Source organism: Hordeum vulgare, chromosome 6H (assembly GCF_904849725.1).
Source record: "Hordeum vulgare subsp. vulgare chromosome 6H, MorexV3_pseudomolecules_assembly, whole genome shotgun sequence".
NCBI classification, from domain to species: domain Eukaryota; kingdom Viridiplantae; phylum Streptophyta; class Magnoliopsida; order Poales; family Poaceae; genus Hordeum; species Hordeum vulgare.
In genome coordinates, this window is record NC_058523.1 from 435,697,744 (window position 1) to 435,769,832 (window position 72,089).

Genomic DNA, 72,089 nt, shown 5'->3' on the forward strand with positions numbered 1-72,089 from the left:
GTCATTTCCTTCTGCTCCTCATTGGGTTCGACACTCTTACTTATAGATAGGACTATTATTGATCCCATATACTTGTGGGTCATCGATCGCATAACTATCTGTTTTTGTGTCAATTGCCCAACAGTAATTTATTTACCCATCGTATGCTATTTTTCCATGAGACATGTAATTAGGGAAAGCTACGACCCTCGGGTCTATTCGCAGCATATTAATAAAACCTTCGTTACATTTCTTTTATTTACTTGTTTTTATTTTATCTTACTATCTACAATTATCTACAAACTTCACTTGCTTGCAAATAACAAGACAAGAGGATTGACAACCCTCTTGCCCTCGTTGGGTGCAAGTTGTTTGTTCTTTTGTGTGCAGCCGCTCAAGACGGTCGTCGTTGATATTCCTATTGGTTCGATAAACCTTGGTTTCGTAACTGAGTGAAACACTCACCCACTTTGTGCTGCAATAACCCATTTCTCTTCACGGAAAACCCAGCGCACATCGTGAGTATCATGGGCCCCTTGTTAACCGTTCTCACCTAATTCCACTACTATAAATTATCATATATTTTGAAAACCCCGCAGAGCCACCCGAAACACCTTTTGTGCTGTCGCAAGTATGTGATGCACCATGATCCCATATGGAGACCTTTTTTGGTACCCTACCGGGGGGAGAATTGATCACAGATGCCTTTTTATCAACATTGCTGCCTCCATGATGATGTGTAAGTAGTTCACCACATACATACAAGTCCATATCTAGTAGCTAGATGGCTTCTTCTCTCTCTCTGATCTTTAATGCCATGTTCTCCATGATTCCTGTGGTGATCTATCCGATGTAATCTTCTTTTGCGGTGTGTTTCTTGGGATCTAATGAATCATGGGTTTATGATTACATTATTTATTAAAAGTAACTGAGTATTTTCTGAACTTTATTATGCATGATTTTTATAGCTTCATATTTCTCTCTAATCTACTCCCTCCGTTCCAAAATATAAGACCTTTTAGAGATTTCACTAAGAGACTACATACGGAGCAAAATGAGTGAATCTATACTCTAAAATATGTCTATGTACATCCGTATGTAGTTTATAGTACAATCTCTAAAAGGTCTTATATTTAGGAATGGAGGGAGTATCTGTTTGGTTTGGCCAACTAGATTGATTTATATCCAGCGAGAGTGGTGTGTTCTAGTTGGTTCAATCTTGCGGTGCTCTATATCCCAATGACAGAAGGGGACAAGACACAAATTTGTATTGTTGCCACTAAGGATGAAATGATGGGGATTATTCATATTTATTGGTTTTACTTTGTCTACATCATGTCACCTTGCTCAAACCATTACTCTATTTGCATGAGCATAATACCTGCAGAGGCGAGCATAGAAACGCTCTCGAAGTGGAGTAATAGTAATAGATGCAAAATTGTTTTTGTCTACTTGATTATGGATATTATGCCTATATAAATGGTTATTGCCATGAATGATGATACATCTCCGACATATCAATAATGTATGAAGTATTCATGCCATATTCACCTATGTTTACAATACTTTTATATTGTTTTGATGCATTTTATATAATTTATTTCGAACTAACCCGGACTGACGCTGTTTTCAATGGAATTATTGTGGTGTTGTTGTACGTAGAAAATAAAACTTCTCAGAATCGCATGAAACTCTTTGATGATTTTTCTCGACGATATGAGAAATATCAGAGCTAAGAACCACCGGAGGGTAGCCACATATAGGCCACAAGCCAACAGGGAGCTCCCCCCTTGGTGCGCCCTGTTAGCTTTTGACGTGATTCCAACGCTGAAAATTCCTATAAACCCAGCAACCCTCGAAAGTTAACCTAGAACTTCCGCTCCGCCGCCGCAACTCTATGTATGGAAAAAAAACTTGTATGGAGCCTTTCCAGTACCCTCCATAGGGGGAAATCATCATTGGTGTCCATCTTCATCATCCAGGTGGAGGCCATGATGAGGAAGGAGTAGTTCAACCTTGGGGTTGAGGGTATGTACTAGTTTCTATGTGTTTGATCTCTCTCTCTCTCTCTCTCTCTCTCTTTGTCTCTCTCTCTCTCTCTGTCTCTCTCTTGTGTGCTTGATATGTCATGATCTTTGATGTATCATGGGCCTTGTTAATATAGTTGGATCGTATGGTGTTCTTGAGATTTCATGATCTTTGATGTATCATGGGCCTTGTTAATATAGCTGGATCGTATGGTATTCTTCCCTTTGCTGTCTTGTTGTGATGAATTGAATCTTTCCCTTTGAGATTTTGTTACGTATGATTGAATGTTAGATTTGAGATCACTTGATGTATGTATTGGTACTCAACTTGTGGATTCCCATGGTGACAATGAGTTAATCTATGCAGAGGGGTTGATACACGTTCTTGTCCTACTTTCTCCGATAGAAATGTTTGGTACTCTTTGAACCTCTTTGTGTTCGACTGAATATGATGAATCTGAAATTGTTTTATGCATGTCGAATAATTAATCCACGGATACTGATGGTGACATTGGAGTATCTAGGTGATATTAGGGTTGATCTATATGTATCATTGGTGTTATTTTAGTACAAACTCTAGAGTTGTTTGTGATACCTATAGGAATAGCTGAATGGGCTGATCGGAAAGGGTAACTTTGAGGTGGTTCTCCTACGTGCACCAATTTCATCTTATTGCTCTATGCTAGATAGGAACTTTGGGGTGATTCTTTGTTGCGTGTTAAGGGATGATCACATGATTCTACTATGTTAGCATTGTTAAGAGATTGCACTAGTGAAAGTATGAACCCTAGGCCTTATTTACAAGCATTAATATACCGTTTTGCCTGTTGTTTACTAATTTTTACCTTGTTTTTTTTTATTTATTAAAATTATATAAGTCTATTTCTATTATCCATACTACACTTGTATCACCATCTCTTCGCCGAACTAGTACACCTATACAATTTACCATTGTATTGGGTGTGCTGGGGACCCAAGAGATTTGTTGTATTTGATTGCAGAGTTGCTTGAGAGAGACCATGTTCATCCACCACCTTCCACTAATTGATAAACCTTAGTTCATCCACTTGATGGAAATATGTTGTTGTCCTACAAAACTCTGCACTTGGAGGCCCAACAACGTCTACAAGAAGAAAGTTGCATAGTAAACACCAAGCTCTTTTCTCGCCCGTTGCCAGGGAGGTGAGTGCTTGAAGGTATATATTTAGATCTTGCAATTAAATATTTTAGTTTCTTGTTTTTCACTAGTTTAGTCTTATAAAATAAAACTACAAGAAAATGTAATTTAGGTTGCGTCAATTGCTTCGCCTTTTCAATGTCTTTCGTGAAAATGATGGTTCAGAAAATTAAGCTCTATTATTAGAGGAGGAATTTATCAAAAAATGCTTAATGTGAAAATCTTTAGTGATGAGAATGATAGCAATATTGTTAGTATGAATTGTCTAAATATCCATCATGCTAATGATATGCAAAGTTAAAAGCTTGTGGATGCTATGTTTGATGAAGATGATATTTTTAGTCCCCCGAGTTTTGATGAGCAACATTATTATGATTAATGTATGCCTCCTATTTATGATGATTACATTGATTAAAATTGTTTTGAAGAGTGTCAACTCTAGGTACTAATAATCCCATAATTTTGTGGGTATTGAATCTTATTGGAATAATTATGAAAGTGAATTTGGAGAGGTCATGCCTTTATTTAGTGATGATTCCACTATTTTGGAAGAGGTTTCAATTGATTATGACAAGACATTTGCTATATATGATGATTATGTGATGACATGTAAGCTATAAAGAGTAATAATAACCATAAAACTTGCCATCATAATTTTAATATTAAATTGGATTATGCCAATCAAGTATCACATGATAGTTATTTTATTGAGTTTGTTCCAATTACTATGAACGAGAAGAAAATTGCTTATGTGGAGAGTAATAAATTTTTATGCTTGTGGATCATAAAAAGAATTCTTTATGTAATATTTATATTTTTAACTTTATTCATGATGCTACTGAAAATTATTATGAGAGAGTAACATGTGCTTGCAGGTATTGCCATAATATCAAGTTTCCTCTCTATCTGTTCAAAGTTTCAAAGTTAAACTTGTTTTGCCTTCCTATGCTAGTTGATTATTGTTGCAAAAATAGTTTTCTTGCAAAGTCCCTATGTATATGAAGTGTGTTAGACTTAAATGTTCTTACCATGTGATTCATGATGCTCTTGCATGTTTCAATTACTATTTTTTAAGTGAGCATCATCGAAATCATCATGTCTAGCTAAAAGCATAAAAGAAAAGCGCTGGTGGGAAGACAATCCAACACTTTTACTTTTTGTTTCTGAGTGATGACATGATTAAGTTACTATAGTAATCATTTTTTGTGTCTTTTATTTCAATAAGGTGCCAAGTAAAGCCTTTGGGATAGTATGTATACTTGTTTGTTTGATTCTGTGCAAAATCAGAAACTTTTAAGTCAAGTGCAAATTTCTATGATTTTACTCGTGCATCAAACAATTCTAATTTTTTTACCCACGTTTTATATGTAAATTCTATTAGTTTTCCTATTTTTCTAGAATTTTCAAAGATAGGAAAGTATGGTTTAAGTTCAGATCTTTATATACTATTCTATATTTGATAGATTCTGTTTTGCATGCATAGTTTGTGTATTTTGGTGTTTCCACAACTTATATTTAGTGATATAAATTATGGTAATTATCGAATACAGTAAGTATTATATGAGAACAATTATGAATCTTGTCTTGGCAGTACCTAACTGAATGTCTATTTTTATTACACTAACCCATCTCAAGAAGTTCCGTTAAGTTTTGTGTGATTGAAGTTTTGATGTTTTGGATGTGATACCGGTATGAAGAGAATAAGGATAAGCAAGAACCTAATCTTGGGGATGCCCAAGGCACCCCCAAGGTTATGTTCAAGGAAGACTCAAGCGTCTAAGCTTGGGGATGTCCCGGAAGACACCCCCTATTTCGTCTCCAACACTATTAGTATATCTTACTTAGAGCTATATTTTTATTCATCACATAATATGTGTTCTGCTTGGAGCTTCATTTTATTTCTTTCTTATTTCCTTCCTATTATTTATAATCTTGGTTTCGATAAAAATTTCCAAGAATTGCCTCTAGAATGCTTGAATTGCATGTGTGATCTGTGGTGTACAAAACAGAAACTATTGCTGTAGTATTTGAATTATGATATTTTATTGGGACATGGAATTTTTTGAAATTTTTACACATTATTTTCATACAAATTTTTTACCATGTCCTAAATTATCTTAATTTTTGGAGGTAAAGAAGTACACATTTAAAATTGATTTCTACAAACTTTTCTGTTTACACAGATTGTTGTCATAGTTTTGTTGTCAACTTATCCTAGAGTTTTCGTGGCTTATATTGATGGATATAAATTGTGGAAATGATACTATATAGTACGAAATTTTTGAAAATTATTATGCATCTTGTCTTGGCAGTACATAAAGTGTTGACTTATTCTTATTTGTATGAACCGATCTCATGAGTTCGTTTCAAGTTTCGTGTGGATGAAGTTTTGGAGATTTAGGTGAAACCTGGATATGAGAAGATTGAAAGAGATACGAAAGCTCAAGCTTGGGGATTCCCAAGGCACCCCAAGTGAATATTACAAGAATTCTCAAGCATCTAAGTTTTGAGATGCTACACATCCCACCTCCCATCATCAACAAATGTCGGCTAGCCTATGTTGAGCCTAAATTATTATTTGTCCCCACGATATATTCTATTATTGGAGTGCATTTTTGTTTAATTTTCTATTTGAATGAAATTATTTGATCTTAAAATCTCTATTTAGAGATAGTCCTCACATATCTACTTAATTGTTTGACTACTCAGTGAGCTTCAGTTATATCTTTTGGGAGTAGCTTGATGTTTACTCTTGTGCTTCACGTATATCCTAATTCCTAAGAGAAAATTGTGAATGAATGAAATATCATACATCTGAAATTATCAATGTGCTTTATGCTTTGTAGTAGTTTCACATTTGGTTTAGAAAATAGAAACTATTGAAGTTTAACAATCACAATATTGGTCATACAAGCAATTCATGAATGATTAGTATAAAAAAGAAAGTTTCACATACAAATATATTGTCTTGCACATCTTTTATGATTTTGAATACCCATTAATTATTTTCAACCTTGTTCAAATAGTTAAAGCTGGACAAGGAAGAGAACGTAATGGTTATGTTTGGGTATATTTGCATAGAAGTCATATTGGTATGGATCCTCCAACATGTGGTGCTTGTTTAGAACCTTTTGCTAGCCAAAACTTCATACTAAGTATAGATACTACTTATGCATCTAAATCCTTGAGCAAAGTTTCTTCCATGAGAGTCGACCATACCTAACTATCTATGGTATTTCATTACAATTCCAAGAAAATTTCCATGTGCCACCTCTTAAACGTTCAAATAAACATCTGTTTTGTGTGCATGTACCGCTCATGGAGCGATCGGGTCAGTTATATCTTCCATGCTAAGTGGGTTATTCTCATGATGAGTGTTTATTCACTTGTTATTGCATGGGAGAGGCTGGTAAAAAGGATGTCGAGTCGTGCATAATAGAAAAAATATATTAATAATAACTCTCCCTAGAAAGTTGATTGTTCACATGGCACCCGTGGATACGGCTAGCCATGGAATGTGTTTGAATGGTTGAGCGGGAGTAAAATTTCAATTCTGTTTGGGAATCGCCAATAATGTGATTAGCATGGAAGATATTGAATTCCCTTGTTGTAATGTTGACAGGAAAGGCACACCACCGAAAATATATTAATCTTTGTTTTAAATAACTAGATTTGGCACCTCTTCAAATCCATGCGTCCCTCTATGAAGGAACAATCTATTTAATTTTATGTTATTTACTTTCATGCTATTTACTTTTCAGGTTGGGTCAACTTCTTATTCCAACCTCAGTCTATTAGTTGGCAAGCACCATGTGGTGGGGAAAGATCCGAACACATATATACAATTAAATATATTTGATCATGTTTCATTATTGTTGACAATTATCTTAATGATAAGTATGTTGGGAGGTGAAACATTGAGCCCCTATCTTTCTCTCTGTTTGATGAATGTTGTTTGTTCTAAAAATATGCTTTGAGTATTAGCAATCATAGAATACTATACGATAATTGAGTATGTGTAGCTCTTACTTAAACTTTGCTGAAAATATGATGCATTTATATTGTTTAATGACTAAGAACATATGTTGTTAAGTTTCAAGAGAATATGAATTTATTCAAGCTTAATTCCTAATGTTTGAACCATGACATGTGAATTGATTGCTACTCTATCAGAATGAATTTTATGAGAAAACGTTGTTGTTTATTATGCTAGAGAAATTGATTGGAATTATCATTGATCAAACTTGTTCACTATGCTAGCATTCACACTTCATAAATTATTACTTTTATCATTTACCTACTCGAGGACGAGTAGGAATCAAGCTTGGGGATGCTGATACATCTCCAACATATTGATAATTTATGAAGTATTCATTCCATATTCACCTATGTTTTCAATAATTTTATATGGGTTTGATGCATTTCATATGATTTATTTAGAACAAACCTGTATGACGTTGTTTTTGAGAGAATTATCCTGGTGTTGTTTTTATGCAGAAAATAAAATTTCCCAGAATCAGCCGAAACTTTTTGACATATTTTTCTGGACAATATGAGAAATACCGGAGCGAAGAACCATCGAAGGTGATCCACCTATGGGCCACAAGGCAACAGGGTGCACCCTGTTAGCTTGTGGGGCCCATGTGGCTCCGGTTGATGTGATTCCAATGCTGAAAATTCCTATAAATCCAGTAACCCCCGAAAATTAACCTAGAAGTTCCACTCCACAGCCTCAACTCTTTGTATCAAAGAAAAATCCATATGGAGCCTTTTAGGTACCCTGCCGGATGGGGAAATCATCACTGGTGGCCATCTTCATCACCTCGACGGAGGCCATGACGAGGAGGGAGTATTTCACTTATAACCCACAAGTGTAGGGGATTGTGACAGTCTTCGCGGGGTAGTATTTCAGCGTGATTTATTGATTTGACACAAGGGGAGCCAAAGGATAGTTATCGTCCTTAGCGGTTGAGTTGTCAATTCAACCACACCTGGGATATCTCTGTGTATGGTAGTAACAGTAACAGTAATAGCAACAATTTTGTAGCAATAGTAATAGTAGTAATTTTGTAGAAGTTGTCACAGTACCAGTGGCAGTAGTAACTTAGCAAGATTTAGTATATGTAAAGCGTAGGCACATGGATCAACGATGGATAGATATGGATGGAATTCATCATGTAATACTTATACACTAGAGCAACATAGAACTAGCTCCAATTCATAAATATAATGTAGGCATGTATTCCATATATAGTCATAAGTGTTTTCGATAAGAACTTGCATGAGATCTTTTGTCCTACACTCCCGTGCCAGTGGGGTCCTTATGGAAACTAAGGGATATTAAGGCCTCCTTTTAACAGATAACCGTAAAAAATCATTAACACATGGTGAATACATGAACTCCCCATACTACCATAATCACCGAATTTTTTTCCAATTATTGTCACCTTGGGGGATGCGGATCATAACATGTAATAGGTGCATACAACTTGCAAGATAGAATCTAAACACTTTCATATTCGGAGAGAACATAAAAAGTTTAGGTCTGAAATCATGGCACTTAGGCCCGAGTGACAAGCATTAAGCATAGAAAAGTCACGACAACATCAATCTGAGAACATAATGGATACTAGGGATTAAGCCCTTTCGACTTAACTCAATTACATGATCAATCTCGTCCAAACCCCGTCACCATTCCTCGAGCCTACAAAGAAATTACCCACTCCCGGTGGTGAGCATCATGGAATTGTTGATGTAGAAGTGTTGGTGATGACAACAGCGATGAATCGCTCTCTCCAGAGCCCGAAATAGACTCCACAAAAAGAACAAGAAGTGGCGGTGGCTCCGTCTCGTAAAACACGATGAACTCTTTTCTCTCATTTTATTCTTCAAAGATGTGAATTTATAGGACTAGAATTAGGGATGGTGTAACATGTGGGCCCGAAAAGCTATAAGGGTGCACCGAGGGTGGCGGGCGTACCCTGATGTGTGCTCGCCCACATGCAGCCCCCCTCTCGTACTTCTTCGCTCCAATATTCCTCATATATTCCAGAAATAATTCACAAAAAGTTTCGTTCATTACCGAGAACTTCTATTTCTCCATAATAATAACACCACGGTAGTTGTGGTGAAAACAACTTCAGTCCGAATTAGTTCCATTCAAATCATGCAAATTAGAGGGCAAAACCGGAGCAAAAGTGTTTGGAAAAGGAGATACATTTGAGACGTATTACCCCCCCCCCCCCAAGCTTAACTCATTGCTTGTCCTCAAGCAATTCAGTTGATAAACTGAAAGTGATAAAATAAAACTTTTACAAACTCTTTTGTTCTCGTTGTTATACACATGCTTACCTAGTGTTTAGGTTTTGAGCATAAATCATAAATAACCATATCCATGATAACAATCGAACTAACAAGAAATAATAAAATAATTCAGATGCCAACAGTTGGTCAAAACAATCATGATTAATATGATGACATGGTATTTCGCTAGCCCTTTCTATGACCGCAAAACATAAATGTAGAGCACCTCTCAGTTTCAAGAAGTTACTAAACATTATAATTCAAGGTAGAAGAGATCCAGTCATGCTCACCTCGAACATTAACTAGAATCAATGCATAAGAATGACAATAATGCTCACACATCTAGTGCTTTAGTAAGAAGGTGATGACTCAAGAATAACAATTAAAATAAATATACATGCCCTTCACAAAGGGAAACATTGATTTGCATAAGTGCTAGAGCTCAAAGTTTTTAAAATAGAGATGAATTGTAATTTGGGTGGTGTGCTTTTTCTGTCAGCGTTACAATATAGTTTTCGATATATTCCATGTTAAACACATTATTGGTGGTTCCCAAGAAGAAATATAAAGTTTACTCCTTTTCTACCATCCAAACACAAGTCATGGCTAGCCGAATTCACGTGTGCCCTCTAACATATCAACTATCCTAGGAGTTTTGTCTAATTTAATATTGATTATGCATGACTGGGCATCCTTTTTACCAGCCTCTCTGATGCAATGGCAGGGAAGTAAATGCCCATCCTGAGAATAAACCTCTTAGCATGGAAGATACCGACCGCCCCATCGCTCCATGAGCGGTACAAGCACACAAAACAGATGTTTACTTGAATATTAGAGGTGGCACATGCAAATTTACTAGGAACGGTAGGGTAATACTATAGGTAGGTATGGTGGACTCATTTGGCATAAGTTGGGATTATGGAGTTTGGATGTACACACAGTATACTCGCTTAATATAGGTGAAGGCTGGCAATACGTTGAGATGCGACTAGCTAGAGCGAAAATGGGCGTGATCATGCATTTTGAATAATTAACATTGAAGATTAGCATAAGCAGGATATATACACTCTAAATTTAAAACAATGAAGGTTGCATTGTTTTCGAATCAACTACATGTTTGCACATGGGCCAAGTCAAACGGCTCGAATTACTCAAAGGGAAATACTATACTACCATATCACATCATAACCATTTTAATGCATGTTGACACATGAGATAAATCATTATCCACTCCTAGCTATTTAAGCATGCATGAGAAGCTATAATCTCTAATTATAATCATAAACATGTTCACCCATGATATATTGAATTAAGATCAAACGAGCTAAACATATTTACAAAAATAAAAAACAAGGAGAGTTCATACGAGCTTCCTTTACCACGATCACTTCATCACATATCGTCATTATTGCCTTTCACTTGCACATGTGAATGATGTGAAAATTATAATAGTGCAAGTGTGCCATGAACTAAGATGGAATCTGTGAAATAGTTTATACAAAGGAGAAGATAATGTAATATTGGCTCTTTTGTCAGATGAGTAATAATGCATAGGAGAACTACTCAACATTTTCATCAGGGTCTTCTTTGTTCCACGACTCATAGAAAAGTAAAGAAATTCAAAGAAACACATTGAAATATTATTTGGTGTTTTTTGTTTTTCAGAGAAAGCAAATAAACCGGGGAACTACAAAAACAAAAACAAAACTATTTAAACACGAAACCTCCCAACAAAAAAAGGAATTATTTTTGGGTTTTCTCTTATTACTATGATACGTCTCCAACTTATCGATAATTTATGAAGTATTCATGCCATGTTTGCCTATGTTTACAATACTTTTATCTGGTTTTGATGCACTATATATGATTTATTTAGAACTAACTCGGACTGACGTTGTTTTCACCAGAACTACCATGGTGTTGTTTTTGTGGAGAAAATGGAAGTTCTCGGAATCACCCAAAACTTATTTATATTTTTTTCTAGAAGAAATAAGCAATACTAGAGCAAAGAACCACCGGAGGGGAGCCATCGGTGGGCCACAAGCCAACAGGGCCCCCTAGGTTGCGCCCTGATGACTTGTGGGGCCCATGTGGCTCCGTTTGGCGTGATTCCAATGCTAAAAAAATTCTATACATACCAGAAACCCCAGAAATAAAGAGGGAACTTCTACTCCAGTAGCGCAACTCTGTGTATCGACGAAAAACCCATCTGGAGCCTTTCCAGTACCCTACCGGAGAGGGTAAATCATCTCCGATGGTCATCTTCATCATCCCGACAGAGGCCATGACGAGGTGGGAGTAGTTCACCGTCAGGGATGAGGGTATGTACCAGTAGCTATGTTTTAAATCTCTCTCTCTCATATTCTTGAGATGGCACGATCTTGATGTATGATTGGCCTTGTTAATCTAGTTGGATCATATGATGGTATTCCCTTGCTACCTTGTTGTGATGAATTGAATCTTCCCCTTTAAGATCTGATTATGTTGGATTGAATATTTTTCTTTTGAGAACAATTGATGTATGTCTTGCATGTCGATACCTGTAGTGACATTGGGGTATTCAAGTTATTCACTTGCTATATGCCATGGCATCAGCTTGCGGATTCTGGTGACCTTGGGGATCTATGCATATGGATTGATTGCACGTTTTCATACTATGTTCTTTGATAGAATTTTTGGGTGCTCTGTGAAGTTCTTTATGTTGGATTGAATATGATAGATCTAAAATTGGTTGATGCATGCCGCATAATTTACCACAAATACTTGAGGTGACATTGGAGTATCTAGGTGACATCAGCGTTCATTCCTATGTATCATGGGTGTTATTCTAGTACAAACTCTAGGGTTGTTTGTGACACTTATATCAATAGCTCAAAAGATTGATCAGAATGAATAACTTTGAGGTAGTTCTCCTACCTATACCTATTTCATCTTATTGTTCTCCGCTAGATAGGAACTTTGGAGTGATTCCTTGTTGCACGTTAAGGGATGATCATATGATTCTACTATGTTAGCATTGTTGAGAGATTGAACTAGTGAAAGTATGAACCCCATGCCTTATTACCAAGCATCTATACAGCGTTTTGCTTGTTGTTTACACTTTCTACCTTGCTATTTTCATATTTTCAGATTACAAAAATCTATATCTATTATCCATACTACACTTGTATCACCATATCTTCGCCGAACTAGTGCACCTATACAATTTGCCATTGTATTGGGTGTGTTGGGGATACAAGAGATTTTTTGTATTTGATTGAAGGGTTGTTTGAGGGATACCACCTTCATCCTACACCTTCCACGGACTGATAAACCTTAGGTCATCAACTAGAGGGAAAATTGCTACTGTGTACAAAACTCTGCGCTTGGAGGCCCAACAAAGTCTCCAAGAATAAAGTTGTGTAGTAGGCATCAAGATCTTTTCTCGCGTCGTTGCCGGGAAGATGAGTGATTGAAGGTATATCTTTAGATCTTACAACTAAATCTTTTAGTTTCTTTTTTTCACTAGTTTGGTTTTATAAAATAAAACTATGAAAAACGGAATTTAGGTTACCTAATTTTCTTCGTCTCTATAATGTATTTTGTCAAAATGATGGTTCAAAAAATTGTGCTCTTTTGCTAGAGGAAGAATTTATGAAAATGCTTAATGTGAAATCCTTGAATGATGAGCATGATAGCAATATTTTTGGTATGAATTCTCTGAATATTCATGATGCTAATGATGTACAAAGCCACAAGCTAGGGGATGCTATGTTTAATGAAGGTGCTATTTTTAGTGTGTGATAGCTTCGTTTATTAGGGATGATATGTAATTCCTTCTTCTCCAAGAGTCCATTCGAGCAGAACTCCGAGGTTAAATGTGCTCGGATTGGAGTAGTTCTAGGATGGGTGACCGACCGGGAAGTTGATCACGGGTGCGCATGAGTGAGGATAAAGTGCGTAGAGAAGACTAGTATTGATATGTGGGGCCAGTCTAGATCCCGCCATGAGTAACGACCGCCAACGGGTGTTTCCGGGGTGTTACAAGTTGGTATCAGAGCCTACCCTCGCGGTTACACGGATGTTTGCGGACAGGTGTGCGGTCATGTTGTTCATGATGTTTGTGACCCGTCGTGGCACAAGGCATGGCACATGTACTAAACTGGATGCACGGACGTTTGTGCCAAGAGGGAACACTCATGTGGCCTGACGAGGATGTCGGTTCCTCTAAGTGCGGGTGTATGTGATAGCATCGCTTATTAGGTATGATAGACTACTCATATCAATAAGGAATTCCTTCTTTTCTGGGAACAAATTCAAACATAACTCCTAGGTTAAGTGTGCTCGGCTTGGAGTAGTTATAGGATGGGTGACCGACCGGGAAGTTGATACCGGGTGCGCATGAGTGAGAACAAAGTGCACAGAAAAGACTAGTATTGATATGTGGGGCCAGTCTAGATCCCACCAGGAGTAACGACTGTCGGCGGGTGTGTCCGGGCGTTACATAGTCCCCCAAGTTTTGAGAGCAAATATATTATGATGAAACCATGCCTCCTATTTATGGTGATTATTGTGATGACATTTATGCTATAAAGAATAAGGATAATCATAAAACTTGCCATCATGGTTTTAATTTTCACATGGATTATATCAATCAAGTATCTCATGATAGTTATTTTGTTGAGTTTGCACCTACTACTATGAATGATAAGAATTTCGCTTGTGTGGGTAGTAATAAAAATTCTATGCTTGTGCATCATGAAAATAATGCTTTATGTGATAGTTATATTGTTGAATTCCTTCATGATGCTACTGAAAATTATTATGAGGGAGGAACATATGCTTGTAGGAATTGTAATAATATCAAATTTCCTCCCTATGTGTTCAAAGTTTTGAAGTCATGATTGTTTTGGATTCCTTTGCAAGTTGATTATTACTACAATAAATTGTTTTCTTGAAAAATACCTATGCATAGGAAGTGGGTTAGACTTAAATGTTCTTGTCATGTGATTCATGATGTTGCCTTGGATGCCTCAATTACTGCTTTTTATACGAGCATCATTGAAATGATCATGCCTAGCTAAAAGGCATTAAAGAAAAGCGCTTGTTGGGAGACAACCCAACACTTTTACTTTTTGTTTTTGTGTGTTCACATGATTAAGCTACTATGGTAATCATGTTTAATAGCTTTTATTTTAATAAAGTGCCAACTAAATTCTTTTCGATAGTGTGGATACTTATTTGTTTGATTTTGTGCAAAACGGAAGCTTTTGCGTTGAGTATATGAATTATTTAATTTTACGTGAGTTTTTATGGTTTTTAAGAATTCTTAGAGTTAGGTAAGTATGGTGTCCATTCAGATCTTCACAGACTGTTCTGTTTTTCACACATTCTGTTTTGCATGCATAGTTTTCTTATTTTAATGTTTACGTAGCTTATATTCGGTGATATAAATTATGGAAATGATATAATAGAGTAGGTATCATGTGATAACAATTATGAATGTTTTCATGATAGTGCCCAAGTGAATGATCTATCTTTATTACACTAACCCATCTCACAAAGTTCCGATAAATTTTGTGTTATTGAAGTTTTCATGTTTTGGGTGAGATACCGATATGAGGTGAATAAGGAGCAGCAAGAACCTAATATTGGGGATACCCAAGGAACACACAAGGTAATATCCAAGAAGACTCGACCGTCCAAGCTTGGGGGTTCCCCAAAAGGCATCCCCTCTTACGTCTCCAACATTATTGGTATATTTACTTGGAACTATAATTTTATTCGTCACATGATATGTGTTTTTCTTGCATGATCATTTTATTTTCTTGTCCTCTGTTATATGTTATTTTTAATCTTGTTTTTCAATAAAAAGTTCCAAGAATTGCCTTTGTAATGCTTGAATTGCATGTGCGATGTGTGTTGTACAAAAACAGAAACTTGTGTTGCAGTATTTGAATTTTGATATTTTACTAGAACATGGAAAGGTTCTAAAAATTTTATACAGTTCTGCCACAATTCAATTCTTTTATCACTTGCTAAATTTGCAATTATTTTTCGAGTTACATATGTACACTGCTTAAATATATTGTTAGAGACTGTTCTGTTTGGACAGACTGATGTCATAGTTTTGTTATCTACTTATTCTAGAGTTTTCATGGATTATATTAGTGGATATAAATTGTGGAAATGATAGTATACACTACCTAATGTTTAAAAACTATTATACTACTTGTCTTGGCAGTACATGAAGTGTTAATTTATTCTTATGTGTACTCACCTATCTCACGAGTTCTTTTCAAGTTTTGTGTGGATGAAGTTTTTGAGACTTAGGTGAAACCGGGTATGAGAGGATTGAACGACATACAAAAACTCAAACTTGTGGATGCCCAAGGAACCCCAAGTAAATATTTCAAGAACTCTCAAGCATCTAAGCTTGGGGATGCTATGGATCCCACTTCTCTTCGTCAACAAATATCGGTTAGTCTATGTTGAGCCTAAATTTTTATTTATCCACATGATATGTGCCATTCTTGCAGTGTATTTATGCTTTCTTTGTTGTTTGAATAAAATATTCGGATCTTAAATTTTTTATTGAGAGAGAGTCCTCACATAGCTACTTAATTTTTTGACTACTCATTTATCTTCACTTATATCTTCTGAGAGTAGTTTGATGTTTACTCTTGTGCTTCACTTATATCCTAAGAGAAAATTTTGAATGAATGAAATATCATAAATATAAAATTATCAATGCTCTATATTCTTAGCAGTAATTTAACGTTTGGTTCTAGAAAGTAAAATCTATTGAAGTTTGACAATCATAGTATTGGTCATACAAGAAATTCATGAATGACTAGCATAAGAAAGAGAACTTTCACGTACAAATATATTATCTTGGACATATTTTATGATTGTGAATACCCATTAATTATTCTCAAACTTGATGAAATAGTTGAAGTTGGACAAGGAAGACAATACAATGGTTATGTTTGGGTATATTTGCATAGAAGTTATATTGTTGTGGATCCTCCAACATGTGGTCCTTGTTTAGAACCTTTTGCTAGCCAAAACTTCGTACTAAGTAGAGATACTACTTGAGCACCCAAATCTCTGAGCCAAGTTCTTCCATGGTATTCCACCATACCTACCTATATATGGTATTTCACTGCCATTCCAAGTAAAATTGCATGTGCCCCCTCTAAACATTCAAGTAAACATCCGGTTTGTGTGCCCGTACCGTTCATGGAATGACGAGGCGGTCATTATCTTCCATGCTAAGCGAGTTATTCTCAATATGAGTGTTTATTCACTTTTCATCGCATGAGAGAGGCTCGTAAAAAGGATGCCCAGTCCTGTATAATACAAAAATAAATAAACAAGAACCCCCCCCCCCCATAGGAAGTTGATTGTTTGGAGGACACACGTGGATAGAGATAGCCATGGAATGTGTTTGAATGGAGGAGAGGGAGTAAAATTTCTATTCTGTTTGGGAACCGCCAATAATGTGATTAGCATGGAAGATATTGAAAAATCTGTTGTGATGTGACATGAAAGGCACATCACCCAAAATCACATATTCATCTCTGTTTTAAAACAATGAGCTCTCGCACCTCTACATATCACTGCTTCCCTCTGCAAAGGGAAATCTATTTACTTTCATGTTACTTAATTTTCATGTTTATTCAACTTATTATTCCAACCTCAATCTATTAGTTGGAAAGCACCATGTGGTGGGAAATATCCAAACATATATATCCACTCAAATATATTTGATCATGATTATTTTTTGTTGACAATTATCTTTATGATAAATATGTTGGGAGGTGAAACATTAAGCCCCTATTTCACTATGTTTGATGGATTTTATTTGTTCTAAAAATATGCTTTCAGTATTAGCAATCATAGAAGACTATATGATAACTGATTATGTGGGGCTCATACTTAGACTGAATGATGCATTGAAATTGTTTGATGACTAACAACATATGATGTTGACTTTCAAGAGAATGCATTGTTTGAACCATGACATGTAAATTGATTGCTACTCAACCATGATGATTTTTTTGGAAAAGTTGCTGGTTATGATGATAGGAAAAGTCATTGGAATTAGCATTGATCAAACTTATATACTATGCTAGCATTCATTCATAAATTATTCCTTTTACCATTTACGTACTCAAGGACGAGTAGGAATTAAGCTTGGGGATGCTGATACGTCTCAAACGTATCAATAATTTATGAAGTATTCATGCCATGTTTGCCTATGTTTACAATACTTTTTTATGGTTTTGATGCACTTGATATGATTTATTTAGAACTAACCCAAACTGACGATGTTTTCAGCAGAATTACCATCGTGTTGTTTTTGTGCAAAAAATGAAAGTTCTCGGAATCACCCGAATTTTTTTTTATTTTTTCTAGAGGAAATAATAAATATAGGAATGTCCCAAAAGATTGATCGGAAATAATAACTTTGAGGTGGTTTGCTGCCTACGAGAACTTCTTATTGTGTTGTGTGCTAATAGGAACTTTGGAGTGATTCTTTGTCGCATGTTGAGGAATGACCATATGATTCTACTATGTTAGCTTTGCTAAGAGATTGTAGTAGTGAAATTATGAACCCTAGGCCTATTTCCAAGCATTTATATAACATTTCACTTGTTGTTTACTACTTGTTACCTCCCTGTTTTTATTTATTCTGATTATAAAAAACTATTTCTACTATCCATACTACACTTGTATCACCATCTTTTCGCTGAACTAGTGCACCTATACAATTTTCCATTGTATTCGGTGTGATGGGGACACAAGATATTTCTTGTATTTGATTGCAGGGTTGCTCGAGAGAGACCATCTTCATCCTAGACCTCCCACGGATTGAAACCTTAGGTCATTCACTTGAGGAAATTTTTATTGTTGTTCTACAAAAATCTACACTTGGAGGCCCAACGATGTCTACAAAAATAAAGTTGCATAGTAGACATCAAGAAACAAGGTTTATAGAACCAATAGGAGAAACACACAATCAATCGTCGTCAGTTTCTGCACAAACAAGAGCAAATAATTGCACCCAATGCGGGGAAGAGGGTTGGCAATCCCCTTGTACTCGGTAATTGCAAGGATTAAATCTAGTAGTGATAGATAGGTAAAATACAAAATAAATAATATGTAAATAAACTACAACAAGTAAATGGAGCTTTTTAAAATATGTGGAATAGACCTGGGGGTCATAGTTTTCACTAGAGGCATCTCTCTCAAGAACATAGCATACGGCGGGTAAATACATTACTATTGGGAAATTGATAGAAAAGCGCATAGCAATGATGTTATTCATGGCAATGATCATGTATATAGGCATCACGTTCGTGGTAAGTAGACCGAAATGATTCTACTTCTACTACTATTACTGCACTTCGAGAGCGCTTCTATGCTTGCCTCTCTAGGTATTAAGTTCATAACAAATAGAGTAGCACATTAAGTAAGATAAAATGATATAGACAAAGTATGAAAAACAATATGTTCAGAACCCGTCGTTTTATTCTTAGTAGCAACAATACAAATATGTGCCTTGTTACCCTTTGTGTCAAAACGTGAGGACACCACAAGATTGAACCCGCTACTACGCACCAGTCCCTGTGAAGATCTACTCATCTAATTGGCCAGAGAAAACTCATAGATCGGAAATCATACACAACTATAATAATCATGCATAAGAAAGTTCAGAAAAAAACTCAAGTAGTTTCAATAAATAATGTGATCATAAACCTAGCATTCATCGGATCCCAACATACAAACCGCAAAAGACGATTACATCGGATAGATATCCAAGAAGATCGAGGAGAACATGGTATTAAAGTTCAAGGAGAGGGAGAGAGAGAGAGAGAGAGATCTAGCTACTAGCTATGGACCCGTTGGTTTGTGGTGAACTACTTACACATAATCATGGAGGCACCAAGGTTGATGTAAATGGCCTGCCTCAGCGATCCCCCCTCCAGCATAGTATCGGAAAAGGTCTTCATATGGGATCATTGTGGAACAAAGACTTGCGGTGGTGGAAAAAGTGTTTCAGGGCTTCCTCTGATGTTTTTGGAATAATTGAGAATATATAGAGGTGTAATTAGGTCAGGAAGCATTACGGGGGAGTCACGAGCCCATGGGGTACGCCCTACCACCCATGATGGACCTTGTGAGCTCGTTGCTCTCGAGTATGTCTTGTGGTCTCCTCCACAACATTCTAGGGTCCATTCTGTCCAAAAAAATCATCGTAAAGTTTCATCGTGTTTGGACTTCATTTGGTATTGATTTTTTGAAAAGTGAAAAAAAGCAAAGATAGGAACTCATACTGGGTTAATAAGTTAGTTCCCAAAATTGATACAAAAGTAGCATGAAACAACAACAAAAATATAGATACGTGAGAGATGTCAATGTCTAATAAGGAGATGATTATGATGTAGTAATTAGGGAAAATTACCTTAGCTAGATTCTTTTTCTTGCTAGTTTTAGCAAGATGTGCATTCTTTTTCTTGCCTTTCTCTAGATTCTGTTTGCACGCTCACTTGTTGTGTCAAAGATTGCGAGATGATGGTTCCATGCTTTCTCATTTTCTTTCCCGTGGGATGCTCAGTTTCTTATTGTTTCATGTCATTATTTCTAGGACTTTCTTTTTATTTGTCGGGCACTCTAACATATTCAGGAGGCAATGTCATGGGATTGGGTTGACACTAGCCACATATCCTCACCCCCCACTGGTTGCAAGCAATTCTCGGAGATTTTGTGGAACACTTTAATAGTGTAGCAGGGATCAATAAATTATTCAATTTTTTTGTTGCAGTTGTAGATGGCACTAATTAAATTGTGGCAAGGAAGGCCAACCAGCTAGAAGTAACCACACGAAACATGTTCAGTTATCAAGGTTAACTGTATATTGCCTCCCTCTCCCATTGACTTGTTTCACTTGAAATCCATCTTCTCTGTTCGAGAGCACCTCTAGATATTGTGTCCTCACAATACTTTTCTCGAGCTTCTTAAATATAGGCGTATCTTTCCTATAAACTTTCCACCCTTTTCTATTTGTTCTTGAATTCTCACTAGTATTGTCTTCCTAATTTTCTCATTCAATGGAAATAATAGGATACAACCTAGCATCAAAGTTTGCATGGTTGAATGACTCACAAAGGTTGTTGTCAATTGACTCGCAATTTGAACCAACTAGGAAAATAGCCCTAGCCTAGTGAACTAGCTGTGTTCTCGTGATGCCCTTAGTCCCTTCATGTGTCTCTAGTGCAAGCTAGGCCTTATAGTGGAATCTTGCTTGTCTGAAGCCTTAGCATCTGCCCCAAATTTCTTCTGCCACTCATGACCACTACATTTTTTCCTTTAGTTAGCATAAATGTGCCTAGCACACATACTATGCTTTCCAACACGAAGGTAATCCTTTAGTGCATTTATTAATCCCTTCCGTTGATCATAAATAATAACCGAGCTAGCTCCATAGTTGTTAATTTCTAAATGCTTAATCAGCATCCCAACAAACCACCCCCAGGTTAAATTTGTTTCATGCTTAACTACATCCCAAGCAAGAGGATACATCGGATTATTGGCATCTCTGCCTTTGGCACATAGTAGGTCACCCTTCACTACACCTTTGAAAGATCAATCATCAAGGCCTATTACTTTGTGTAACCAACCTTGAATCCTAGCTTCATGGCATTGAAGCACACATAGAAGCCTTGGAATATCCTTTCTCCCATGTTTCTTGGATCCATGCAAACAACAACTCTGCTTCCAGGGTTTCTCCTTAGCAGCTCAAGTTGGTAATCAAACACTCTAGTGTACTCATTGTTCATTCCACACAACGGTTTTTCTATGACATTTTTTTACATGCTTGCACTTTGAAGTGGATAGATGAGCAAACATCTCTCGCAAGATAGTTGCTTTCATGATATCAATTTTCCACATAGGATTTGCTGATATGAAGTGCTCATACCTTTGTGCAATCCTTTGCAACAACCAATTTGTTGCATCAGTTATGTGCACATTGGTGATCATCATTATATGTTATCACTTGGAATCTTGAAGTCTTGATATTTTAATTGGATACATAATCCATCGCCGCCAGACCATCCACACCTTGCTCTTACTCTGTCACACTGTGATTTCATATACTTGATGCTCTTTTTGTGACTAGTCCATATGTTTACAAAGCTTTGAGCAACTAATTCTTGCTTCTGAAAACCATGTTCAAAGAAAAAAATATGGTACTTCACTTTCATTGTTGTATCTCGGGAATGTACTTTTCCTCTTCACTATATGATCATGTCAATCTTCATCATAGATGTAGTATTCATCATATGAATCAAAATTCCAATCCATTTCTTCTCTTCCAATTTGTTCCTCCATGTTGGAAATTATATCATTTGGCACTAGACCTGCACCATCTCTTCCAAACCAGCTCTTGGAGTCCCTATCCTTTTCTTAAACTTTCTAGCATTTAACCTAAGCTCCGCAACTTCTGAATCCTCCCCAGAGTCATCAGTATGTGTATTGTATTCAGTGTCACTGTCTAAATGAGAGTCACAATTTTATTTGCCATTGTCAACATGTACAACTCTCACTATTTGGTTATTCCCATGCCCTGAAGCTTGAGATTCTGAAGCATGGGCAGATGTATCTTGAGTTGGATTCAAACGTGAGAAAAAGCTCCTTCATTTACTCACATATCATCTACATCATGATCAATAATTATTGGTTTTGTACCGCTTGATGGGGCTGCTAATTATCTGTGTGATCACACCGATTTGATCATGAATGAGCACATTTTTGTCAGATTAAGCATGTTCAACAACAATTACCACATCATCTCGTTTAGCATCACTCATTTCCATGATTTCATCCTCAAAGTCACTCACATTGCTCCTATCATTACTATCTTCCCCTCCATGATACTCCACACACACATCAGCAACTCCTCCAACACAAATATAATCAGCCATCTTCACACACCCACTATCATCATCAATGATCACCAAGCCATTTATAAGCTCTTTCCCAGGAGGTAGAAAATAAAACTTCATCGATTCCTTCAATTGAATATGATCTTTAACATAACATTTTACTTCATGCATATAATATTTATCCCTCTCAATCTCCGACATTGCTTATTCTCCCCCAACATAGTCCAAATTTGAACCAATGCACATGAACCCCCCTTCAATATGAAATTGAATGTTTAAAACCTCACTCAGATCCATAATTGCACTGAAATAAACACACAATGCTATCAAAATAAAGCATATGAAGCTATTCCTATTCACAAATAATATAGCCTTTTGCGTCACAAAAATCATCCCCGAATTTGGAGGAGGGAGTCCAGGACATTACTTTCTTGTTGGACGCACTATCGCATCCTCAAGATCATTGTAGCCCCACCGATGAAATGTCAGGCGCCATTGCCATTGCGAGAGGAGGAGGAAGGCAAGGGGACATGGAGAGAACAAAGTGAAATGAAGGACCGAACTGAGTGAGCCCACTCTTATCGATGCATGCACGCGCAAAACGACCCATCCTTACCATCCCTTTGCCACGTCGACAGACCCCGTTTGGAAAACAACATTAAGGTTTGATTTAGACCGAGACTAGTTAGTTTATGGTGCAAACAACGAGGATTTGGAATTCATGGTTTGATTCACTCAGCATCTACAAGTTCAATGTTTAAAATGGATTTTGTACAATACCACAGTGAAGCGGGAACATGCCCTCAACACACTTGGGGAGGAAACAAGCTTCGTGGATTTTTGCGGGATCCCGAACATATAAGTCGTCATTTCTTTGAATTTTAGGGGTATAAGTCTTTACACTTTAGATGATGACATGTAAAGTTGGTACGTACATGATTTAGCGGGGTAATGCAAGCCATGCAAATTTGTGATATCACCATTTCTTTGGTCTCAATTCTTAAGAAATTATGGAGCCCCCCCCCCCCCAATTTCATGCTTTCGTTAGTTTTTTCCTTCCAAATTATGGACTTTCCCCCCAATTTCATTTCTCAATGAAGCTGACACACACACACTTTTCTTTATAGCGACGATAACACACACTTAGGTTAGTACATTACACATTCACGTCGGAACAAATATGGGGCTCATAACCTGTTGTTCGAACTTCTGATCCTCCTTCCAAACTGCTCACGCAACCGCCTCCTCCTCAAAAAGATTAGGGCTCCCCTACCTTCCATCAGCATCGTCATTGGTCCGCCTCATCTTCGGTGATCTTAGGGTCATGGGGCATGGAGGATCATGTCCCTTGCTGACGAAGGGTTTCGTTTTCGGATGTTCGATCGAATTTTAGAATTTGTGTCCTGTTTAGAAAGGTGAGAAGACGTCGGCTTCTCGAAGATGGAATAAGATTCTCCCAGCCTCACTCGTGTCTCGATGTTGCGTTTAGCATCGTCGACGGGTGTGTGGAGGTGTGCCTCCGACGAATCTGTTTTGGTTTGATTTGCTCGGATCTAGTTTTCTTTCGTCTACGTTTGTGTGTCTTCAAATTAGATCCTTCCGATCTATGCTAGTCTTTATCAACGACAGTTGTTGTTCTCGTGTTCTCGTCCTATAGAGTCTTATCACAACGATTTTCCAACTTTCTACTACAACAAATTTTGCCCGATTCCAATGTGGGAGTGGTGATGATAGCTCCGCGCCTTTGGCTTGCTTTAGTGTTTGTAGTCATTGCTATGTGATCCACCGATGTGAATACAATTTTTATTATTTTTTATGTTCATTGTACTACCATGATTGAAGATAACAGATCCTAAGTTTCTTCCATTCTAATTTATCCACGAGCAGTAGGCCAGTCCCGAGCATATTTGGCGTCACTTCATCACCTTTGTTTTAGAGTTTTGTTTGTCCACTAACTAAGAGTACACAATTTTTTTCTCAAAGAAATAGGAAATTCCATATTAGCCGCTGATTGCGAAGCCTTGTCGAGCCTTCACACACGGATCCCAACGCTAGCTTGGGAGTGGGACGGCCCGTTTCACGTTCTAGCGCCCAGTTTTGGGAACCTTCTAGAGGTTCCCAGCCATTTTTTCGGTTTTGGGAAACTTCTAGAAGGTTTCCTGAACCGGTTTTTTTTCTATTTTCTTTATTATTCTTTGTTTATTTTTTTGTTTCTATTCCAAAAAATGTTTTGGATTTTCAAAAAATATTTTTGTATTTTCAAAAAAGTGTTCTTCAAATTCGAAAAATGTTTTTTGCTTTTCTAAAAAAGTTTCTGGATTTTCAAACAAAGTTATGGATTTAAAAAAAATGGTCTTCAAATTTGAAAATTGTGTTTTTCTTTTTTTAAATGTTCTGGATTTTCAAAAAATGTTCAGAATTTAAAAACATTCTTCTTCAAATTCAAAAAAAATGTTCTTTCTCCTTCAAAATTTGTTCTAGATTTCTGGAAAATGTTCGTGATTTTCAAAAAATGTTCCATATTTTCAAAAAATGTTCAATATTTTACATAATATGTGCAAAGCTTCGAAATATGTTCCCTTTTGCCCAATTTTCGTGGGAATTCAAAAATCTGGAAATTTCAAACTTTTCCGTAAATTTAAAAAATGTTCACGTTTTCATTTTCTTAGGAGGTCGAAAAATGTTCCAGTTTCAAACATTATTCACAAATTTCAAAAAATGTTCAAGATTTTTCACAGATTCAAAAAATCTTCCAGTTCAAAAATTTGTTTAAAGATCCAAAAAATGTTCACAACTTAATAATTTTGTTCGTGAATTTAAAATTAATTTATGTTTCAAAATTTGTAAGATGTTTACGGTTTCATAATTTGTTCATAATTCGAAAAATGTTCAGAATTTTATAATTTTGTTCATGAATTTGAAAAAATGTTCTGGATTTTTAGAAAATGTTCTTCTTTTTAAAACAAAACTGCTCACACTTTCAAAAAAATTCAAGTTTTCGTATTTTTCTTTAAAAAATTAAAAAAAAGCTCGTTTTTTGAATTTTGTTCGTGAATTCAACATTGCTTGCAATTTTCAAGAAATGTTTTCCAAATATCCATGGTACTGTGTGTTCTTATAGAGTTATGAACTAAGATGTTTAGTACTCCCGCTTTTTCAAAATAAGTGTCTTAAGCTTAGTATATTTTATATTATAGCTAGTACAAAGTTGAGACAGTTATTGTAAGACAGAGGGAGTAGTTGTTGTGTGGCCCAGTGGCCAGTGGCTTGTGCGTGAATTATGAGTTGCGGGTTCGATTTCGAAGGACGCCCATTTTTCCACCATTTTTTGTTCTGTGCGACGGAAAACGAAACAAACAGCGGGTTGCTGGACCAGCCCAGCATTGCATCGCCCTGTGCGTGCGAGCGACGACCTGCCACAGAGAGCAGCAGGTTTTTTTTCTTTTTCAGTCAGAGTGCAGCAAGTAGGAGCTCCCATAAAACAGTACTAGCTTTTTCTTTCCCTGAAGAAGAGGGACGCTCAGTTTTTGAGTTTTCAGCCCATCGTCCTTTCAAAATAAAGGCCGAGTAGACCGGAAGCTACCTTTGTGGGCAAACAAGCAGCCCAAGTCATGGCCCACGAGCTCGTCGAGCGCCCAGGAGAATGGCCGAGCGTGGCAAGGTCGGCGGCCGCCGCGTTGGCCCCGCCGCAAACCAACTCGAAGTGTTCTTCCTCATGGAATCACGGAGATGCCCGAAGTGAATCTGGACGCAGCCAGTAAGGTCAGTCTTTCAATTAGCACCGGCCATTAAGTGATTTCGGAGAGATACATCTCACATGCGATCTTTAGCCAACGGTAGCGCGCCTCTCGATTCAGGAGATTTGGCTGGTTTTAGGAGTTTTGGAAGGGAGAAATCCGTGTGCCCAGGCCCAGCAGTTCGAAATTTCAACAGAGAAATGATGGAGGACCCGGTCAGATTCTAACTGTGTGTTATGTCAGTCCCGAATTAATTGAAGTTATAATTTTGTTCTAAGTTAAAGGGAAACCTAGTTTTGATCAAGAATATATCAAAACCTACAACATCAAATTAATATCATTATATTCATAATGAAATATATTCCCTACAATATGAATTTGATGTGTTATTTATTACTTCCTCCGTGCCGAAATAAGTATCGCTCATTTAGTGTAAATTTAGCATCTCTTTCATTTTTGTATGCAATGCTTCTATAAAAAATACATTTTACAGCTATACAAGATCATCAACGCTAATTGAGGTAAAAAAAATTAACCTTGCCTCGTACTTCCTCCGTTCGAAATTACTTATCGCACAAATTAATAAAAAATGATGTATCTAAAACTAAATTACATCTGGGTACATTCATTCTTATGACAAGTATTTTTCGACAGAGGGAGTACTAGCAACACATGGTTTAACTACTTGTTTGCATGCATGCACTAGATGATAATGACACTCTCAACTACTTTCATCCACTCAATTTCCTCACATTTGAATGTGCCTTAGAGCATCTCCAACAGCCGCCCAACGCACGACGCGTTAAAAATGAGTTTGCGGCGCGCCGTTCGCTTGTTTTGGCGCGGCGGCCAACGCTGGCTCTAGCGCTGTAAAATGCAGCGCGCGCCTAGCTCCAGCAGACGCGCTAAAATGCAGCAGCGCGTGCTCTCGCACAATACATAAATACTCGCACAATACATAAATATACATAGATATTTCATAGATAGATTGATAAAACTATACATAGATATTTCATAATACATAGATAAAACGATACATCGCATAGACAGATAAAAGAGTACGGTTCAACTAGATAAAAATGACGGTGCAACTACTAGAACCTTCTCGCTGTCGTCCTCGTCCTCCTCATCCTCCTCCTCTATGTCCGAGGTATCGAGCCAAATATCATCCCAACGTTCATCGTCACTCCCGAAGAACGACGTCCCATCGTTGTTGACGACCTCGCACTGTGATATGGCTAGTGCCTTGCGCCGACGCCCGTCATCCCGCTCCTCGCGGCGCCTTGCCGTCCTCTTCGCCCAGAAGGCGTTCTCGATGGCGACGTCCTGCGGGTGGCGCCAGCGCCACTCCGCCATGGCTCGCTCGTCCTCCTCGGCGACGAGGAGGCGGCGCTACCGCCGACGGTGGCCCTCACGGTCCTGGTATGTTATCAAACAAGGCGGAGGGGCGAGGTCCTGCGCCTGCTCGCGCGTGTAGACGTCGTGGAAATTCATCTGCGCGCGAGGCCTCCTTAGGTGGCACGCCTCCGCGTCGTACGTGCGGGGCGGCCTCGTGCGAGGTCTCGAACATTCCGAGGCCGAGGCGAACGTCGCCGGACCGGATCTCGACGTAGTAGGCGCCGGAGGGGCGCTCGCGGATGCCGCGATAGCCCGGAGATCCACGGCGGCGCGGCGGCATGGTGGCTCGGTGGGGGCGCGTCGGTGGCGGTGTGGTACAGGCAGTGGCGAGGAAGCGGCAGAGCGCGCGTGGCAGTGTTGAGGGCGATGGGCAGCTGTGTGGCGAGCGCCGGATTTTATAGGCGCGCCGAAAACGGTGCGCCAAATCTAGCGTGCGGCCGCCCGCTTTCTCCCCCGCGCTTAAACATTTGCAGCGCGCGCTAATTTCCCGCCTTCGCTGGAGCGTGTGTTTCCGTCCCGCACGTGCGGATTTTTTTGACACCGCTGTTGGAGTTGCTCTTATTAACCGAGAGACTAGCTAGTTTATAAAACTGACATTAACTTTTACTTTGATATTTATAATTTGGAATTGTATCCTTATACAAGTAAATGGAGTGAGTACGAAGTTGTAATCAACAACACTCACTTTGGGACCGAAGGAGTAGTATATTTTTCTATATAGTTGATGGAAATTAACTAAGTTTCACTTATGACAATGCTATAATTTTAGTAATTTAGAATTGAGGGAGTTCGTATTAGATGCCAAAAGTGAGAACCAAACATGGTTTAGTCCGTTGGTGGATTAGTTAAATCATGTTTGATGTTTATCTCCATCTCACCTTGACGAATTATTAGATGATGTATCTATTAACTTGATTGTGATTCTATCGACCTTGAACATTTTCACTTGTGTGAGTGTTTCACGTTATGGTATATGCATACACCGTACCCAAATTGTTTTGTTCATTTCTTTATTTTCTAGTATTTTAGAGTTTTCCTTTTTATTGTTTTGTCAATGATATTTTATCTTTTAATGAATATTCTAATGGTAATGTTTGATTATGAAATAGAATAGCTCAGAACGTAAAATGCTTTTCAACAAAATGAAACGTTGTATTCAGTGTTTTCCAAAAAAAAAAAACAAGTAGATGCTGAGAATCATGTACAAGTACGAGCACACATAAGACTATTCACTTTCATTTGCAATAATGATGCAAATATAAGAGATAAATAACATATGAGTAGACACGTAGACCATGTGGACGACGAATTACCCTCATGGGAAACAACCAACAATTACCTTTTGCTTGGGTTGTGTGGTGGAGTGTTGCAAAGGACAGCGCCGAACTGCATTTTGGAACTGGCCTTGCGTGATTATAACAATGACAATGTTACCTAATTCATACACGCACCCCCTAAAAAATAATTACCTCTTGCTTGGACTAGAGGACTAATATTTCTGTGGTGTGACTACAATACTGCTACCAGAGTAACAATGAGCATAAAAGGTGCCCTAAAACGACCTCAAGGTATACAGAGTGCTTTACAATCTACATATACCACATTTACATAGTTATTTCTTGATTTTTTTTTTGCTTCGCACAGCCAGATTGAGCCGACAGACATGTGATGTCATTTCTTAGGGAAGAGCTGAATGTGAAAGCCATCTGGGAAGCTCAGTCCTGGGGTACGCATTGTGTTACCTCCTTTTACCGTCTTCCATCTGAAATGACGAACTTCAAGGTTAGTAAAGGCCGATCTCACCTTTGTAGTTCTTATAGTGAAGCAATGTCCATATGTGTACAAGTTACGAACTGCACCTGTATTTTGTCACCAGGCAGTGGATGAAGGTCGCCATCAGCACCTTGCTGAGGTCGGTTCCGACGCAGAACCGGAGACCCCCACCGAACGCCATGAAATGCTTTGTTCCACCGGTGATTTCCATCTTATCCTGCAGCCCAAGTAAAACCCAGAAGTGTTATTTCTTCAGACAAATAGGTGAGTCAAGACTGCAAAACCCAAAAGTAAACACAACACATGACTTTCATATGCATTCTCGCTCACGAAGGCCATGCGTGCATGGATGCTTCTGTAAGCAGATGTATATATATTAATCTAGCTTCCATTTGCTTCTACCTCTATGAGACACTAGCTAGGCCGCATCCTTTTCTTTATTCCTACCTGTTCCTTATCAACAGAGCAGTGAGGTTTAAGTATCATTTGACAGTATGCTGCTCTAGAAGCTGATTTGACCGCGCACAAGTGGACTAATCACGTAGCACAATACAGAGGACTGAGCTTATTGTTACCGATATTTCAGGTTCATCCCCTGTATACACTACCAGAAACTCGACTTCTGTATTTGCTTCCCAAATAAGCAGGTGTTGAAATAGCACAACTTGCCACATTGATGAATTGTCGAATTGGAGTTCTAAAACCCAAAGATGCTAGAGTACATTACGAGCTAGTCATGATCCCATGCAAATACAGTAAAATACCATACATGATTTTTGGTAAAAAAAATCAATGTCTTAGTGTGGTTCTCTGGCAACCCTAATGCCAGCTAATTAGATAGCCACTACACCAAGTGCACTTTGGCTTCCTCTTCCAATATATCCTACCAAGTTACTAAACTCTATTTCACGATTCGAAGTTGGTAATAAGTTACAACTTGGGAGAAATTCAGAGATTCAAGCATTGATGGAGTCCTTGACTGAGTGGCGTGACTGTTGCATGCTATTGGCTTTAGGCCCTGTTTGGTTTCAATAAGTCAGGTGACTTAAAACCAGTGATTTATAAGTCATGCCTGTTTGGTTGTCATCTGACTTATAAGTCACATTTCCATGTAAAAGTGGGTGACTTATAAGTTTTAAGTTAGGGTGGAGCAACTTATGACTTATAAGTTGGGGTGACTTATAAGTTGGGTCTGTTTGACAAAATAAGTCACTTTTTGCACTTTTTAACTTATAAGTTGGTGACTTATTTGGAACCAAACAGGGCCTTAATAGAAAAAATGATACTGGGAACTGGGAACTGGGAACATTGGAAGTTTAAGCAAACTTATTTTGATTAGTGGTCAAACTTAGGGTAGTCACTTGCATGGACCATGCCGGCAACTGGGAACATTGGAAGTTTAAGCAAACAAAACCCTGAAGCTACCACCCACGGTGACACTCCGTCGATGATGGGCCATGCCGGCAACTAGATTCAGCTTGCGCACCGCAACCCTAACGTTCAGTTCGCTTCCAAAATGAAATGAGCTGGTTTCAGTTTGCATAAATACAGATGAACGAGCACAAACCTGCCACCTCCATGGATTAAAAGCCAATGGGTCCTCATAGATTTCGGGATTTAAATGCACTGCTGGAGGGCACACCATGACTGCCCACCCTGCTGGAATAGTGTAGCCTGCATCCAAAGGAGGAGAATGCAAAAAAACATTAGATTTCTTAAACTCACGCCATGAACCAAGAAGTGTCTTTATTCAAACATGGCATGGCATCCACCACTCACTCAATGTACCTTTGAATTCAATGTCTTGCAAGGCCTTCCGAAAAATCCCGGGCACGATGTTGGCTATCCTTGCTATCTCCAACGTGACCTTCATGACCAAAGGATGCACAGAGGTGGGAGTGTCAGTTTCATCAGTCCTTCAGAGGCTCTAAGTCAAGTGTCGATAATTTCTTCCTCGATCTCGTTTCTTTTACTTTTGTTATCAAGATGATAACTAGTACTAACATATATATATCTTCTCTCTCGTGGACTATGCATTTGGTCACTCAGGTAGGGAGCACAAAGCATGCCACTTGCATAATCGCATCTGGTCTGTCAAGGTTCCTCAAAACCTTGCCACTATCACAGTGCAGCCCTAACAGCCATTCGTTAGCCATTGTTACGTCGAGTAAATCATTTCTTAATTAATCGTGCAATTTGCATCATAGCTTAGCTAGGTACGTAGTCCCGGTTAGGCTCACCTGAGAGGTGAAGGTCATGGACTTGTACTCTGCCCACGTGAGGCCGGCATCCGGGTCCTTCCTGTCCCTAACGATCGCCTCGTGCTCCTCCTGACCACACAAAGATCGTCAATTGTTATTTTGCACACAAGCAGCTTAAGCCTGGTTGCCTTGCCGCTGCACACAAACATCGATTCGAGATCGATAGACGTAAAGTCACATGCAGTTTATACATGACCACTAACCGTTAGCGCGTCGAGCACCCTCGGGTTCTCGGTAATGAGCCTGATGCCTAGCGTGAGGGCCAAGGCAGTCGTCTCGAAGCTCGCGAAGAGGAGCACGAACATGAGGTCCAGCGCCACCGTCTCGGTAAGCACGGGCTTCTCCCTCCTCAGCTCCTCGATCATCACGTCGAGGAAGTCCTGGCGCTGCCTCCCCTGGTCCGCCATCCTCTCCCTCATCATCCTCTTGAGCACCTTCATGGCGTTCCTTCTCCCCTGCACAGACATGCAATTGCAGCTCCGTCAAGCGTTCCGGGCAGATCAGAGAAGCTTAACGGAGTGGGTTCCGCGAGAGCAGCCATTTGACTGGTCGTATGTTGACTTGACAGGCATGTGCAGTTTTGTGCACTACGTACGCTTGTCAAGAAGCCTTTGTGGCTTTGTGCGTACCTTCATGCACTCATGATACGCTGTGCCGGGGATGTTCACCGGGAACGAGATAAGCCCCCTGATGAAGGCCACGAAGTTCTTCCTCAGGCTCTTGGACGACTTGGTTGGCTCGTAACCGATCAGCTTCTTCGCGGTAATGTCAAAGATCATCTAGGACAAGGAACAAACAGGAGATGCACATCAGCAATGATCTCTCTAACCTGATGATGTTAAACGTAGTACCAGGTAGTTCATGTACTGAACATGGCCTTACTGTGGAGAGACCGTCCTTGAGCTCGACGCTCGGCTGGCCAGCCCAGGAGGCAAGGGTGGCGCGGCAGGCAGTGTCGGTGTCGGCGAGGAGCACAGCCCGGAGGTTCTCCTGGCCGTACAGGCGGAGCACGAGGGTCTTGAGGTACTTGTACATGAACCCGTGCAGGGAGCCGACGTTGTCACGGCCAAAAATCTCGGTGAACGTGGCCGGGTACCAGCTCTCGAACAGCTTTCCTTCCTGCTGGAAGATGTAGTGGTTAAGGTCCGGGTCTGCCGACACCACCACCGCCCGGCCGACGACGCTGGTCTTGAAGATGGTACCGTACCTATGCACACGCATTCAATCAATGTCAGAGAGCAAGCTCAGTCTCATGCGTACTTACTCCAATAGTCCAATGTGATCATGAACTGATTGGGTTTGGATGCTGGCACCGTGGTGCATAACGGTGGTACTACATGTGGTTAGCTAGCTACCCTACCTGTTCACCCTATCCTTGACAAAGGGGGAGACGTCGCAGGTAGGATTAGGGGCGAAGAACTGCATGGTCTCGCCGAGGAGAGGGAGCCCGAGGGAGCCCGGAGGCAGCCGGCCGTTCGCCTTGGGGTGGCTCCATCTGTACGCCCACAGGATAGAAGCTACCGCCATGGCCAAGGCAAAAACCCATAGTGTTTCCATGGAGGACCCCAAGCTGCAACTAAAGACTAGTACTGCTGTATCGGCCGACCCTATATATTAGATTAGGTCAAGAGCAATGGCGGTGCTCGAGAGAGAGAGAGAGAGAGAGGAGAAGCTAGCGCAAGATATGGCTAGCTGCAACAAGTACGGGGAGCTATGTTGGGAGATTTGCCTCGCCTTATATAGTGGTTTCGTCGGAAATGCCGCGGGAGGCCGCCAGGCAGGAACTTAAACAATTGGGAGGAGGAGAATTATTGCTGCAGAGAGTGTTTATCTTTTTGACGGGGAAGAAATTCTTGCAAGCTTGCGCAGGATCTGCTCTCGTGTGCTGTGGTGTTATGTTCCGACGACTGTGCTACCCGCCACAGGGGTCAAGCTGTTGTGTTCTGAACTTTTTAGAGTGGTTACATCTTTAAGGCTGGCCATGTCCGAGTCCGAGTGCGTGCATGATTCAGGATAAAAGCATGTACAGCTAGCAATGTATTTGCCGGCTGTTCTCCGGACCACGAGTTGTTCTTTTGGCATCTGTTAGGTGATTATTAGGCGAGACGCCAAGCTATGCGCTTGGGTTTCGAATGGTCCGTGTGTGGCTGTGTGTCCTTCCATTTTGCCTTTCTGTTGGACAGTACTACGTACATATAGGTTCAAAATACAGATGTCAATTAGTTCGACAGAATCAAACGGTTCGGTAGGAATGCAAATGTCTGTTTGTATTTGGAAGAAACAATAGTTATGAACTGTCAAGACTAGGCTGCCCCATGTAAACTCTGTGGATAAGAAACTACGAAAACCTGGCGGGGCATGGTAGAACAGTAGAAGAAAATGGTAGAATATCCACCGGCACACAAAAGATTGTCAAATGCCCATCGACAGCGAGTCAACACTTGTTTTTATTATCGGCCGCTTTTGGCCTGTTGCTGTGAGCATCAGAGCATGCATCGATCTAGTAAGACGTCGCAATCACAAGTGGTACGTACGTACCGGCAAAGTGCAGAGAGGTACATGTTCTTTCGTTCCGGACTATCTTATGCATATAAATCTGCTTGTGCTGGCCCTGAATTCAGCACACAGTAGCTAGGATGCCATACGCACAGCAGATCGACATGAATCTTCCATGAACGTCATACGACCTGTCGTTGGGACGACCGATCCATCCATCCATCGATCGATCACGCGTGAACTTGCATTGTCACGTCAGGTTTAAGTGTGCGTGCCCGTGACAAGTGGTTCCACGCACGCACGGCCACGTAACGTACATGCATGCCGCCATTTTTTGTCAGCATGTTTGTCGGTCGACACGGTCGTATCGAGCTGGCAGGGTCGCCTTCCTCCAGATGTTCATGCATGCACCTTGCTTTCCTTACGTGCGTACGTGCATGCATACATACACGTGTGCTCGTTCGTGCAGGGGTATTGCACCGTCCTATCAGTTCTCCCCATTGATTATACGATTAATGAATTGATCAGCTCCGCACACGACCGGACTCGGCATGTATGAAACCGTGACACGGCCGGCACCGGCACCACTGACGCTGACCGAAGATCGATCCTTGAGAGGTGTAGTCGAGCAGCTAACTGAGGGAGATTGGTACATATCTACTCCAGTAGTATCTCTGTGAAAGGTAGCACTAGCTAGCTAGTAAAATGAAGCCTCGCTCCTGCTCCCGTAGCGGAGTACATGTCTGCATAGCTCCGTCGACGCCGTTCTTAAATGCATCTTTGTTCGCGTGGCTGGTTGGTTAACTCGAGCCGCCGGAGAAGCGTAGACCACGAGTTATATTCGTGTAGATCGCCATGAGGCGATCGGTCGGTCGGGAGAGAAGGATGGTCTCCAGTCATTGCTTCCCAACGACCATACTCAATCCGGGGACGACAACAGATCAATCCAAGAGCCAAGAGATCTGGACATCTAGCTAGAGAATTTGTCAACTATAGGTAGATCGATGCTAAGCGCATGCAATTGTTAGATTACATCCACACCTGCAATATATAGCAATAATCTTGCTGGACGCTAGCTTGAAGCAATAATCTTATTATCATTCCGCACCTTATTCTTGTTCCATATGGATGCCTTTCCTCTGACCAGTTACCCATGGATTAGTTCAAGATCTCACAAAGATCTTCATTTGGTAGATATGAGGTCACGAGGGCAAGGTGGGCGTGTATAACTTACACACGGGAATCATCCGGGGCTATACCCAAATCTTGGAGATATTCGATGTACCGAAACTCCAACCTCTAGCCTTGCTCCGGGAATGGGATGCATCAGCAAAAGTACTAAAGGGAAACTAAAATAAGGAGGACGCCGCTTGATGCCTAGCACGTTCGAGCGGCCGGCCGTTTTAGGACATTTCTAAAGTGGAACCTAAAACCACCTCTCCTACGATGCTCACCGTGCTCGACAAGTGTTCGGTGAATTGCCCGAGCTAAAATTTTATGCCCCATTCTTCTCTGAAGCAGTGGCTTCAGATATGGTACATATACAAGCAATATGTTGAGTTGTTCCACGACTCTTCCAACGAGGACTACACATATGAGACAGTGATGTTGTAGGCGGTGCTCGCAGACGCGGAGCGTGCGGAGGGGCATGATCTCAATTTTAAGGGATCGATCATGGGTGATTGAGTGTTCAATCGCAACCGGCCGTGTGGCCATTTGATGTTTGATGGACGACTACTTTGCCTCGGATGCTTCCGGATGCGAAAAAATGTATTCGATCATATCTACCAAGGGGTCCGGTGTTGAGGAACGTTGCATGGGAAACAAATTTTTTCATACGCACACATAAGATCTATCCATGATGATGACCATCTACGAGAGGAGAGATCGGATCCACATACCCTTGTAGATCGCTAAGAGGGAAGCGTTAAGAAACGCGATTGATGTAGTTGAACGTCTTCGCGATCCGTCCCACGAACTCCGCCCCGATCTAGCGCCGAACAGACGACACCTCTGCGTTCAACACACGTACAGCTCGGTGACGATCTCTGCCTTCTTGATCCAGCAAGAGGGACGAAGAGGTAGCTGAATTCTCCGGTAGCACAATGGTGTCAAGGCGATGATGGTGGAGCTACTCCGGAGGGCTTCGTCGTGCCGTACCGAAATAACCTATGGGGTGTCACGAAATAGTGGAGGGAGAGAGGGCTGCGTCGTGGCTTGAGGTGCAAAAAGCCTCTCTACCCTCCACTATATATAGGAGGGGAGGGAGGGGTGGCGCCCTAGGGACTTACCCTAGGGTCCGGCCGCCGCAAGGAGGAGGGAAGATTCCTCCGCCAATTCAGATTGGAGGAGGAGGACTCCTCTCCTAGTTGGTTTGGCCCACCTCTCTCTCTTTCTCCACTTCGGCCGAATAGGCCCACTTGGGCTGGCCACCCAGCCCACCAAGGGATGGTGCGCCACCCTTGGGCCTATTTGGCCCCCCTTCGGGTGAGTGGCCCCTCCCAGTGGAACCCCGGAACCCATTCGTCATTCCTCATACTTTACCGATAATGCCCAAAATCCTTCCGAAAGCCAAATGGATACTTCCTATATATCAACCTTCGTCTCCGGACCATTCCGGAACTCCTCGTGACGTCCAAGATCTCATCAGGAACTCCGAACAACATTCCACCAACATACATAATTCAACTATACCGAAACATCACCGAACCTTAAGTGTGCAGACCATGTGAGTTCGAGAACTATGCAGACATGACCTGAGACACTCTCCGGTCAATAACCAATATCGGTACCTGGATGTCCATATTGGCTCCTACATATTCTACGAAGATCTTTATCAGTTGACCTCTTTGTCAAGGATTTAGTTAATCCCGTATAACATTTCCTTTGTCCTTCGGTATGTTACTTGCCGAGATTCGATCGTCGGTATATCTATACCTAGTTCAATCTCGTTACCGGCATGTCTCTTTACTCGTTTCGTAATATAAGATCCCGTGGCTAACTCTTAAGTCATATTGCTTGCAAGGCTTGTTGTGGTGTTGTATTATCGAGTGGGCTCCGGGATACCTCTCCGTCATACGGAGCGACAAATCTCAGTCTTGATCCATGCTAACTCAACGGACACCTTCGGAGATACCTGTAGAGCACCTTTATAGTCACCCAATTATGATGCGACGTTTGATACACACAATGTATTCTTTCGGTGTCAGTGAGTTACATAGTCTCATGGTCATAGGAACATATACTTGACATGCAGAAAAAGAGTAGCAATAAAACGACACGATCACATGCTACGTTCATATTTTGGGTCTTGTCCATCACATCATTCTCCTAATGATGTGATCTCGTTATCAAGTGACAACACTTGTCTATGGCTAGAAAAACCTTAACCATCTTTGATCAACGAGCTAGTGAACTAGAGGCTTACTAGGGACAATGTGTTGTCTATATACCCACACATGTATTTGAGTTTTCATTCAATACAATTCTAGCATGGATAATAAACGATTATCTTGAATAAGGAAATATAATAGTAACTATTTTATTATTGCCTCTAGGGCATATTTCCAATAGTCTCCCACTTGCACTAGAGTCAATAATCTATCTCACATCACTATGTGATTTACAATGTAACGAACCTAACACCCATACAGTTCTGGTGTTGATCATGTTTTGCTCGTGGAATAAGCTTAGTCAGTGGGTCTGCATCATTCAGATCCGTGTGCACTTTGCAAATATTTATGTCCTCCTTGATGTAATCGCGGATGGAATTGAAGTGTCGCTTTATGTGTCTAGTCCTCTTGTGAAACCTTGGTTTCTTGGCTAGAGCAATGACATCAGTGTTGTCACAGAACAAAGTCATTTCATCCAGTGCACTGGGCACAACTCCAAGATCTGACATGAACTTCTTCCTCTAGACACCTTCTTTAGCCGCCTCTGCGGCACCTATGTACTCCGCTTCACATGTAGAATCAGCTACCACGCTTTGCTTGGAACTGCACCAACTTAGTGCACCCCATTAAGAATAAATACGTATCCGGTTTGTGACTTAGATTCATCTGGATTAGTGTCAAAGCTTGCATTGACGTAACCCTTTACGACGAGCTCTTTGTCACCTCCATAAACGAGAAACATTTCCTTAGTCCTTTTCAGGTACTTCACAATATTCTTGACCGCTGTCTAGCGCTCCATTCCTAGATTACTTTGAAACCTTCTCGACATACTTATGGCAAGGCTCACATCTGGTCTAGTGCACAACATTGCATACATGATAGAGCCTATGGCTGAAGTAGGAGGCTCCCAAGCGACACCTAACCAATCTAGGAGGCACCACCCTCCAAAAGGTAATAGATGCGGTAGAACGATGAACTCCTTGCTCTTGTGCTTCAAAAGATAGTCTTCTCAACACTCAATCACTGTCTCACAGATTTGGCATGGGTAGGAGAGATTGATCTTGTGGAAAGCAATTTGGGGAGGCTAGAAATCACGGTTCAAATGGTTGGATTGGAATCTCTTGATCTCAACACATGAGTAGGTGGCTCTCTTCCAGAAAAATGGATCTGGCAAGTGTAAGTGTGTTCCGAGTGCTTCCTCTATGAATGAGAGGAGGTGGAGAGGCATATATATGCATCTTCCAAAATCCAACCGTTACAACATTATTGCCCAACTTGGTGACATCGGAAAGCATCTTGATGGTACCGAGTTAAACTAAATGTGGCAACTTCCGAATTCTCGGTGAGACCGATATATGAATCCCGATGGTACCGATACGATGACCTAGACCAGTTTCCAAATCTCAGTGAGACGGATTTCAAACTAGGAAATTCCGATTCTTGAAATCTTCTCAACACAAAGTTGGTCACTGAATCTCAGTGGCACCAATGTGAAAGTTGGTGGTACCGAGATGGTAGGTTTTGGCATAGGTTCTGTCAAGTGGAAAATCGGTAGGGCCGAGTGGAAATAGTTGGTGACACTGATTTTGCTGATACGGCTTTGGAGAGAGATATTTTGTGGGAGAATGGGTGATTATATTTGGTGGCTACCTCTAAGCATTTGAGCAACCAATTCATCATATACCTCACCCCTTTTAATAGTATTGGCTTTCCTATGGACTCAAAGTGATTCGTCACAAATGTAAAATGTAAAGTCTTCTTGCTTGAAGCTTGAGCCAATCATATTCCTTTCCTTGCATCAAGGGGCTTCTCCTCACAATCTTATAGACAAAACATCTTTGAACTTTTCTGAAATATACTTGAATAAGATCGTTAGTCCAATGATTCATATGTTGTGATCAATTATCAAAACCACCTTAGGGAGCAATTGTGCTTTCACCACCAACATATGATCCCCTTCCCGGCCATTAAAAAGGGAAGTTTATCCTTTCCCAGTGTTACCACATCCCGTCAAAAATAATTATCCCCCCATCGTGCCTGTGTGAACTATCACCCGCCCACACATATCTGCTTGATCGCATCCCAAAAGCACGCAAAAGACCCATCCCCACCCCTCACCGCCCTTCACTCTATCTAGATGTCCACCACCACTTCGACATGGAGGTGAGACAGTTTGGTGAAATCAGGCTTCATCCTAAGACCGGGGGTGTCCGGGGGTGTCCGCTGATGAACCCCTATGGGTGGTCATTGATTGTTGTTTAAATGCCATCTCTTCATTTTCCTCGCTTCTCCTCTTGATTTTGCTTCTCCCGACTGAACGCCATGTGAACGGTCACACGATAAGGCTAACATGTGTTAGATTTTCTGTATGAATATTGTATCCATGATCAATGCATTTGAATAGATTTGTCACACCAGCCCACGGTGAACCTATCACCAGTAGCGGTTGGTCTCGTCGCACAACACTCACCATCGATGTCGGTTACGCCGCACAACACCAATACTACATAAATAGTTTACATATGTTGGTGTTGCGTCTGTAATCCGCGACAAAATGTCTAACCTGGATCGTGTAATGTTGCGGCTCATGCTGAGCTGGAGATGTTAGGTGGCAGCCTCAGAAGGCGGTGTTGCGAGAGCGTCACAACACATTGGAGTGTTAGATGTCAGGAAGTTACGGTCTTCAAAGGTGCGAGTTGCTATGGATGGCACTCGGCTCTAGTGGCGCGCTTCACCACATTGGGTAGCCTATCCCTGCTCTTTTCATAAAAGCTTGGTTTCTTCCCCTTGAATGATCGGTGCCATGGTGGTGACTGGTGAGTCGGTACAGTGTCTTCGTGTTTGTTAGTGTATCGGTGCGTGTAGTGGTGTCTTGTCTCGAGTTCCATTGCCTTAGCAACCGGGTAGAAACTTTGTGTCCTTTGTATTTGGTTTTCACCTGAATTCTCAAACCCAACAAGTCTCTTCCTTTATCCAAATGCAGGAAATAAAGGCCACCCGTCTGAAACTAAGTCTATTTGACTTTAGACAACTTTGATCAGAATCCTAACCTCATAGATATCCACGACCTTGTAAGCTCGGTGTTACTAGCAAAAAAGATGATCATCAAACTGATGAGTATATTCCGATTAATTTCCCTAAAAAAAGAGTATTCCGATTAATTACATCAACGCCCAAGCCGTTGTGTTCTTGTTCTGGTGTGTCACTGGACACGCTATCCGTTTGCTTAGCCGCGTCGGCAGGTGTCCAGCTAAGCCGTCAAAGTCAGCCCTCTCTAGCTACGAATCCTCGATCAATTACGGACCGGTCAAAGTTCAGTTAAACGCCTCAGCCGGATGCGTTCGTCCTTTTTTCTTTTGAGAACCACCGGATGCGTATATCTGCCCGCACTTCATCTCACCACACAAATGTCATCTTCGTAAGCACGTATGCGTCCACATGCATGCATTCCTCGGAGAGTAACCACAAGAGTGGACACAAAGGCTTGTCATACATGCAACATCCGAACTCAGGAACCGGGCACACATATAGTTACAGCGTGCAGAGACAAACTAATTTCTTTTTTGCCTATGGTCCTGCGTTGTGGCCAACTGTTGACTGAGCTTGCGTAGCATAAACCCACAAGTTAATCCGCTCACTAAGATCATCGGCCAGTCTGATATAAGCTTCTTAGAGAAGGTTATATGTTACTCAACATGCAGTAAACAATTGACATGTTGCTCAGGGTATGAAAATAAAATGGGAAAGGAAATTCTTTTAAAGGATAAATAGATAAGTATGTCCCTGTGATTGTCCGTTCGAACGACACGGGCGGTCAAATCCTAGCCAACATAGAGGCATCCTCTCCGTCAATCTCCTCCTCGCCGCATGGGCAAAGCTCGTGTGGTGGTAGGCGGTGGCGAGGCTTCCTCTTGCGCCCTCCTTAATTGGTGGGGGGCTCCGCTGTGCCTGGAAGCCATGTCCGTTCGTCTCCGAGTCGACGACAACGGCTCCTTGAGGAGTTCGTTGGGCGGGATCGGTTACTCGCCGGTGCGCGGACATGGGGAAGAGGTGTAGGAAGCGGTGGGCGCGGTGCTGCAGGCCAGAGGCGGAGACGCGGCCAAGGCGTGCTTTTGCAGCGTTGAAACCGACGTGCTTTGCAACGCTGAAACCAACGTGCTTTGCGGTGCTTGTGTCCGGTGGCGTAGCTAGCTCTATGAGCCAGGGTGGTCCAATACTAAAAATTACACGTAATTTTATGCATTATAAAACATATATATCTTTTTTCTATCCTATATATTGGCTATGGTGGAATTTCAGGGTGGTTCATGAACCACCCTGTCCACCCCCTGGCTACGCCACTGCTTGTGTCTGATCTGTTCAAACGTGGGCTCGTCTGGGTCGAAGATTTGACCCGCTCCATCTGACCGTCGGGAGTCGGCCGACGGTGTGAGGACTATTGGATTGACTAGAACAATGGTGGTTTTGGCCCTGTTATTCTTCAAAGGCCAACGCGTCGATCGACCAAATCCGCCTCGCCGATTGGGCCGCCACCGAGTTCCATTCTTCCTCTCGGAGATATTCGTAGTTTGTTACAAGATGCTACTGGATATCTGGAGCGGAATCAACGCGGTCATGCACATCCTTTTTGGGCGAGGCGCGAAGCTTCCTCTTCTGGTCGTCACCACGGGACATGTCTTCATATAGATTTTCATGGAACTAGCACAGATGGAGAAAGGTATGGCGGCTGCGATCGAAGGTTTGTTTTTGGCAGACAGGGTATCAGCTGCGTTGAAGACGATGCGACACATGTTCTTTTTGTGTGTCGGTGCGCGACTACTTGGAGTAGGAGTACTGGCAAGGGGTGACGATACAGCTGGACTGCATTTTTGATTGTGCTCCTTGAGTATCGAGCCATGATTTTCATGATGAAAACTCATGGTGTGGCCTTCATTGATTGTACCTGGCAATGATCTTTTTCAAGACATTTTTTTTATAAACTCGGTCTTTCTTTGGGGTGAAACCCCAAGATATTTGATCGGGCTATGATAAAAGTTATTCATTATTTTCTTCTTGAAGGCATTGTTTTCGAAGAGCCTAGTATGTAGTACAGGTGTTGTATTTGATGATGGTTAGAATGCTTCTGTTTCGAGTGATTGTACATTGTAACAGCGTTTTTTTTTTGGCATTGGCTGTGTGCATCTTGAATGTCTTCGGACATTTTGTTGGTACAAAGGCTAGGTGTGTATCTGATATCCTCGTCATATTAATATATTTCTAAAAAAAAAAAAAGATAAGTACTATGCGTGAAACTGCATCTATGTCCTGGTATTTCTTGAAAAACACTTCTGTGTGCTCTTGCTTGGCGAACACAACACATTTCAGACACAGATCTTTTGACTGTCTTATTGGATTCTTTATAAAGTGGACATAACGTTTTGACCAGAAAGTTCAGATGATTTCACGTGAAGCACCCGCGTTAGGTTTTCATAAATACGAGTACAATTGATTTTCCTATAAAAACTAGTTCTAGTTTTATGCTCCAGCTATGATCCGTGGCAATAATTTACGATAACGCTACCTGGTTTAAGTTGCTACGCGAGATCAAACTATTTCACTTTCTGTTCGTTTTGTTCAAAATTTCCTTCTCATAAATTGTCATGTTGTTATAAGAAACTGTCAACCCCTGAACAACTAAAAGTAGACATCGAAACGTTCGTAAATGTCAACCTTTCCCAGAAAACGTCCTCTAAATAAGAGGGTCCATAATTTACCCCTTAATTGTGACACCGTGATAACTTTTGTTGCATTTAAATACTTTATTGGAAGGGTGTTTCCAACATTAACCCTTAAATCATCCGCAACCATCTGAATTGTGTGATTTAGACATGTTTTATTATTTAACGCGCTTCTGCATTAGTCAGCATGTAGTCTAAATATGTTTTTTTCGCAAACAAGAGACAAACTAACTAGGTGGAGGGGCCTTTGCAGGTCTCCTGATTATTGACACGTTCCTCCATAACTACTCTGGTCCACCTACACACACAAAAAACACGGCCGCACGCCTTCCCGTCCGACGCCAGTTACTTGCATTCATGCCGTTGTAGATTGGCTGCTTCGTATTGACGTCGGCCCAGAGCAGATGCAACCTCTCACTGACGTCGTTGAAGCGGCGCACCGGTCGAAAGAGGGTCTATAATGTTCACACATGTTCAATGCAGGAGATGCGTTTACTGAAAGGGAAGCGACAGATATCTACCACGCTTGTTCAATGCTCGTCCATCAGTTTTCCGCCATTTAACAAGCTCCCCGGCAGAGGAACTAATTCCGACCCCGCACATTGAAGCCTTGCCTCACCGAAATTCGTTATTTAATGGCGGCCACACCCGACTATCTCCACACCACAACACATCCCCTCCATATACTCCTCACATGCACTGTATCCATCGTGATTGCAAGCTCTAGCACTTTGTGGGAGAGCTTGTCATTAGAGTAGAAGCACGAGGTAGCCGCTCTTGCAGCTGCCTGACAGTCCCATCACGCGTGGCAACTCGAGCACGACATGCCGACTTGCTCGTCCGAGCTGTCCGACGATGACCCTACGATGAAGACGGGGTCCGACAAAGACACCGCGTCGAAGCCCACACCTGTGCATGTTGACAACAACAGGTGTTGGCTCCTATGTCGTTGTTTCGGCAGGCGTAGAAGGAGCAATGGTACAACTTGTTCCTCCAATAGTACTGGCTGGCGGAGCGCCAAATCTACGGCGAGTACGCAAGCAAGGAGGTCGTGCCCGTCATGGTCTCAGCGAAACCAAACTTCATTGTGGAGCAGCGGGAGCTCTACAAGGCCGCATGTGCTCAAGGCGTCGCTCGAAACACACAGGCGGTGTAGCCAGATGCGGCAACACACGCGTTGGCGGTCGAGGACGAGAACGCCTCCGTCCAAGTTTCGCGGGCGTATGTGACAGGTCGACAGTGACATACCGTCCACATTCATCATCGACCTCACATTTACCGACACCGACGACAGACATGTCACGGACTCCTCCAAGTATGAGTAGGGCGCAAGAGGCAGCGATTCGTCTGTCATGTCCCACTCTTCCCTGTCGGAGACTACACCTTCACTTATGGATCTTGAACCATGCCGATGCTCATGAAGACGGCACATGGAGGATGTGCCCGCCAATGCGAAATACAAACAAAGTGGATGATCGGCGCCGTCGTAGGATCGGTTTGGGTCCAACCGATTTTTTGATAAAAAATATCCAAAGTATAATAAATGTGAGACGATTTATATGAAAATCAGTCGTTTTGCATAAATTTTGTCCAACTTAGTTGATCATTATTTGATTTGTATGCAGATATATTGAATGGCCGCTCCCGCATCGATGTCCACTTGTTCGTGAATGGACGCGAGAGCTAACTTGTGGGTCGGTTGGAGATGACCTAAGAAGCTAGATCCATCTGGGCATAAATTTCCAACTCGTACTCTCTAGTCAAATGGGCGGTGGTGTGTAGGACAAAAAAATCCTCCAAAAATCGGAGGCTTGGGGACCAGAAATTCCAAGCTTATGAATGTTGCCCTCCTCACCAAGTGGTGGTGAAGCTTAGCCCAAAACGAGTCGAGACTATGGGCGGAGCTCCTCCGGGCAAAATACTTCCCGAAGGGAAATTTGTTTAAAGCAAAACCTTCGGGATCGACATTCTGGAACGGGATCCAAGCGGTCCGCCCGACGATTACGGTAGGGGCACGTTTCGTCATTAACAACGACATGCCCACTCGGTTTTGGTTAGATAACTGGTTGGAGGATAGCCCGCTTTGGAATTCTTATCGGTTCTCTACCAATTTGCCACGGACACCAACGTGGTGGTTGGAGATGCCCTTAGTACCTCACTGCCGGTGATTCACTTTATTGGCCCCCTCTCTACGATGGGAAGCGGTGAGATGGGAAGAGTTGTTAGTCAAAATTGGTAATACACAACTTAGCTTGGGGACCGATTCAGTCACTTGGGGACTTGCATCGTACCAAAAATTCTCGGTAAAATCACTATACTCCAAGCTGACTAAGAGAAACATCTTGGACATAGCTAGGGGGCATGGAAGGCGGGTTTGCCAATCAAGATTAAGATCTTCTTATGGCAAATGTTTAGAAATCGCCACCTAACGGCGGATAATGTGGCTAAGCATAACGGCCCTTCTGATGGTTTGTGCATCGCGTGTGGTGGACATGAGGATGCGAATCATGTTTTCTTTCAGTGCGCCTTAGCTAAGTTTGCGTGGAGTGTTGTTACGGACGCGTTCCACCATAACTGGAATCATGTGTCGGGTTTAGATTTTCTATCCTTGCTACCAACCGAGAGGGGGGTTAGTGCAAGGATGGTGTGGCATTGCGTAGGGGCGCTGTTGTGGTCATTATGGACGATTCGAAACAAAATTGCAATCGAGAAAAGTTTCCCATCCCACCCACTTGATGTTATTTTTAAATGCCACCTCTTCCTACAAGTGTGGACACAGTTGGGGAAGCAACCAGATGCTGAGCGCATGGGAGCTATCATGGAGAGGATACGCAACACCCTTTTGCTTGCTCGACATTCTTCATAGTTGACCTTCACCTTTGTAGTTTTCATATGGCGCCGGGAGGCAGGATGTGGTGCTCCAGTGCATTTATTTTATGTTTCCTTGCCTCTTTTATTTTGGACTTAGCACGGTGATCTTGAGTGTCGCTATGAGTTATCTGAACTTTGTGGTTTGTAATACTTGAAACCTTTCTGGATGCTGCGTGGTGGCTTTATTAATTTAAAGCCGGACGCTTCTACTGTCTGTATTCCAAAAAAAGGCAATAATAAATCATGTTAAAGTCCATCTATTCATTCAAAATCCAATAAACTATTGCCGATCAGGTGTGGTTTTCTTAAAGCATGGTTAACTGTAAGCTAGCTAATGGTTATAAAAAACTACCATGCCATATATAACCATTACTAAAAGGGTTGGACGTGTTTTGCTGCCGTTGAATTTGTTGGGATTCTTAAATTTCTTTGCTCACTTAATTTTAAAATACATGGTGTATTACCTTTTTGGAAAGTTAAACTTCATTATGTTTGATCAAATTTGGAGAGAAATATATCAAAATTCATAATATCAAATCGATGTTATTAGATTCGTGATGAAATGAGTTTTCATTTCTTTGTTTAATATTTTGGATGTTGATATTTTTGGCTTTGAACTTGGTCAAAGTTAAAGAAATTTGACTTTTCAGAAAATGAATAACCCTTATATTAAAACTGAAGGAATATTTAGTTTGCATGGCGGGGGAGATGATGTAGTGTGTTTTATGTTTATTTATAATGTGTTTATTTTGGTCAGCCTTTCGGGGTGTGATTTTGTGTTATCCGCTTATCAACCCACATTTATGTGACGATATTTTTACATTGATGGTTGTATGTAGTACTATTTGTGTCATAGTACCACGTGATGGTGCTTTTTCCTGGGTGATGGGAGTTTGCGATGCGTTGATATGTTTTTATAGGCGAGTTGCGGTTGATTGATTTGGAAAATCATTGGCTCAATCGAATGAAAGAGCTTTCAAATTTGGAAAGACATAAAATTAAAATAATTAAATGGGAGAGCTCCTTGAGAAACTTTTGACCCGGTTAAAATCGGATGATCCAATTCCAAATTGAAGGGTCAGTTAATTGTGAAGATTTCAAATTAGGAATCGTAGCATATTGTACAAAAAATTGAATGAGAGAGTTTTTAGAAATTATTGACCCGATTAAAATTGATGACCATATTTTAACTCAAGACCTCAATTGATTGTGAGGCCTCCAATACTAAGGATCTTAGTGATATAGTATAATTATGGTCACTTAGGTTAAATATATAACAGAGTGGGCTATAAGATTGACTATAACGTTAATATTTTCTCAAGATTTATTATTTTTATTTCATACTATTTATTGTATTTTCCTAGAAATATGTATATACCTAAGTTGGTGATTTCATTAAAAGCCTGCTGGCAGTCACCACGGTGCGATGGGAAGTCGGATCGTCTTGGGCGCGATCTACGCGTCGAAACCAAGCTTTGTTGTCGATGTCAGCATCTTCGTTGCCGGCTCGACTCGTCACCTCGTTTGGACCGAGGATTGTGCTCCGTGTCGGATCATCAAGATCGGACGGATACTTTCATTGTCATCATCTCCACTCTCTATCAAGATCACGGGGAATCATCCATGGAGCTCGGGGGCTCGATGTTAACATCGTCCTCGGGCAACTGCGCAGTTTTTTTGGACAGCGACTCATGTTCGTCGTCCCCGCTTCCTCGAGTGTCGCTTTGATGATTGCTTATTTGGAATTGTGTTGAATTGGGGCTAGCATATCCTTGTAAAATTTCATCATGTTCCGATCTAGGAATCTGCGGCAAACTTCGATCTACTTGAGCCTTGTCAAATCTGGACGAGAATCTTGACGAGTTTTGGGCGAGGAGTCCAGCTGCTAGCTCGGAGCGCGCTTGCAAGATCCCACCGTTCGCTGGTTGCAGAGTTCTCGTACCGATCATGTATCAAAATTTTAGCTCGATCCGTCCGTCCAAACTCCGGAAAACGTCCGATGAGTACTTCAATTTTCGGATCAGTTTTCTACATGAAAACGAATCCGACTTGAATTCATTTTTCTTCATGAATGGGATATTGGACATCCTTTTTATAAAAAAATTCTAGGGTATTGTGTGTTGTTTTCAAACACGTGCCCACAAATTTTAAGTCTTTTCCGAGGCGATCTTCACCGTCTCGCCGATGTCAAACCGGTCCAACCATGTTACTCCATGGCTACCGACATGTGTCAACATCGACTGCGCCGTCGCTCCATCGAGCCGACGACAACCATCTCGGATCATCACCTCAGCGAGCCGACCAATTGTTCGGCATTGTGAAGAACAACTAATCGTTAAGAGAACATCATCGCCCCGTGGATTAAACTGATTGGACGCACCGTCATCACTGTGTGGTCACTTTAGTAAGCCCACATTGACCGTGTCAGAAATTCCAACCTGCGGCAGCATCGCCGCGCAATCGCTTCTTCAAACTGTCGTCCATCATGCCGACCTGCTTCGACACGTCGGTTGGCATGGGGGCTCTACCATCAACTTATCTACTTCTTCATCACCTCGGCTAGACCGAGGGTTTCACCATCTCTTTATCAACCTACCGTCGGGACTTTGTCTTCACCCGCCGACCAATTCCTCGCATCAGGCAGCAACGTGCTTCACGCTGATGTGGCCGATCATCTTGAACAGATCGATAGCCTTGCCGTAGGATAGAAGATCAAGTTCGGCAGCCTAGAGTATGCCGCTGACACCCAACGCGATATGTTCCTTTTTGGGTTCATGACCTCACCCGATGAGCCTGGACATTCCAAAGCTTTAAGTTCGGGCCTCCTCCTCGATCCCATTTTCGGATTGACCCCCATCCTGGATTCGGCTTTGAGCTCGGATCCGATGACTGCGTCCGGAAACGTGGGCTCTACCCTTACAATGGAGTCGGCTTTGAGCTCGAGACTGAAGACTAGGGCTTGACCTTGGCCATGTACGCTCCTTGTGGTTAGGCGCCAAGGATCATCGAGCTTCCTCTAAAGGCTACTGGAAGCTCGACGCCTGAAAGCATAAGCTAACTATAGACGGATGCACTACGCGACAACGACGCAACTTGATTTGTTAGGAGCAGCAATTAAGCTGAGTCTCTTTTACATGGACACTCACTTGTCATCATACGGGAGATTAATGCCATGAAAGTTAAACCAGGGGCCGTTACATCGGGTGAATATCAGGTTTTATTTTTCCTGACTATTCCCTGAGAACATAAAATTATTATTATGTAGAGAATATTTTCTGTTGGTTTTGTACTGCATTATTTTTGTAGACATATTCTATCAATATTCGTGTAAGACCTCGGTGTGGCCAGCCTATTTTGGATTCCCAACCTGTGTCGACATCGACCTCGCGCAAGACAATCGACCTCGACCACACGATGTTGTTACATCGGCGAGCCGACAACGTCATACCGCCTCTGCCGACTTCGGCCCTCGGGCTATATGTTTTCTCATTATATACTTCACTTAAGTTAATTAAGTAGAGGATTTTTATTTTATTATTATTTGTTATTACTCTTGGCTTGCACTGTATTGTGTGCATCTGTAATTGACTTCGACTGCATCCTGCGGTCACCATGGCATGCCGACATCGTCATCCCACCTCCATTAACCAAATTGCGTCATTAACATGATGCACTGACGTGGGGGCTTCGCCATCAGGCTGCCGAACTACTCTTTCTCCTCGGCTCGACTGGAGGCTTCGCCTCACCCTAGCAACTGTGTTGTGTTGCCACTTCTCGACTCTAGATCTTCGCTCGATTACCTCGGGCTTGGGGGCTGGGACCTCGGCCAGACCGAGGACTATGTCTCCGTCCGGCCACAACCCCGGACTGCACCGAGCACATTAGCCAGCTAAATCGTTTTCGTGCTCAGCTCTATTTGAAATTTTAGTTTTTGTTTGGTTCAACCAAACATTTTAACTTTTCCCAAAGTTAAGTGTGGGCTCTTAAATTTATATGAGCCGTTTTATAATAAATGTGTTTTTTTCTCGTTCGTCGCAAAGTCTTTTTTTACTACTCCTTTTTCCAACACTACTTTGTGGTCAATAGCCGTTTACTATGGTTTCTTTCTAAAGCCGCTCCAGTTTAGTTTGCTAAAATAGGTCTCGGAGAAACACTCCACCGTTGAGATATGGAGGTTAAAGCCAAAGGCTGACCGGATTGGAGTCCGAAGATCGGATGTATCATGTTAAAGCACAACCGAAGCACAAATTAAATTTTAGACCAAATTTGGATTGGCATAATTTTGTTTTATCTAAATGAAAAGTTTTTTGCATATGTTTTTTGTTTTCTACCAGCATAAATTTTGCAGCACAATGCCAGATGCATTTCACGCATCGGCAATATTAAAGGGGGTGTGCGGTTAGCACCACACCCACCAAACACCGAGGTACTCCATGCAGTCCTTGGCAAAATGACTTCGGTAAATGTCATTTATATGCATTGATTTCGAGTTGTGTCTTTGGTCTATAGGTGGATTACCCGGCTCCTGTGATTACCCCTTACATTTCTGCTTTTTCCGGCTAAGGGGTAAAGGGAGAACCACTACGATTGTCACTTCTAGTTTAACTGGTTATGTGCCTCAGTTCGAGAAAGCCGGAAGCTGACTGATACAACAAGCGTAAATCGGTCAGCGAACCACAGGCGATGTTCAACCAAATACAGTCGATCGAGGTTATCCGAGCAAAATGAAGGGCCTTTCTTTCTTGAAAAGGCCAAGTTGTGGGTGGTTCAACCTCGAATAATCCGAGGAGTCGACGTACACTGGGGGCTATTAAGTTGCCCCCAAATATATGCTACTATGACTAGGTGAAAGTTAAAAGCCCGAATATCTGATTGCCTTGTTTCCACTAACACAACTTCCTCTAGGCACCGATACGTCGGCTAAGGGTTGTCTTTTTTGAACGGAAGCACACTGTGTAGCATCTACAAAGGGGTGGAAGCCGATGATAGGCCACTTTCAGGGTATAAATAGTCCCTACAGAGTCAAAATAAAGTATATCGAGGGTTTCTTCGTGGCACCTCAGCATAGATACATCGAGATTCCCAAAGAGCCCAACATATCATCAGCATTTGTATTTGATATATGCAAGCTGCCTTCCGTAGTGATCGTTATAAAGCCATAGATATGCATCAATTTGACTTAAGGATTTAGCCAAGCTGGGTTGCCTGTCTCCTGTTCTTACCCCTACGTTCACGATTGTTAGGCTAGGAGGCAAAGGGAGCACCTCTAGGATTATTACTTCTCGGTCATTCGGGTTGGTACCTCAGACTCGGTGAAGACGAAAGCTAGCCATCTTAAGAATATAATTGGTTGGCAACGAGGAAGTGAAAATTTTGGTTCATTAAAGGCCACATACTTTGGGAACATTCCCCGAACCGAATCTTCAATATTTTCCTCCCACAATGATCGGAATTGAGGTTTCACGATCATGGTCATCATGGTATCCTGGGAAAAGGAGCTTATAAATGAAATATTTTTCCGAGAAGATGTTTGTGACATTAAATAGTAATATATTTAACATATCTCTTCGCATACCTTTGTTTATAAAACCATATAGCCGAATTGCCTTGTTTGTCGTAAATCTTTGCCCTTATATAGGCTTTATAAAGTAGGGCAAGCACTCCTCATCTACTGGCTGAGGAGGTTGAAGCCGATGGTCGGTCAACAAAGTCTTGTACAATATGGATCCGAGCATTGATTATGTATAGTACTTGGGTACATAGAATCATTGCACATAAATTGAGTCAAATGTAACGAAATTTGTTTCAAACAAATATCGATCCTTAATTCGACCACCCGTGCCCAAATTAAAGCTTGGGGGCTACTGCATTGCCTATTCAATGCAGCAAATTTCGAAGTGCAATACGATTTCCAAGGAGATTCGAACCTCAGGTTGGCCGACCTCACACAACCCGAGTCTCGGGAACTACTGCATACCGCGTTTCCATCCCGAATGTTTGCCCTCGAGCAAGAACTTGATCCTCACGCTGATTTTTCAAATCGACCTAAGTCTTAGTGGCTAGTGGGACGAGTGGTTTAGATCCATGCATACCTTGAGGGCTACTGGAATTGCGGCGATTGGAAATAAATTCCAGAAAATACCAGCCCACTTCTAAGGTGGTGCAGCATCTCTGAAGCTGTCCGACATAAAGCTCGGATGCAAATGGTTGGCTCAATAAAGGGCATTACCGGCATTAAGCTCGGCCAAACTCATTCAACCTTTTCAAAGATTGAGGTAATCTATGACAATTCGGATTACTGACCAGCGTTGGAGCTCGCGTGCAAAAAGACACCTCGGAAGCAGTACGACATAAAACTCGGATGCGAATGGTTGTCTCCATAAAAGACTATTCCGGTATTTAAGCTTGGATGAACTCCTTCAAATTTTCAGAGACCGAGGTAATCTATGACACCTCGGATACCGATCAGCGTTGGAGCTCGGCTCTAAAAAGACATCTCGGATGCAGTTCGGCGTTGGAGCTCGGACGCAAGAGGACATCGCCACATAGGAAACACTTCAAACCCAGGTGTGGCGTAAAAATACAAGGCATTGATAAAGGCCGAAAACTTAAAGGGGCTCCTCGGATGCCCGACGTGTGAACTCTTTGGATACACTTCGGCGATCTTCAAGATCAAAGATGGGAAGATTTGTTGAACGAGTTTTCAAGACCGGTGGCCGAAGATGAAGAACAGTTCAGAAGAACCGAGGAGCGTCCCCAACTTGAAGACCGGTTCAGGGGGCTACTGATGGTGTCCTGGACTAGGGGGTACTCACCACGTCGTCTCCTCACCAGTAGGGCGGGCCGAGGAACCCCATGGCGGTTCACTAATGGGCTAGTTCGGACAACGCATGATGCATACAAGGGAGATTCCACAAGACTTGGTGCACAAGACAAGGACTCCTCTAAAACCTAGGCCTATCGTACATTATATAAACCAAGGCGAGGTTAGTCAATAGACAATCTCATATTCATTACTACAATCTCATAGTAGATATACATGTACTATGTACTATCCCCATATCAATACAACCAAAAGCAAGACGTAGGGTATTATCTCCTTGAGAGAGCCCGAACCTGGGTAAAATCATGTGTCCATGTTACCATCGCTCCAAGACGCCTAGATTTTGACCCCTACTATGAGATATGCCGGGTTCACAACCGACAACGTCCCCACATATATTTGTCCCCATCCGCTCGCTTGGACCAAGCCCTAGCCAACTCACACTCCATTCCCTCCGACACACAAGCTTGCCTCCAGCGATTTCCGTCCATATCTGGCATGACGGGAGGTGGATATGACTCTGACCAGTCTAGATCCGTCAACTGGGTTGTCATCCCATGCGACTTGAAGGAGGGAATGACAGTCCATGTTGCACTTCGCCACTCCCGGGAGGACAACGAACAGTTGATGCATGGATTATTTTGACGCGACTCCATAGCGTCGGCTGATACGTCTCCAACGTATCTATAATTTTTGAAGGTTTCATGCTATTATCTTGTCAAACTTTGGATGTTTTGTATGTCTTTTATATATTTTTGGGACTAACTTATTAACTCAGTGCCAAGTGCCAATTCCTGTTTTTTCCATGTTTTTGACCCCTTTCAGAGGAGTATTTTGAACGGAGTCCAAACGGAATGAAACTACCAAAAAGATTTTTTCCTAAACAGAAAAAGATCGGGAAGCCGGAGAATCAGGGCAGGGGGCCTGCAGGGACCCCACAAGCCCTCATGGCGCGGCCACAGGGCCTGCGCCTACCTGGCTTGTGGGCTCTTTGGGCCACCTCTGCCCTATTGCGCCTATATATTCCCTAAAATCCCATAAAAAAAATAAGGAGATCATCGAAAGTACTTTTTTGCCACCGCAAGCTTCTGTCTCCGCAAGATCCCATCTGGGGCACGTTCTGGTCCCCTGCCGGAGGGGGATTTGGATACGGAGGGCTTCTTCATCAACACCATGACCTCTCCGATGATGCGTGAGTAGCTCACCATAGACCTACGGGTCCATAGCTAGTAACTAGGTGGCTTCTTCTCTCTCTTGGATCTTCAATACAAAGTTCTCCATGATCTTCATGGAGACCTATCTGATGTAATCTTCTTTTGCGGTGTGTTTTGTCGAGATCCGATGAATTGTGGATTTCTGATCAGATTATCTATGAATTTTATTTGAGTTTCTTCTGATCTCTCTTATGCATGATTTCATATCCTTGTAATTCTCTTCGAGTTGTGGGTTTTGTTTGGTCAACTAGATCTATGATTCTTGCAATGGGAGAAGTGCTTGGTTTTGGGTTCATACCGTTCGGTGACGTCACCCAGTGACAGAAGGGGTAGCGAGGCACGCATCATGTCGTTGCCATCAAGGGTAAAAAGATGGGTTGTTCATCATTGGTTTGAGTTTATCCCTCTACATCATGTCATCTTGCTTCAGGCGTTACTCTGTTCGTCATGAACTCAATACACTAGATGCATGCTGATAGCGGTCGATGTGTGGAGTAATAGTAGTAGATGCAGAAAGTATCGGTCTACTTGTCTCGGACGTGATGCCTATATGTATGATCATTGCCTTAGATATCGTCATGACTTTGCGCGGTTCTATCAATTGCTCGACAGTAATTTGTTCACCCACCGTAATATTTGCTATTTTGAGAGAAGCCTCTAGTGAACACTATGGCCCCCAGGTCTACTCCACACCATATTTTCAGCCTTACACTTTTTCTTCGTCGCACTTTCCGCCTTCAGATCTCACTTTGCAATCAATCTTGAAGGGATTGACAACCCCTTTAAAGCGTTGGGTGCAAGCTCTTTTTTGTTTGCGCAGGTACTCTGGACTTGATGAGATTCTCCTACTGGATTGATACCTTGGTTCTCAAACTGAGGGAAATACATACTGCTCCTGTGCTGCATCGCCCTTTCCTCTTCAAGGGAAAAACCAACGCAAGCTCAAGAGACGGCAGAAGGATCTCAGGCACCACTGCCTGGGAAGGAGTTCTGTTGCCGTAGGAGAAGAATTTCTGGAGCCGTTGCCGGGGATGATCAAGTGAAAAACTCATCCAAGTAGGTGTCGCAAACTCATCTCTTGCATTTACTTTGTTTGCGAGTTGCCTCTCGTTTTCCTCTCCCGCACTTCACAATTTGCCTTTTTCGTTTGCCTTTTCGTTCGCCCTTTTTCTCGCTTTCCCTTTGTTCGCTTGTGTGCTTGCTTGCTTGCCGAAGTCACCATGAATGAAAACACCAAACTTTGTGACTTCTCGAATACTAGTAATAATGATTTTATTAGTACTCCGATTGCTCCCGCCACTAGTCCGGAGTCATACGAAATCAATGCCGCTTTGTTGAATCTTGTTATGAAAGAGCAATTCTCTGGCCTTCCTAGTGAAGATGCCGCATCCCATCTCAATACCTTCATTGAGCTTTGCGATATGCAAAAGAAGAAAGATGTGGATAATGATGTGATTAAATTGAAGCTTTTTCCTTTCTCGTTGCGAGATCGCGCAAAAACTTGGTTTTCTTCTTTGCCCAAAAATAGTATCGATTCTTAGGATAAGTGCAAAGATGCTTATATATCCAAGTATTTTCCACCGGCTAAGATTATCTCTCTCCGTAATGATATCATAAATTTCAAGCAACTTGATCAGGAACATGTTGCACAAACTTGCGAGAGAATGAAATTGATGATTAGAAATTGTCCCGCTCATGGCTTGAGTCTTTGGATGATTATTCAAATCTTCTACGCTGGCTTGAATTTCGCTTCTAGAAATATCTTGGACTCCGCCTCAGGTGGAACGTTCATGGAAATCACGTTAGGAGAAGCCAAAAAACTACTAGACAACATCATGACGAATTACTCTCAGTGGCACACTGAAAGGTCACCTACTAGTAAGAAGGCACACACTATAGAAGAAATTAACTCGTTGAGTGCTAAGATGGATGAGTTAATGAATTTGGTTGCTAGTATAAGTGCTCCTTTAGATCCTAATGATATGCCCTTGTCTTCCTTGATTGAGAGTAGCAACGCTAGCTTGGACATTAATTTTGTTGGTAGGAATAATTTTGGCAACAACAATGATTTTAGAGGAAACTATGTTCCTAGGCCTTTTCCTAGTAACTCCTATAATAACTTTGGCAACTCCTACAACAATACTCATGGAAATTACAATCGATTACCCTCTGATCTAGAGAGTAATATCAAAGAGTTCATCAACTCACAAAAGATTTTCAATGCGTCCATAGAGGAAAAACTACTCAAAATTGACGATTTGGCTAAGAGCATTGATAGAATGTCTAGTGATGTTGATGCTTTGAAAGTTAGATGTGCTCCCCCCCAAGATCAATATGGATGAAACTTTGAAAGCTATGCGTGTTTCCATGATTGAGAGCAAAGAAAGAACCACCCAAATTCGTGCTAGACATGAATGGCTTAAAAAGGCGCGTTCTCGTGATAAGAATCACGAAGATCTTAAAGTGCTTGGTGTGACTTCCATTGAATCTTTGTTTTCTTGTGACAAACCTAATGATTATGGGGCTGGATATGAATCCACTTTGGTTGAAAAGTGCCCCAATGATTCGGAGTCCATCTATCTTGATGCTAAAAGCATTAAAAGTGGAGTAGAAGATATTAAAACTTTGAGTAGTAATGAAATTACCACCATGGATTTCAAGGAATTCAATTATGATAGTTGCTCATTGATTGAATGCATTTCCTTGATGCAATCCATGTTAAACTCTCCACACGCTTATAGCCAAAACAAGGCCTTTACCGATCATATCGTCGAAGCTATGATAAAATTTCTTGAAGAGAAACTTGAATTGGAAGTCCCTATCCCTAGAAAGCTTCATGATGAGTGGGAACCTACCATCAAAATCAAAATAAAAACTATGAATGCAATGCTTTGTGTGATTTGGGTGCTAGTGTTTCCGCAATTCCAAAGTCTTTATGTGATGTTCTGGGTTTTAATGAGATTGAAGAGTGTTCTCTTAATTTGCATCTTGCGGATTCTACTGTCAAGAAACCCATGGGAAGGATCAATGATGTTCTTATTATTGCAAATAGGAACTATGTACCCGTGGATTTCATTGTGTTTGACATTGATTGCAATCCTACATGCCCTATTATTCTTGGTTGACCTTTCCTAAGGACTATCGGTGCTATCATCGATATGAAGGAAGGGAATATTAGATTTCAATTTCCTTTAAAGAAGGGCATGGAACACTTTCCTAGAAAGAAAATAAGATTGCCTTATGAATCCATGATGAGGGCCACTTATGGTTTGAGCACCAAAGACGATGATATGTGATTCTATCGCTTTTATGCCTAGCTAAGGGCGTTAAACAATAGCGCTTGTTGGGAGGCAACCCAATGAATTTATATTTTTTTCTTTCTGTTTTGTTGCGTACAGACCATCATAATTCTGTTGTGATTGTGTTTTTTGTGTTTCTTTTTGTGTTTGAGCCAAGCAAAACCTTTATGACTAGTCTTGGTAATGGTTGTTTGATCGTGCTGGAAAAAGACAGAAACTTTTCGCTCACGAGATGATTTTTCATTTTTATTCAGAAAGAGCATTTGATTTGATTATTTTTGCTGCTGGTTGATATGCCTTTTTACCACGCAGTCGTAATTGTTCAGAATTGTTGAGGTACCAGAAGTATACGAGGTATACAGATTGCTACAGACTGGTCTGTTTTTGACAGATTCTGTTTTTGTTGAGTTGGTTGCTTGTTTTGATGGAACTATGGTTAGTATCGGGGGGTAATAGCCATGGAAAAGTGAGAATACAGTAGCCCAACACCAATATAGATAGAATTCAAGTTTGCTACAGTACTAAAAGAGGTGGTAGTTTGATTTCTTGTGCTAATGTTATCACGAGTTTCTGTTGAAGTTTTATGTTGTGAAGTTTTCAAGTTTTGGATGATGTTCTCATGGACAAAGAGATAAGGAGTGGAAAGAGCTCAAGCTTGGGGATGCCCAAGGCATCCCAAGCCAAATTCAAGGACACCAAAAATCCTAAGCTTGGGGATGCCCTGGGAAGGCATCCCCTCTTTCGTCTTCAATCCATCGGTAACATTACTTGGAGCTATATTTTTATTCACCACATGATATGTGTTTTGCTTGGAGCGTCTTGTATCATAGGAGTCTTTTCTTTTTGTTGTGTCACAATCATCCTTGCTGCACACCTTTTTGAGAGAGAGAGACATGCACTCATCGTGATTTTGCTAGAATGCTCATAGTGCTTCACTTATATCTTTTGAGCTAGATAATTTTGCTCTATGTGCTTCACTTATATCTTTTAGAGCACGGCGGTGCGTGACTTGGTAGTTGGCTTATGCTATGAAAGTAGTCCCAAAGTTGATAGGTACCCAAAGAGGATACAAAAACCTCCATCTTCATGTGCATTGAGTAGAAAGAGAAGTCTTGATTCCTCTCAATTAGTTTTGAGACGTGGATTTGGTAATATTAAGAGCTATGTTAGTAGGGTGTTGTGAATCTAGAAATACTTGTGTTGAAGTTAGTGATTCCCGTAGCATGCACGTATGGTGAACCGCTATGTTAGGAAGTCGGAGCATAAATGATCTATTGATTGTCATCCTTTGTGTTGAGGTCGGGATTGCGCGATGGTTAACACCTACCAACCCTTCCCCTAGGAGTATGCGTTTAGCACTTTGTTTCGATTACTAATAAAAAATTTCGCAACAAGTATGTGAGTTCTTCATGACTAATGTGAGTCCATGATATAGATGTACTTTCATCTTCCACCATTGCTAGCCTCTCTAGTGCCACGCAATTCTCGCTGGTGCACAAACCCACCATATGCCTTCCTCAAAACAGCCACCATACCTACCTACTATGGCATTTTCATTGCCATTCCGAGATATATTTCCATGCAACTCCCACCGTTCCATCTCATGACTTGTGCCGTCACTCTCATATTGCCATTTGCATGATCGTAAGATAGCTAGTGAGATGTTTCAACGTCATACGCCAAGCTAGATCGTTGCACATCCCGGTACACTATTGGAGGCATTTCCTATAGAGTCATCATCGTTCTAAGCTTTGAGCTGTGAGTAAATAAAGTGTGATGATCATCATTATTAGAGCATTGTCCCATGTGAGGAAAAAAAAGAGGTCAAAGATCGCAAAAAAAAAGAAGAGGCCTAAGAGCCCAAATAAAAAAAGGGAGAAAAAGAGAGAAGGGACAATGATACTATCTTTTTCCACACTTGTGATTCATAATAGCACCATGTTCTTCATGATTGAGAGCTTCTTGCTTTGTCACTACCATATGCTAGTGGGAATCTTTATCATATAACTTGGCTTGTATATTCCAATGATGGGCTTCCTCAAAACTGCCATAGGTCTTCGTGAGCAAGCAAGTTGGATGCACACCCACTAGTTTTCCTTTTGAGCTTTCACATACTTATAGCTCTAGTGCATCCCTTGTATGGCAATCCGTACTCATTCACATTGATATCTATTAATGGGCATCTCCATAGCCCTTTGATACACCGAGTCAATGTGACCATCTCCTCCTTTTTGTCTCACAAACACCACCACACCCTATTCCACCTATAGTGCTATATCCATGGCTCACGCTCATGTATTGCGTGATAGTTATAAAAAGTTTGAGAAAGTAAGAGTGAGAAAACAATTACTTGGCCAATACCGGGGTTGTGCATGATTTACATTAGTTGTGTGAGGATGATGGACCATAGCCAGACTATATGATTTTGTAGGGATAACTTTCCTTGGCCTTGTTATTTTGAAAGTTCATGATTACCTTGCTAGCTTGCTTGAAGTATTATTGTTCTCATGTCAATAGCAAACTATTGTTTTGAATCTTACGGATCTGAACATTCATGTCACGTGAAAGAAGTTGCAAAGGACAACTACGCTAGGTTGCATTCCACATCAAAAATTCAGTCTTTATCACTTCCCTACTTGAGGACGAGCAGGAGTTAAGCTTGGGGATGCTTGATTCGTCTCCAACGTATCTATAATTTTTGATGGTTTCATGCTATTATCTTGTCAAACTTTAGATGTTTTGTATGCCTTTTCTATATTTTTTGGGACTAACTTATTAACTCAGTGCCAAGTGCCAGTTCCTGTTTTTTCCATGTTTTTCCATGTCCCTTTCAGAGGAGGATTTTGAACGGAGTCCAAACGAAATGAAACTGCCAAAAAGATTTTTTCTGAAACAGAAAAAGATCGGGAAGCCGGAAAATCAGGGCAGGGGCCTGCAGAGACCCCGCAAGCCCTCATGGCGCGGCCGGGGGGGGGGGGGGCGCCTCCCTGGCTTGTGGGCTCCCTAGGCCACCTCTGCCCTAGGTTTTGCACCTATATATTCCCTAAAATCCCATAAAAGTTCAGGAGATCATCGAAAGTACTTTTCCGCCGCCGCAAGCTTCTGTCTCCGTAAGATCCCATCTGGGGCACGTTCTGGTGCCCTGCCGGAGAGGGGGTTCGGATACGGAGGGCTTCTTCATCAACACCATGACCTCTCCGATGATGCGTGAGTAGTTCACCATAGACCTACGGGTCCATAGCTAGTAACTAGATGGCTTCTTCTCTCTCTTGGATCTTCAATACAAAGTTCTCCATGCTCTTCATGGAGACCTATCTGATGTAATCTTCTTTTGTGGTGTGTTTGTCGAGATCCGATGAATTGTGGATTTATGATCAGATTATCTATGAATCTTATTTGAGTTTCTTCTGATCTCTCTTATGCATGATTTCATATCCTTGTAATTCTCTTCGAGTTGTGGGTTTTGTTTGGCCAACTAGATCTATGATTCTTGCAATGGGAGAAGTGCTTGCTTTTGGGTTCATACCATGCGGTGACCTCACCCAGTGACATAAGGGGTAGCGAGGCACGCATCGTGTTGTTGCCATCAAGGGTAAAAAGATGGGGTTTTCATCATTGGTTTGAGTTTATCCCTCTACATCATGTCATCTTGCTTAAGGCATTACTCTGTTCGTCATGAACTCAATACACTAGATGCATGCTGGATAGCGGTTGATGTGTGGAGTAATAGTAGTAGATGCAGAAAGTATCGGTCTACTTGTCTCGGACGTGATGCCTATATGTATGATCATTGCCTTAGATATCGTCATGACTTTGCGCGGTTCTATCAATTGCTCGACATTAATTTGTTCACCCACCGTAATATTTGCTATTTTGAGAGAAGCCTCTAGTGAACACTATGGCCCCCGGGTCTACTCCACACCATATTTTCAGCCTTACACTTTTTCTTCGTAGCACTTTTCGCCTTCAGATCTCACTTTGCAATCAATCTTGAAGGGATTGACAACCCCTTTAAAGCGTTGGGTGCAAGCTCTTTTGTGTTTGCGTAGGTACTCTGGACTTGACGAGATTCTCCTACTGGATTGATACCTTGGTTCTGAAACTGAGGGAAATACTTACTGCTCCTGTGCTGCATCGCCCTTTCCTCTTCAAGGGAAAAACCAACGCAAGCTCAAGAGACGACAAAAGGATCTCTGGCACCACTGCCGGGGAAGGACTTTTGTTGCCGTAGCATCGGCTCAACGGGCACTCCTGTCCTCTAGGGATGGATCATGGTGGTCCGGGTAGCCGGCAAATCTCTCCTTTCCTATATCACCGGTTGGCATGACTATGAGTCCCATCGGGAATAGGCGGCCCGCCATCGGAAGGAGAGGATAAGGGATCTCGAGGCTCGTATCATGGATGAAATGGTTGCGACGGAGGCGGTTGATGCGGCGGCGCAGGCGACAGCAAACTAGGAAGCCATCCGCGCCCACAATGTGAAGAAACGGTACTCAAGAAACACGCACGCCCTTGCCCTAGAGCATAATCGGGCGGTCTGTGAAATGGTCGGACTACCACCGAAGGAGGTGAATGATGATATCGACGACGAGGATAACTCCGGCGACGAGCAGATCCGGCTTGATCCGTGCTGCGTCTTTGACCGGTACTTCCGCGAGAAGGATGTCAAGGGCGTGGGGAATGGAAAGGGCAAATGTGGATGATCTCCACCATAGCCGAACATCCCAAATTTTGATAGTCCGATGGCATATTAGTAGCGATGGAGTAGTCGAACGATGTGTGTAATGCATCAATGTAGTTGCATGATATTTGAATGGATTGGAGATATTATTTTTGAGGTGTCTGGTTGTGAGAAGGCAAATTTATGGCTTGACCGGTTAATCCCGACGGACGCGCCTGGGCACTTCCACGGGTGTTTGAGGGGTCGGATTTGACAAGTCCAACTATAGATGCTCTAAATGAGCTATAAGCCTACTATTATACTTTCTCTTAGATTGAATTGTCCAACAGGTCGTTTGATGCATCATCATAGACACATGAGTCCATCCTGTCGGCTTGGGTAATCTTTAAAATAAAGTAGAATCCATCATAGAGTCACAACTAAACTAAAAAAATACTTAGAGATATAGAGGTTGCACATGATCACAACTAAGGGGAGAAGGCAGAATTTACTCAAAAGAAATGTTCGTCAGGTCATCTCTAACGGAAACCCGCAAATTTCTTCCGGCGTCCGTGTGCATACAAGTGAAGCGAGTCCGTAGGCACGAATATGGGAGGATACCATCCAACCGTAATTGCATACATTCAACATTCCTCGTATATTTCTCAAGTCCGCATGATAAAATAGCCGCATGCAAAGTATACATAGGTTCAAATTGCCGCATGCATCACTAGTTCAAATTTAAAAAAATTTAAATATTACATTCCAACATTGTTCTCTCCTTTCACCACCCATTGATGCTTAATCAGAATTTCCTTTAGCTGCTCGTGAGTTGGTCAATGCAGAATTTGTTAATGCATTTGAATAAACTCTTCAAATGTGATCGGATTTTGTTCCCGAAGTTGGATGGGATCACCCATGTTCTCATATTCTAGAGTTCCGGCAACATCGTCACCCTCATCCTCGACAATCATGTTGTGCATGATCACACAACATGCCATCATCTCCCACAAGGTCTCCAGATCCCATTATTTTGTAGGTCCACGAACAACTGCAAAATAGGCATGGAGAACTTCAAATGTCCTCCCAACATCCTTTCTAGATGCTTCTTGTCTTTGTGCAAAATTAGGCTTTTTTGTCCTTTTGAGTTAGAAATGATGCTCACAAAGGTGTCTCATGAAGGATAGATACCAACAATGAGATAGTCACTCATGTTGTACTCATGTCCATTGACAATATAGTGGCAAGGAGGAGCTTTTTGTTGAGTCGGCTTTGCAAACAATGACGATCATTGTAGCACATTGATGTCATTGTGATACCCGGGCATGCCAAGGAAAGCGTGTGAAATTCAAAGATCATGTGATGCAACTGCTTCAAGAATAATGGTGGGCTTCTTAACATTACCCTAATATTGCCCTTGTAAAGCCTTCGGGCAGTTCCTCCATTTTCAATGCATGCAGTCAAGAGATCCAAGCAAACCCAGCTACCCTCTTGGTTTTGAGATAGCCAAGAGCCTCTCGGTGTCTACCGAAGATTGGTTCTCTCAGGTACTAAGGTCCGAACACCTCAACCATGGCAGTTGCAAACTTGGCGGTGGCATCTCCGCAGGTGCTCTCACACATTCGTAGGCACTCATCACACGAATTAGTGGTCGTGCCATATGAAAGCATCCTGAGTGCGGCCATGCACTTATGGTAACTAGAGAAGCCAATCGTTCCCACGACATCCTTCTTCAGGATGAAGTACTCATCATGTGACCGGCCGCCATGGTACAAACGGTCGAAGATAGTTCTTCGCATCCGAAACACCAACGAAAATGGTCAATGAAAAGTGCATCGGGGCCACAATAGTCGTCCATCATTGTCAAATGCATGTGCACACTGTTACGATTGAGCACTCGATGAACCTTTAACGAGCCTTTGAAATTGAGAACATGCTCCTCCACATGCTCCACGTCTTTAAGGACGGCCTGCATCATCGTTGGCTCATCGGACTACTCATCCTTGTCCGACGAGCTGTTACACGACTCAACATTATGCTCGTATATGTACTCCAAATCAGAATCCATTGCTAGAAAGAACAAGCGACAACTGTTTTCAGCTTAGCAGATTCATCGAATAGTTGTCGGGCATGGTCAGAATAGTAGTAGAGGATTGTACCTGGCAGGGTGGTCGGGTGACAGGATTTGAACGAAGACAAAGATGCAGCAAGGAGCCCCGCTGGAGCGCTGGAGGGTGACGGAGACACATAATTCCGACAGGTGGTGGGGAAGTGGCGAAGGCAAGGGAGAAAGAGAGAAGAAGAGAAAACGAGGATGATAGAGTCATGGGGGTGTGGGAAGGGTTTTGGGTGGGCCACGGGTGGCGGATAGCGATGTTTCTCGTGTCCATACCACCGCAAACCTCCCCCACTTTTTCCTCGAATTTACTAGAGAAATCGCGTCCGGACTGCCCCGCGGACCGATAAAAGCCCGCATTGGCTAGCTCCCATGGTCGGGATAGCACGGTCCGGATGAATGTGTGTGGGGGGGGGGGATGGCGGGTCCGCCTTGGAGATGCCCTAAGAAAACTCAAGACAAGAAGTACGAGGTGTTAGAGTATTTATTAGAGCAACTCCAATGGGGTGACCTAGTTCGTCTGCCGCCGCCCGTTTTGGTTGGCGCGGACACAAAAGGCGGCCCAACGCGCTGACCCAAACGGACATGCGTCCGGTTTTCGTCCGCGGGCGACCCATTCCTGGCCCATTTTTGAGCCAGATTTGCGTCGGCGCGGACACGTGACGGAGACGCGCATGTTCGCCTTCTCTTCCCTCGGTCCCGCTGGTTGGTGGCACATTGGCCTCCCCCATCCAATCCTCGTCCGCCTCCTTTGTCGCCGACACCGCCGCCCATTTTTCCGATGACTCTGCCAGCTGCCAGCACCTCCACATCCGCCCAGCAACGCCGCCCACTCCCACGTCGTCCGCCGCCGCCATCTTGCCGGTGGGGAGATGACTGCTTCCCACTCCTGCGCCCCCCACCACACAGCCCGCCCCGACCAAGAAGCCGCCTCACCGCCCGGTGAGATCCTCACTGGTACGCCCGTCGAACACTGGCCCACTCGTCGGACACCGGCAAGGCAGCTAGCTGGTCCGTGCGCGCCGCAACTCCCTTCGCCGGCCGTCTCCTTCATCGACGCCCGCAAGCTGTTCGACAGTTTGCCAAGTTACAAAATGGACTCCACTGACGAGTTCTTTTTTCACAATTTCCTTTGCGACTCGGACGATTCGTCGCCCGGTGACGAGGAGGAGGTATTGGCTGCCGTGTTGGTCCATCACCACCTCAACAGCCAGCGGCGATTGTTCCGTGGCTCCATTCCGGGCCACCTTCCGGCGTTGAATCACAACCGAGAGAGCGGGCATTTTCTTCTTTGGAAGGACTACTTTGATACAACAAACCCGTTGTTCAAACATCAAAAATTCCGCCGCCGTTTCCGTATGGGTAGGCATCTTTTCAATCGTATTAGAGAGGGGGTGGTCAGCTATGATGACTATTTCGAGTGCAAAGAGGATGCCGTTGGCAAGATAGGGTTTTCCTCTTATCAGAAATGCACTGCCGCCATCCGAATGCTTGCATACGGAGTGACCGGTGATCTCATTGACGAGTATGTCCGTATGAGTGAGTCTACTTGCCTAGAGTCCCTGTATAAGTTCTGTAAGGTTGTTATTGATGTGTTTGGCCCTGAGTACTTGAGAGAGCCGACTGATAAAGATATAGCCTGTTTGTTGGCGATGAATGCCAACAGGGGCTTCCCAGGGATGCTTGATAGCATAGACTGCATGCGCTGGGAGTGGAAGAACTGTCTTTCTGCTTGGCAAGGGCAGTATAAGGCCATGTCAAGGCTTGCACTATCATACTAGAGGCCGTGGCATCTGAAGATCTCTGGATGTGGCACTCTTTCTTTGGCATGGCTGGATCACACAATGATATTAACGTGCTTCAACGCTCGCCGGTGTTTGCTAGGCTTGCCGATGGCAATAGCCCACCGGTGAACTTTGGTATCAGCGGCCACAACTACGACAAAGGATACTACCTGGGTGACGGTATCTATCCTCATTGGACCACTATTGTCAAGACAATACCCAACCCTGTCGGAGAGAAGAGGAAAATATTTTCCCAAGAGCAAGAGGGTTCTAGGAAGGATGTCGAGCGTGCCTTTGGTGTTTTGCAATCTCGATGGGGGATCTTTCGGTATCCTGCTAATACCTGGAGCACGCAGAAACTATGGGAGGTCATGACTGCTTGTGTGATCATGCATAATATGATCGTAGAAGACGAGCGCCCATAACGTATGTAAGATCAAGGGTTTCAGTTTCAGGGTGAGAATGTTGTGCCTGAGCATGGAGGAGCGGCAACGTTTGAACAGTTCACCCAATTTCATCAAGACATGCTTGATTGGGAAACTCACGTGCAACTGCAAAATGATTTGGTTGATCATATGTGGGCTCATGTTGGCAACCAATAGATTTATCTTCTTTTATTCATTTGCAGAACTATGTGAGACATTTTTATTTTTATTCGGCTTGTAATAACTATGCTATTTTATTCGGTCCAATTTATGTTATTAGATTCAAACTATGAAAATCATGCAAAATAGGGCAGCCAGCCGGCCAAGCCGGCACATATGGGTCGACGTGTTGGGCGCGCTGCCGACCCATATCTAAAACAGGGCAGACGACGGGCGGGCGGCCAATCCAAACGGAGAAAAAGCGGATGAAATCGCTATCCGTTTGGATTGGCCCATTGGAGTTGCTCTTATCTACATCCGGATGCCCATATATGCTTCAAACGTCCGAGCGACCTGCTCGATCACCTCGCCTCCTTATGTCTTCCCCAAACATTCAGTATGTCCGGCGACCCCATACCCACACAATATGTGTGAATATATGGGAGGTCCGGACGTGCCCAGACACCGCCACCACATTTGACTGACCCACTATGGCCCACGTGGTCCTCACCCTACTCAAACTGCACTCTATCTACCTCACCGCCAATCTCGTGTCCCTCCCCTTCCTGTGCCCACCCTATCCCCTCCCCTCTATCACGGCTTTGAACAGATCCAATAGCGATTCCGACGAGATGCACTCGGTGGCGCTCGTCCTTGACTCCTCGAGATCGTCCCCATCGAATGATGAGGAGTTAGTGCTCTGCATGGCCCTCCTCTACTCGCAGCTGAACCAGGTTGGGTGCTCCTCCTTAGGCTGGCCATAGTGGGGGTATCATAGCTAGTATCATAATCTTGGGACTAGCAAACATGCTGATGTGGCACATAATTAAAGAACAGAGAGAGGGTTAGAGTAACATAGGTAGATACCGTATCATGTTAAATGCTATACTAGTATGTATCATGCATGTCAATAAATGAGACCAACTATGATACTAATTTATTATACTATGCACTATGAAAGTAGTAACATACGATAGTATCATATGCATGTTACTACTATATGATACTCCCCACGATGAGTAACCTTAATAGCTCCATTGACGGCCGTGTGGGCAACTGTATCTCTATGATGGCTCGGAGCCCCACAACGAGGTATGTGTTTTCCTTGGTTAGGTGGGAGGGTGACCGGTGGTGCTGGGCGCCACCAGCAGCTGCTCCTCCCAGGCGATGCTAGGTGCTCGTGCTCACAAGGCAGGTGGAGTCTAAGGGTCACAAATTATCGTTTTTCAAGGTAAAGGGTGGCACATGTGTAGGACTGTAAGTAGGTCTAGAGTGGTGTGATTAGGCTTCTTAGCCAATAAAAACCTAGCCTCTTCCCAATTTCAGTTCTTGATAGAGTTTAACATTTCTAGCAAGTCTAATCACACTCTACACATGCATGTCTAAGCAACAGAAAGTAAAGACTTTGCGCATGAGTATAAAGGAGGGGTCGAAGAAATCAAACGAAATGAAGACACATTGATTTTTCACGTGGTTCCAAGATATGGTGCTATCATACGTCCATGGATGTACACTACAACCCACGGAGGGCAAAGTATGCATAGGTCCATGGACGTCTCCACCCATCAAGGATAAAAAGAAACAATCTTGTCTATGTCATCATGGCTTATGTCCATGAAAAACTAGCCTCACTTGGGTTAGATCTTCATGAAGTAGGTGATCTCCTTGCTCTTACAAACTCATTGGTTCGATTTCACAAGATTTGGAGGCTCTGAGGCGACACCTAACCAATCTAGAAGACACCACTCTACAAAAGGTAATAGATATTGTTGTTGATGATGCACTCCTTCTTCTTGTGATTCAAAATATAGTCTTATCAACATCCAATCACTTTTTCATGGATTTGACTATGTGGTCAGGGCCGCTCCTGAGATTTTGTTGGCCCAGGGCAAAACTCGAATCCAAGGGCCCCTAATACGAATACCTAATAAGTAACTAACATTTGAATGGCAATGTTGTCCAACATCGTGTGTTTTGGGGATCATGTGATGACCATGTCGACCATGTTTTTTAGGGGGGGGGGGTCCATGCCAACCATTTTCATATTGCGTATGTACAAAGGTTCGACACAACTTCCATGGTAGGTGTGAACGTTAGCACAATACAATTGTCACTATGTACACATGAAAATATTATCAATAATAAACACTTAAAAGTGCATAAAAACATTCATATCAAATAGAAAATGTAGCTTTATGTAATAATATCATCACGTGGCCGATGGGGGTGTACATGCGGCATTCTTTATGTAATAATCATGAATCGGATTGCAGCACAAGCATTCACAGTGGATCTTCGAGGTTAGCTATCTTTTCCGAGAAAAACTAGAGTCAAATTTTTATTGTTCAACAATTAATATTATCTCGCGAGTGCATTCACAATTATGTACCAGGGAAAAGATCCAAACATACCTTACACATTCTTCATAACTACACATCAGGGCTAACAGGAGTCAGTAAAGTGTCTATCTACCCGACTCCCAATTGTGTCCCGCGTGAGTGAAATTCAGAATAGAAAAAAATAAATTGTTACCTCTTGCCTCGTTCTTTCTTTGGTTTTGCTGCTTCTCTACGTGTTCCTTTCTTCATACTTCATCACAGGACGTGTATACATGGATAGGAAATGACAGATTATATCACACGTAGGTAGGAGAAAACATGTATGGATGGACATGTGTGTGTGTGTGGGTGGGTGGGGGGGATGGGGTCGCGGCATAATTTGGAGCGAAGAAGAGGCAAGTTGCACCGTGATACATCTCTAATGCATCTATAATTTTTGGTTATTCCATGCTATAATATTTTCATTGTAGGATGCTTTAGGCATTTACTTGTTGTTTTATATTTTTTTGGGCACTAACCTACTAACGCAGTGTCAAGTGTGAGTTGTTTTTTTTTTCATGTTTTTGGCTTTTTAGGAATATTGTACCGAACGAAGTTCAAATACCCCAAAACAATTTGACAATTTTTTTGGACAAAATAAGGAATTGGATGCTTCGGAAGGAGGCCACAGGCCCCACAGAGTGGCACCAAGTCAACAGAGCGTGCTGAGGGGGGTGGTTGCGCCCTGATGGCTTGGGGCCACCTCCCTTGGCCTCGGGTGCCCCTCTCCATCCAATAAATTCTAAATTATCCCCCAAACCATAGAGAGCCTCCCGAAACACTGTTTCAGCGCCACAAGTCTTTGTTCCATTGTGTGCCATCTGGATCCCTATTTCGATCCCCTAACGGAGGGGGGATCAATCACGGATGGTGTCTACATCAACTTTGCTGCGCACATGGTGATGTGTGAGTAGTTCATCATAGACCTACGGGTCCGTAGTTAGTACGCCGATGGATATTTTGCTCTCTATGTTCTTCATTGCCATGATCACCGCGATTCTTGCGGTGATCTATCTTATGTAATCACTTTGTGCAGTGCGTTTGTTCGGATCCGATGAATTATGGGTTTATGTTCAGACTATTCATGAAATATATTTGAGTCTTCTCTAAATTCTTATATGCATGATTGTGATCGCTTCATAATTCTCTCCGATCTATTGATTTGGTTTTTCCAACTTGATTGATCTATCTTCAGTGAGAGACCTGCATTGTAGTGTTTCAATATTGTGGTGCTCTGTATCCAAGTGGGACAAGACACATATTTGTATTGCTGCCACTAAGGATAAAATGATGGGGTTGATTCATATTAATTGGATTTTCTTTGTCTACATCATGCCATTGTTCTCCAAGCATTACTTTGTTTTACTTAATACTCTAGATGCATGCTGGATAGCGGTTGATGTGTGGAGTAATAGTAGTAAACGCAGACAGGAGTCGGTCTACTTGCTTATGGACGCGATGCCTATATATAATGATCATTGGCAAAAATAAATGTTGCATAACTATGCACTTTCCTATCAACTGCCCTATAGTAATTTGTTTAGGCGCCGTATGCTTTCTACAAGAGAGAAGCTTCTAGCGAAAACTATGGCCCGCGGATCTATTCACAAATATATTTACAAAAATAAAATACCTTGCTTCCTTTTATTATTGGTATTTACTTTTTATATTTAATATATTTCAGCTATCTATCTATCAGTACTTATTGTTTGCAAGTAACGAGTTCAAGGGGACTGACAACCTTCTTGCCAGCGTTGGGTGCAAGTGTGTGCTCTTCTGTGTGTAGGCGCTGAAGACAACCGGAAGTTGTGTGGTTCTCCTATTGGTTCGACAACCTTGGTTCTCACTGAGGGAAATACTTATTTGTTAGTGTTGCATCACCCCCTCCTCTTTGGGAAAAACCCCACCGCAGATCACAAGTATTAGGAAGGATTTCTAGCGCCATTGCCAGGGTGTATCATCAATTTCCTATCAAATACGTTCTCTCAAATTATCATTCACTTTTCCTACTTTTCGTTTGTTGTTATATTTTTCTTGCTATAGAAAATCAAAAATACAAAAAAAATGCTTGCTTGTTTACTTGTTTGCTTGTTACTTTGCTTGCGTGGTCATCATGTCTCAAGATAGATTCTATAATATTTCATATTACCATAGGATGACTGAAATTAAAAGCTTCATGAAAACTTTTATGACTACTCAACATTAGCACAATAAATTATTTACTGCTAAAATTAAGGAACACTCAACTTTGCTAGATGCTATTAGTAAGCAACTTGATGAAGTCAATAGGTAATATCTAGTCCCCAATCAAAATTTGCGCAAACTGAAGAGTTGATAGGAGATATATCTAATAAGCAAGCCACTCTACTAAATAGGATGACCACTAAATAGGATGAGCACTAAAGATCATAAAATGATTGGTACCTGTCCCATCGAATCTTTGTTTACTTATATGAAATTTGATGGTAAATGGACTCGAGATTAGTCAAATTTATCTAGAAGGTGTCCTGTTAGCTTGGAGGGTGATGATTCTAATGATAAAATTGAACAAATTGGGTTTTGGAGAGGTCAAAACTTTCAATAATGATGTGCCCACTATCTTGGATTACAAGGACTTTAATTATGAGAGTTTTTCTTTAGTAGAATGTATTTACTTGCTGCACTCTATTATTAGCTCACCCAATGCTAATGAACAAAACAAAGCTTTTACTAAACATATAGTAGAAGTAATGATAAAAGCCTATGATGAGAAACTTGAGCTAGAAGTCTCTATTCCTAGATAGTTGCATGATGAATGGGAACCTACTATTAAAAATAACTTTGGATATTATGAATGCAATGCTTTGTGTGGCCTTAGTGCTAGCGTTAAAACTATACTGAAATCTTTATGTGATGTGCATGGTTTCACCGATATACATGAGTGTTCCCTTAACTTGCATCTTGTAGATTCTACTATCAAGAAACCTTTGGAAGAATAAATGATGTTCTTATACTTGCTAATAAAAATTATGCGCCTATATATTTCACAGTTCTTGATATTGAATGCATCCCATCTTGTCCTATAATACACATGAGACCTTTTCTATGAACTATAGTTGCAATTATTGATATGAAAGAGGGAAACATAAGGTTCCAATTCCCATTAAAGAACAAGATGGAACAATTACC

At 41.9% G+C, this 72,089-nt stretch overlaps 1 protein-coding gene across 1 annotated transcript; it reads right to left on the reverse strand.

Annotated features, from left to right (window-relative positions):
- Nucleotides 1–28,765: 28,765 nt before the first annotated feature.
- On the reverse strand, nucleotides 28,766–33,292 carry LOC123403362 (cytochrome P450 87A3-like). Its single transcript, XM_045097301.1, has 9 exons — nucleotides 32,948–33,292; nucleotides 32,470–32,794; nucleotides 32,217–32,366; nucleotides 31,791–32,042; nucleotides 31,567–31,656; nucleotides 31,115–31,193; nucleotides 30,894–31,000; nucleotides 29,413–29,543; nucleotides 28,766–29,315 (listed from the first exon to the last, which is right to left on the reverse strand). The coding sequence occupies exons 1-9, from the start codon at nucleotides 33,142–33,144 to the stop codon at nucleotides 29,225–29,227; spliced, it is 1,422 nt and encodes a 473-aa protein (XP_044953236.1). The 5' UTR covers nucleotides 33,145–33,292; the 3' UTR covers nucleotides 28,766–29,224.
- Nucleotides 33,293–72,089: the final 38,797 nt, after the last annotated feature.

Coding starts and splice junctions, on each gene's coding strand:
- LOC123403362 (XM_045097301.1), bottom strand. CDS start 33,144: ATGGAAACACTATGGGTTTTTGCCTTGGCCATGGCGGTAGCTTCTATC. Junction 31,194..31,566: donor CCATGACCTTCACCTCTCAG/GTGAGCCTAACC, acceptor TTGGTCATGAAG/GTCACGTTGGAGATAGCAAG. Junction 29,316..29,412: donor TGCCTGGTGACAAAATACAG/GTGCAGTTCGTA, acceptor TCGTCATTTCAG/ATGGAAGACGGTAAAAGGAG.